General features: G+C 38.8%; 1 protein-coding gene across 9 annotated transcripts; it reads right to left on the reverse strand.

Moving 5' to 3' along the window:
• Window positions 1–12,298: 12,298 nt before the first annotated feature.
• pcbp2 (poly(rC) binding protein 2) lies at window positions 12,299–58,382 on the reverse strand. Of its 9 annotated transcripts, XM_051924353.1 has the most exons (14): window positions 58,166–58,382; window positions 54,574–54,639; window positions 52,151–52,287; window positions 48,790–48,813; window positions 48,301–48,333; window positions 45,673–45,789; window positions 44,089–44,220; window positions 34,243–34,371; window positions 33,928–34,002; window positions 32,854–32,895; window positions 28,914–28,986; window positions 21,059–21,114; window positions 20,790–20,959; window positions 13,987–14,476 (listed from the first exon to the last, which is right to left on the reverse strand). In XM_051924353.1, the coding sequence occupies exons 2-14, from the start codon at window positions 54,584–54,586 to the stop codon at window positions 14,002–14,004; spliced, it is 1,476 nt and encodes a 491-aa protein (XP_051780313.1). In that variant the 5' UTR covers window positions 54,587–54,639; window positions 58,166–58,382; the 3' UTR covers window positions 13,987–14,001. The 9 variants fall into 9 exon arrangements, with proteins under 9 accessions (XP_028654327.1, XP_028654330.1, XP_051780313.1 ...); XM_028798494.2 differs by lacking the exons at window positions 13,987–14,476; window positions 58,166–58,382 and adding an exon at window positions 12,299–12,778 and having other exon boundaries at window positions 21,059–21,111; window positions 54,574–54,624; XM_028798497.2 differs by lacking the exons at window positions 13,987–14,476; window positions 58,166–58,382 and adding an exon at window positions 12,299–12,778 and having other exon boundaries at window positions 54,574–54,624.
• Window positions 58,383–72,089: the final 13,707 nt, after the last annotated feature.

Below are 72,089 nucleotides of genomic sequence, written 5' to 3' on the forward strand. Positions count from 1 at the left end.
TCGAACAATGGAACAAACGGTTAGATAAGTGTATTTCCGACAATGGAGAGTACTTTGAAGGAGACTAATTGTAGTTTGTACAGAAAATTAAATTAAACACGTTTTAAAAATATCTTCGGTTATTTTTTGGTCCCCCCTCGTAAGTCAAGACTATTTTTCCCATAAGAAATAATGGAAATGCCCTTAATGCATTCTGAAACGCCCACAGCAACACTTACTTAACTTTTTTTTATTAAAAAAGGGTTGTATAATATGCATAATTTACCAAAAACACCAATATTTTTTCTAATGTACTAACCAAAAAGTTATAAAAAGTGTGTAGCCTACCAGAAACAACAATTTCATGCTGTACTCACCATTTAAGTTGTCATCTTTGGCGTGCAGGAAGGGAGGAGGAGGAGAATGAAATGGAAGGTGGTTATTGTTTGGAAGGAGCCTCCTTATAGAAATCTTTTCTTTGTAAAATTGTCGAGATGGTGGATTTCGACATGCTGTACATATTAGCGAGATCGGTCACACGAACGCCACTCTTATATTTCCACACAATTTCCTTCTTCGTTTCAATTGTGATCGCTTTCATTAAATTTGTTACCTTCTCTTCTCTTCCTTAGCAATTATCGAAATAAATTATATAAATCACTGCACTGAGCGAAATTACGTCCACAAACACATGTATCTGGGGGGTATTTTTCGTACGTGGATTAGTCGTTTAGCCGGATGTAATTGTTGACGATTTGGCCTGATCCTGGATCTGTCGGTTTTTCGAAACTCTTGCTGGATGTGTTGTCATAGCAACACATCCTAATCCTCAAACCTGCTCGGAGCAGGTTTGTTCTACGTAAACAAAGATTAGTTTACACACGTGATCAGTGACGGTGCGTGGAAGTCATCCAGTCATGGCTTCGCCGTTCATGAATGAGTGACCAATTGATATTGACCAATTGAGGGTTTTGCGCTATCGGCAAGATCCTTTATTGCTCCTGGAGGAAATTCTTTTCGAAAGATACCGCTTTAGCCGAAGGGGAATATTGTACCTCAAAGATTTATTAGCACCTTATATTCGAAGTCAAACTCGGCGAAGTCGGGCTCTCACAACCACACAGACAGTAGGCATTGCTTTGAGGTTTTTTACAAGCGGCACTTCTTTATATACTGTAGGCGATGCGGAAAATCTAACTAAAAGTGCAGTTTGCCAGGCAATTTGTAAAGTCTGTTTGGCTCTGAAATATTTCCTTCGGGTTTTAATTGTGTTTCCTGGACACCTGCGTGTGCAGACAATAAAAGAGGTGTTTCATGCCATTGCAGGTAGGTAATACACAGGCAAAAACACCCACAGTTCTGTGAAGAATCTCACAATCAGCCTAACATTCTCATTACCAGGATTTCCAAATGTGATTGGGGCACATGGGACTGATCAGAGTGGAGTTTGATCAAACATTATTTGGAAAATGTACCTCTCCTCCTGATGAATAATCAGACACAGTGTCTTCATCAAATATTTGACCTGCATCAATATCTCATTGGTCAGACACAGGTTCTAGGGATATGACATTCCCTGCAACTGACCCAACAAAAAAGAGGGCTATATGGAACATACCTATGGCACACATGGAGGACAAATATATGCAATGACCATCCTTTACCTGAAATGAAGTGACCACTGCATCCTGCCACTGGTTCTGAGGAGGAGTTTCCCCCTGGAATGCCCTCACAAACAGGGCGATGGGCATTTTGCTGGAGAGCCAACTCTTCTGCAGGGGTTAGGTCTGGACCGCATGGACCTCCAGCTGTTGTTTGCTTGTCTGCCTTCTTATTAGCTTTAAAAGTAATGTTTTTTTATATTATATATGACTAGGGGCTTCGCCCCCTGCTCGCTTCACTCGCCAACCCCCGTATTTGTTTTTCCGGATACACACTTTTAAGATTGTTTTTTCTTTGAATTGTTACTATTTCATTAGTTTCACTTTTATTTCAGAACTTCTGTAAAAACAATATTTGTAATCTTGCGAATACCAATATACTGAATCTTTTTAATGAGGTCAGGACAGGTTTCTCTGTTTGGAATTTCAGCACAGACAAAACAATCTACATCATCAGCAGTTAATAATTTTTTTTTACAAAGTAACAAAGTAAGTAGAGTTCTGCATTGGACTCCTGTCTGTAAAGTCGTGCTATTTTCCTCTCACAGTTCCAAAAATACATGGGGTTACCAAGGTGATACCCCAAGCTTTTGTCTAGGTTTTTGTACAAGGGCTAGACAGGACGTTTTTGACTCCTGGGGTAAATTTAGGTTTTTAAATAAGAAGACAGATAAATATATATACACTAACAAAGTAACCAATAAATGCATGTGCGGTAAACTCCGTTTTTGAAATTCTTAAGATTCTTTATTTGTCACATGCATAGTTATAAAGGACAACACACAGTGAAATGCATCCTGATCCGCTTATCAAAAACTGTACAAAGTTAGAAGAATGTCAGTTAGATTAACAAAAAGTCATAGATTGAAAGATAACAGTATAGTAGAACATAATAAATAAGTAAAATTATGTGAATAAAGTAGAATTAAGTGTTAAGGTGCAATAGTGTAGTAATTATTGTGCAAAACCAAAACTGGTGCATAGTTAAATGAGGCAGTTTGTTTGTTTGCGCTACTGCGATCTTTACTTTTTTATATTTTCTAATTTTCCTACTTTCATATCCTTTAACTTTCTCCACGTGTATAGCGCCGTTTTTTTTTTTTTTTTGAGCCTTTCTAATTTCCTGGTTTCATAATCTCTAACCTGCTCTGCATGTGTTTAGCGCCAACGTTTGTAAACGTCTTTATGAAGTTCTACTTTGTCTTTTACTCACTGTCATTTAATTAAGAGCCGGATTGGACGTGCTTTTTTTTCAATTCCACTTGTTCCAGGCTGATAATTACTTTCCTTATTTTCTGAATTTGCATCTCGATTATTCTTTTTTGCTCTTTTTTCTGTCCAACGCATTTGAGTCTCTTTTCTCAGCGCTTTTCTTTCTTCTTCATTTAATCGTCGATGTTTCATTTATAACGTACTGTCCTTATATGCTTTATATGCGCTGAGAGCCCTGGATCTGTGTGTGCTGAAATCCTTCACAAGACTGAATGTTTTGCTGCCTATTGTCCTATTTGATAGATTGTAAGTAGGGCGTGTCTTGAAAGAATCTCATGTTCTACGTCGTCGCGAGACGGTCCTGGGTGTCTTTTCCCTGCGCTTTTCTTTCTTCTTCATTTAGTCGTCGACGTTTCATTTCTACCCTATTCATTTCTACCATATTGACCTTATACTCCTTATATGCACTGAGAGCCCTGGAGCTGTGTGTGCTGCATGACTGCCTTTACACTACTGATTTGTTTTTTTTGATATTGCTTGTAAGTAGGGTGTGTCTTGCAAGCCTCTCGTTCTATATTCCCGTGAGACGCACCGTGGTGCGTCTCGCAGGTCTTTAAGTTATCTTCCGAGAAAGATCACGTATCGTAGACTATCAGGACAGGGGACAGGATTTCTTTTTATAATAGATAATTTATGTCAACAATTCTTTAAATAGTTATATACCAATATTTACCAGTTTGAAGTATATTCTTGTACTTCACTTTAACCTGTTCCCATGTTCTCCTTGTGCTCACGTTTGATCTGGAATTATGACATATTAAATAATAATTAATCTGACACATAGGAAATGAAACGCTGCATTCAGTAAGTACAATGCACACTACTTAGCGTTTAATTTGTCGGCCAGTTTTTGCCAGCCTTCTTTTCTGGTCTGGGCTGCTTTTGCAGTGTTACCGCTTGTGCATATTAAATCTTGAAATTCTTCATGTCCTTCGAATAAAAGGTCTTGCGCCACGTGTGTGAAAAAAAAATGCGCCCGTTCTTTTGTCATTTTGTTACAGCCTATCAAAGACTTGCTGAACATGTTTTCTAGACTCAATATATATGGGCTTTTCTCTCAGCGCGGGCGCACGCATTCATCTCGGATGATTAGATCCAGCTAAACTAATCTAATACACGGCTGCGTTTGACAAACCGACCTATCCCGGATGAGTGTCACCGGCATTAACTTATCCAAGATGAGGCACCTGACCTCGGATGATTTAAGCGACGTTCGAAAAATACCCCCCTGGGCTCCGACTGACGCTTACAAATGCTCTCGGCTGTTTGTTTACAATCGCACAAGCGGATACACGTGACCGCATTTGGGTTGTAACACAAGACGTTGGTTATAATTCAAAACAAAAATTTTGGTTGTAAACCAATTTGTTCGCATGTCAGGCTGGTCGTATATCAAGGGTCGACTGTAATCGAATACAACATGAAGCATCGGCATGTCTTCCTCTCCCAAGTTGTAAACCCATTTAGTCCCGGGTGTCCATCTCTTCACAGGTGATAAAATCATCAATAACAGCTTGAGGCGTCTCCTGGATTCCTGGGGGGTATTTTTCGTATGTCGCTTAAATCATCCGAGATCAGGTGCCTCATCTTGGATAAGTTAATGCCGGTGACACTCATCCGGGATAGGTCGCTTTTTCAAACGCAGCCGTGTATTAGATTAGTCGAGCTGGATCTAATCATCCGAGATGAATGTGTGCGCCCGCGCTGAGTGAAAAGCCTATATACAGTATATTGAGTCTAGAAAACATGATCAGCAAGTCTTTGATAGGCTGTAACAAAATGACAAAAGAACGGGTGCATTTTTTTTTTCACACATGCGGCGCAAGACCTTTTATTCGAAGGACATGAAGAATTTCAAGATTTAATATGCACAAGGAGTAACACTGCAAAAGCAGCCCAGACCAGAAAAGACGGCTGTCAAAAAGTGGCCGACAAATTAAACTCTAAGTAGTGTGCATTGTACTTACTGAATGCAGCGTTTCATTTCCTATGTGTCAGATTAATTATTATTTAATATGTCATAATTCCAGATCAAACGTGAGCACAAGGAGAATATGGGAACAGGTTAAAGTGAAGTACAAGAATATACATCAAACTGGTAAATATTGGTATATAACTATTTAAAGAATTGTTGACATAAATAATCATATATAATATAAAAAACATTAATTTTAAAGCTAATAAGAAGGCAGACAAGCAAAAAGCAGGTGGAGGTCCACGCGGTCCAGACCTAACCCCTGCAGAAGAGTTGGCTCTCCAGCAAAATGCCCATCGCCCCGTTTCTGAGGGCGTTCCAGGGGGAAACTCCTCCTCAGAACCAGTGGCAGGATGCAGTGGTCACTTCATTTCAGGTAAAGGATGGTCATTGCATATATTTGTCCTCCATGTGTGCCATAGGTATGTTCCATTTAGCCCTTTTTTTGTTGGGTCAGTTGCAGGGAATGTCATATCCCTTGAACCTGTGTCTGACCAACAAGATATTCACGAAGGTCAAATATTTGATGAAGACACTGTGTCTCATTATTCATCAGCGCTTGTGGTGAATCCTCTAACATTACGCCACGGGGGTTGGTTCACTTATTTGACAGGGTGAAGACTGGAGTATTACATCCACAGGTCTGAGTCGCTATCTGATTATTTAGGTGGTTACCTTACACTTGTGCATATTTACGGCGAAAACCGTGTCGTTTTCTCTTTGTATTATTTGGCAGATACCGTATGACAGATCTATGAGCTGCTCCTTGCAACTGAGAGGATGTGGCGGATGTCTGCTGACAGGCTGACCAAACACAAGCGTTACCTGGTAGATGACCATCCAAATAATCAGACTGCGATTCAGAATTACTAACCAAGTAATACACAAGCTTTTGCATCAAAGTTTTTGTTTTAAAATCCCACCTTTGAGTGGGAATCTGCATACACGCATTTTGGGGCCTTTTTTTTTGAGCCCCTGCTTGCTTTGGGGGCATGTCCCCTTAAGTTTTTGGTTCCGCATATGCTCAGTTGGACTGAAATTAGGTGACTGGCTTGGACATTCAAGAGTTGTCCATTGTTTTAGCTTTTGATAAACTCCTGGGTTGCTTCAGCAGTGTGTTTGGTCTCATTATCTTGTTGGAGGATGAAGTGCCGTCCAGCGAGTTTGGAACCTGAGCAGATCAGATGTTTCTACACACTTCAGAATTCACTGTGCCACTGCCGTCAGCAGTCCCATCATCAATGTGTGCCAGTCTCTGTGGCAGCCATACATGCCCAAGCCGTGACACCCCCACCACCATGTTTAACACATGAGGTGGTCTGCTTTGAATCTTGGGCAGTTCCTTTGGGTCTCCACACTTTGCTCTCGCCATCACTCTGATCAGGTTCATCTTTGTCTCATTTGTCCACAGAACCTTCTTCTAGAAACCTGCGGGCTCTTTGAAGTCCTTTTTGTCACAAACTGTAATCTGGACATATCCTGTTTTTATGCAGTGTGGCCTCTGTGTTTCTGTTCACGAAGACTTCTGCTGATAATCTTCTCTGACACGTCCACGTCGGTCCCCTGAAGACCGTCTCTGATCTGATTTCTTGACCATAGTGTCATCAGCAGGTCATTCCTTGGCCGGGATTCCTGAGCTCATCAGTGTGCTCTTTCTTCTTGTTCATGATATTCCAGACCAGGGGTGGCCAACTCCGATCCTGGAGGGCCCCAATAAATTTAGTTCATTTGCTATTTAAGGCCCTGAGTAACATCAGTCCTGGAGATTTCAGGTTTTTGTTCCAACCCAATTGTTTCATGAGAAATCATTCATTGCTGATGAGGTGCTTATAGCTCAAGTGACATTTTTCTGCTTCATTTTATTGGTCTTGTTTGAACCCTTGTTTATTTTTGTCTTAAACAGCTGTATTCGTTGTTTTAACTGCCCCTTATTAGCACTAAATGACAAAGGAACCAGCAGTTCTCCATCCTGCTTGTCTTCATTTCTACCCGTGTGTATTCATTATGATCTATTTGGTTTAATTAAGTACTCAGAAGGAAACTGAAGAGAAAGTGAAAAACAGAAAACTACTCCTCCGTTTTAGACTTCAAATCATTTGGATGACACATGTATCATTAGAACGGGGAAATCTGTGTTTTAAGAATTCACTGACATTTTAGAGTTAAAACACTAACAAGCCATGAAATTAAATCAGATTTGTTATTGGTGATGATTGACCTTTTAATTAAGCAACTGGGTCAGAACAAAACCAGCAGCGACTGTGGCCCACCAGGATCAGAGTTGGCTACCCCTGTTCCAGTCAGTTGATTTTGGTCATTCTAAGGTTTGGCCGATGCCTCTAATGACTTCTTTGTCTTTCATTGGCACAGCTCTTGTCCTCCTGTTGAACAATGTTGACTACAGACTCTTAAGGTAGACGCAAGCTGAGGTATTTGCTGAAGCCTTGAAATCCACCTGAGGAATCAGACACTTGTGACGGTAATTGTCCCAAACATTATGGTGCCCTGAAATGGTGGGACCGTGTAGAAAAAGTGCTGTCATTTATACATGCTGTAGTCGAAATGTCTGTAAATCCCCTTAAATGAAACTCTGCAATGTGCACCTATATTGTCTGAATTGTTTGATTTGTAAATCAAGAAAAAATGTGTTTGGGGGGCACTGCATTATTTTTCTGATCCCCAACCCCTTTACTCACGCAACAGCTGTTCATAGCGGTAACACACCTGCAGTCATGCGCTCCGACCTCAGTGCAGGACACGGGATGGGGAGGAGGAGTTGGACATCTGAGTATTACCATATATGGAAAGCATGTCATTAGCTGTGTATTTATTTAATTAGCTAATTTTATTTGATTATTCAATATTTTATCTCAGCTACTGTATTTAATTTATTTAAATAAATTAAATCATTACTGCACCAGGCAAGTACCTTCCTTTTTACAAGAATACGATGGTTGCTCTCATATGCCAAAACTGCTGCATAGCATCTTGCTTTCGGACCCTCAGTTACGGCAGCTCACTTTCCTTGCACCTTGAAATATTAAGTTACACAATGTTCAATAAAGTGAAAAAATGAAAAGCAACTTACCTTAGGATAGTAAAGTATGAAAGATGGCTCCATGACACACACAGTATCAGTGGCTGATAGAGTAATGAACTTTAAATCTCTACTGGGTTCTTTGAAGAATGTTGTTTGCTAAATCTGAACTCCAATTAGTCACAAACCTTTCACAGCAATTTCAAGCACAACACTGTAATTATGGAATAAAAAAGGCATTTTAGGTAAACTAGTCATTTATGCAAGTTGTGCTGGTGTGATTAGCTTTGCGTTGAGAATATTGTGTTGTTTAACACCAGAAAAGAGGAAGCTGGAAGAATGGAGATGGGCTTTGGAAAATAGAGTTGAAGATAAATAGGAAGAAGATGACAAAATATGTGATGTATAATGATGATCAGGGTTCAGAGGTGAGCCTGCAAGGAGAACCACTGAAAAGAGTGGATGTTTAAACATTTACAATCAGTGGTAGAATAAGACTGAAAACTAGAAGCAGGGATAACCCAGAGTGCAGTGTGGATGGAGCAATTGGACGAAGGTCTCAGAAGTGTTGTGAGAGCAAAGAATTAAGGCAGAGGTTAAAGGGGAGTTTTTTTAAGACAGTAACAACACCACCAATGAAGCATAGAGCCGAGACATGAGCAGTAAGCAGCAGGAGATGAAGTGAGATGTAGCAGACATAAGAATGATGACACAGATGTGTGGCATTACAAAGAAGGCCAGAATAAGAAATGAGACAATCAGAGGGACAACAAAAAAAGAAGAAATGGACAGGAAATGATGAAGTGGTATGGACATGATGAGGAGAGATGAGAAATATGTGGGCAAAAGAGTGATGGGAATGGAAGTGCTGGGCAGGAGAAAGCGAGGGAGACCAAAACAGAAGTGGATGGATAAAGTTAAGGAAGATCTGAAGGAAAGGGTTGTGATTGGTCAAGAGGTGGAGAACCGAGCTGAATGGACAAAGTCAATTAACCCCACATAATAACAAGGAATGCGGTGGGTTGGCACCCTGCCCAGGATTGGTTCCTGCCTTGTGCCCTGTGTTGGCTGGGATTGGCTCCAGCAGACCCCCGTGACCCTGTGTTCGGATTCAGCGGGTTGGAAAATGGATGGATAGTAAGAAGCAAAAGATGAAAAGGGAGAAAACGACTCCCATTTTCATTTATTTTTGAATACAACTGTTGCATTCAAACAGCTAACCAAGACTCAGAATGCACATATTATGCCAGCCGTACATTTCCTTACTTGTGGTGCTGCCCTGTTAAATGCCCTTTGTGAGTTTTCAGTGCTCTGCTGTTAATGAGCATTCACGTCGCCTAGATGCTAAATCTCCAAGCACCACACGACTAACTACGGACGAAATCAGCTGGGCCTTGGTCTCCTACCAAGGGCCTTCAACTGCTAGGATCAAACCATGTAGTCTGGTATGTATGCGATGCCAATGGTTTTTTGCCCTTGTGTATTTTTTTTTATTTCCATTTAATTGATATTTGTTATGTTCCTTGCCCTCTATTCATTGAGCCTTGGGTAGAGGGCAGACACTGCAGCTGGCAGACCATCCCAGTGTTATTTAATGGTCCAGCAGTCTATTAATTGGCTGCCATACCATTAGTTCCTACTGCTGTTTTCTAGTCCCATTTTGATGTTTATAAAGTATTCTGTTCTGAGCCTTTGGTGTTTGAACTTGTTTAAAGACTAACAACAGGATTACAGATGAGCATTGCTGACTTTGGTTTGCCAGTTTATGGTGTACCTTTCCAAACTTCACTTTCGAACAGTGTTTTTTCTGTACCCCTCCACCGCCCCCCTCAACCAACCACCTACCTACCTTTTTTTGTTGGAGTAAAAAGCTAATTTCTAGGCTTTAGTGTAACTCAAATTATTGGTATGCCTCCCAAGGAATTTTGACATAAGCCACACATTTATGAAAGCCAGCAAATCTCAAACTGCTACCATTTTCCAGTAGCCATTTATTGCATACTGGCTATGTTACCAATCCAAGCTTTTACCCTGCATGGAGCTTCAGCACCTTTCCTTGGTATCTTGGGGTGTCTGAACCTCTCTTGCCTGGCACACCCTCTGTCCAACACATTCCTGTAAAGCCTGCTCCTCAGATTTCTAGGGGCCTTGTTTAATGTCTGCTTTAATGTGAACCATTTCTGAAGGGGATTATTAGTTTGTCTCCCCCCCCTTCCCCCTTTTACTCTTCTGATCATGTCACCAAAACAAATCTGACCAATCAGATTGCTCTGAGGGTGATCACACACACATTTGCATTGTATTACATAATAGTAGATGCTACAGGATCAGAGGAAGATTTCAGCACTCAGCCAACACTGAAACAATAGCGGGACTCCCAATTATGAAAGAGTACTCTCAAAACTCCTAGAATGAGCACGAGTGAGGAAAGGGAGATGAAAGTCTCCATTTACTTCTGCGTTCCACATCAGCCCTGCTTGCAGGGCCCAACTTGATTCTCTGCAGCACAGCACGCAATCTTATTGATGCAAGTGGGCAAGAAGGATGAAGCAATTGAAACGCAAGACTAAAATGATGACTTTTTAAAAAGGATTTATTTCAGCTGTTGCATAACTTAAGAGATCTGAAGTTGAGAGAAATGGTACTAGGATTAAAAGAGCTAAACGCAATAAAAATCAACAGGACCAGAAAACCTTTACTCTTAGGGGAATATATAAAAATTAAGTGAACGTGCGTTTTTCAGAAATCAAAATGGTGGTCATGTTCATCGAGCTAGAGTGTTAAGCTTACCATGTGTCATGAGTAAATTAATGGAAGTATGTGTTAAAGACTGAGCATCACTCCTCAAGCACAGGGAAATTAGTGAAGAATGAGCAGGTGTATAGAAAGAACGATCATTTTTAAGCTTAGAATTCTATAAAGGACACAACAAAACCATTTAAAGACAGTCAGATGAATGTTATTTAACTTGAAAAGTTTTGCTAAAATCACCTTTTCTTTCTTAGGTGGTATCTTAACTACGAGAAGTAAGACTGAAAAGGTATTAGACCAAAAAAAAATGGTCAAGGTACAAGGAAGTTTTCCAAATTAGATGTTGCCTACACATTTAGTGAATGGCTGCTGCTCTCACTTATGTTCTTCATTAAAACAGACTGATAGTTTGAAGTTGTGTGCAAACTTGCTCCTACCCAAGTGAAACCGAAGATGCCATAAAGCAGAATACAGACTGGGGTAAAACACATTTAACGATAATATCAAGTGTTGCAAAGATAGCAAAAACAGGTGGTCTAAAACTTGGCAATACCTTGTGAAGTGTTATACTGGACTCATCGCGGTCCAGATCCATCATCTACAAAGACTTAAAGCTAAGGGATGTTTGACACAGTGTGCTATGTAACCCAACACAAGTCAAGTCAAGGGGGGGTTATTCTTTAAATGTGCACAAGACTAGTGAGACCTCACTTAAAGTAGTATGTGCAGCTATGGTCACCACATTATTAAAAAAGCTATCACAATGCTTCAGAAAGTCCAAAGAAAAAAATCGACCAACTGCATGACTATGGAAAGATAGAAAGTTGAACCTTTTCAGTTGAAGCAAGCACATACAACAAAATATAAGAGTTCAGAACTGTGAAGGGAGTTAGTAGAATGAATTCCAGCTGTAACTTTAAAATGGGTACTTTATCTAGAACAGAGTGCAGGACAGAAGCAAGTTTAAAGGTAAACTTCATACAGAAATACCTTAGGCTTGTTTTTGGTGACAGTAGTGCTTTGGGGACCTTCAAATCCTGACATGATATTTTGTACAAGATGGGTAAACAGGGACTGAAAAATTTTGGGATGAATGATCAGTTCTTGTCAAAACCATTGTTAGGTACTTTTTTGATATAGCATACATATGCATTCAGGAGAGGTCCAATTGATAGAAGTTTTTTTTAAATAAACTCAATTTTACAAACAGACACTTCTAATAGGAACATGAAATAAATTGGAGTGGAACACAAAAAACTTAACAGCTCTGTCAGTGCCAAAAAAGAACTAAGACTTTATATATTATATATATAAAAAAAAAAAAGCTTAAACTACTGAGAAAATATTCTCAACACCCGTAAACAAGCCCCTTCCCAATTAACCAGGCACATGTACATTCTCAATTTAAGCAATTTCCACTCTTGGAATCATTATTAAATCTATATTTTCTACATAAATTTCTACACCTAAAAAAACATTTGAAAGTTATTTTGAGCTCCTAAATGTCTAAGCCACTCTTGTAAACCCAACAGTGGACAACCAAGAGGAACACCCATCAAGGGGCAAACTGTATACATCCAAGCAAAAAGTTATTCTTTGGAAAAATTAAATACACAGCACATGTAAAAAGGCAAATTCAGTTCATCTATTTATTATATTTTTTTTTTTGTTTTTTTTTCTTTTGTTTTTCTTTTTTTTTGTTTTTTTATTTTATAGAAAAATCTGACATAACAAGAGCTAAACTTGACCCTATTCAGATTTTTCACTTCTACACTTCAGGATGGTAGAACAGAAATTCAATGTGAACAAAAGGCAAAAAATAAAATAAGTAGTAAATATAATTTTCCTTTTTCTTCAGCAAAGGTACATTAAAACCACTGAACAGATGCAAGGTAATTAAAAAGTTGAATAATTGAGGGGGAAAAAATAAAAGGCTGATGAACTGATGGGTGGGCATGACAAAAAAAGTTAAAATTGGAATAGCAAAAATTGTTCCGTTGTAACTACATTGGAGAATTATATGGGCATATGGATGCTACTGCTGATGGGTAACTTGAGCTTGCTCATTAGTTGCTTCCCAATCCTGATGCTTCAGACGACAGCCTAAAATAAGAAAAACACACAATGGGAAAGGGAAGAGAGGAAAAAGAAATACAAACTTGTTTCAATGTACTTTACTGTTACAAGTCAAAATTAACTAAAATGTTTACTGTCTATATGAGATGCCATATATCCCTGCTGGGACAACACTACACAAAATATGAAAACAGGAGGTTATCATTCCATTTATATCATGTTGCTAGTTATGTTGCGTAATTTCATACCACCTGACCAAGACAAGACTGAATTTTATTATTATGTACATAGAAATACACTTTTCATTGTTATAAAATAAACAGTTACAAATGTGTGTTACATAAATGGAATATTCTACTTGCAACAGGCAGGAGAACTACAGGAGAAACGTTTGCAAGAGAAGGGGTGCAAAATCAGCAAGAATCAAGCCACAACAAATGTAGAAGTGTAAAGCTACTGCTGAACCCCGAGGATTTGGGGTGTGGGTGAATGGCACAAAAAAAAAAAAAAAAAAAAAAAAAAAAAAAACTGTACACACCCATCTGAGTGTTTAACTGTATAAATTTCTCATAATCTATTATATCCAAGAAATGCATGTCAAACATTTACCTCAATTAGAACCAATCATATTTATAAAAAAAAAACCCAAAAAGGGAAGGGAACAAAACAAGCAGTGTAGTGTGTAATAAACAACTCACTTTGCTTTGTAGCACAAGTCCCAAACAAAGGCATAATTTCAACAATCGTGCAACACTAACACTTGTTTAATATAAAAAGAAGAGTGCAGTTTGGCATTCTGTTCAACAAGAGGGGTTTCTGACTATTGCTACTTGTTTCCCATTTAGGGAAAGCAGACAAACTTTTTGAACACCACAAAAATCATAAGGCGTTTCACAAAAACTAGAAGTTGGATAGATGTTCAAAAGATGTATGAAGTATGGAAAGGAAAAAAAAACAAAACAAAAAAAAAAAAAAACACACCTTGAAGTACAATTTAATCAGAGCTCAGGAAGAATACCCAGTAAATTAGTAACTGTTACTACTAACATAGTTTTTTCCTCTAGTTAGGCCACAAACTGAAAACATGTTTCTATGACATTTTTGTAGTCTGCAGCAACATTAATCATGCACAAGAAAAAGAGCAACAGTCTTCTGCCACCAGATGGTCTTAACTCATTCCTTAAGTTTTCAGCCAAGAGATACCCCATCTCCACCCACACCCTCCCAACCTTAAAAGCAATACCCAGCAATCAGTAAGGAGACAACCTTCTCTTCTTGGATTTGTTTGCCAAGTCCGAGGTGCCCGGCTTGTTAGAAGCACCGGGGGCAGAACCACTGGCAGCAGACACAGCGACAGCCGGGCTCTTAGCATTGACCACACTGAGAGCCATCAAAGGGACGGGGTTCATGCCAAGCAGACTGGAGACACACACAGGGTTGCTGGGGAGCTGGGAATCGGAGGAAGGGCCACCCGACGGCAGCAAGGAGGACAGGGTGATGGCTGCTGCCGAAGTGACGACAGAGGAGGAGGAGGAGGAGGAGGAAGAGGAGGAGATGGAAGAACAAGAGGAGGTACTAGTAGTAGTAGTAGTAGTAGTAGCAGTAGTAGTAGTAGTAGTAGTAGCAGCAGCAGCAGCAGCAGTAGAGGGGGGGCAGGGCTGACAGAGGTTCATGCTGAGGTTGTGGTGCTCAGGGTTCGAGGAAGGCTGTTTAGCAGACTCTACGCTGCAACAGAGAAAGAGAGGGGGAGAAAGAGAGGAACACATGGTAGGGCTGGGTTAGGCGGGTTGGGAAAGGGGTGGCCCTCAATTCATGGAGACAGAAAAAAAAAAAACATACAACACAAGAAAAAAGTTAACCCGCATAAGAGATCCTTCAACCTAACAAGTACTCTGATGAGGCCAAAAAACCCACATTCTAGCACTGACATATTTCTCTTTCATTTGTTATACTCAAACTTAACATACTCATTCATTGCAAAGTGGTGCAAATTTGAAAGCAAGCCTGATGCAAGAAAAATAAATCGGAACTCTTCTACAAATGTATTGTAGAACAATACACTTGTACAACAAAAGATTTAGCAGTTACTGTACTTCACTGTGCAGAGTAAACATTAGTCCCCAGCATTGATTTAAATGTGGAGACCAAGTTCGCCAGAGCATATTTCTTCTGGAACTATGACTAAGGTGAGATCATATTGTTCTTGCACATTATTTTAATTGATTTAAATAATTGCTCATTTGTCATTACCAAGTCATTTCCATTTTCTTTCACGTCTGTGTGTCAGTGGTGGAATTTGGTCCGTCTTGAAACAGAGGCATTATCAGGTACCACAGATCTATTTTTGAACTTTTGTCCCAATAAAACTGTCAGCACTTGATCCCTTTCAGAACATGGATGACCTTGGATATTTTGAATATAAAAACTATGTATAATTTTGGGTATATATTGCAGTGTTTCCAGATCTATGTTTTAACATTGTTCTGTGCTTATATTTTTTTCTCTAAGATATCCTTCATTTTGAGAATTCATAATAAAAATGGTGTTCAAGGTATTACATTGTTTCATGTCACTGATGACGCTCATGCACATCACATGCATGTGTTATTTATTAATGCATATAACCAACTAAGATGGAGAAGATATTTAGATTAAGTGGATCATTAACTTAGCAGAACAAAAAATGCAGGAGCCTGGGTTTGAACACAGGCAGGATTTGCCAGAAAAAGTACAAAATGTAGAGCGGCGCTCATGCACATCACATGCATATGTTATTTATTAATGCATATAACCAACTAAGATGGAGAAGATATTTAGATTAAGTGGATCGTTAACTTAGCAGAACAAAAAATGCAGGCACCTGGGTTTGAACACGGGCAGGATTTGCCACAAAAAGTACAAAATGTAGAGCATGTTATGGGTTATACTATCATACTTCATAAGCACAACTATGAAGAACAAAATGTACTTATATACCAATATGCACTGTTAGAAAGATTTCCCTGCACAAACTATTATATAAACGGCTTCCTACAAAAGTACATAAATACATATTTAAGAACTTGCTAAAAGCAACCTGCCACAAACACACAAATCAAGAATTTACAGACTTGCGCTTCCCTATTTATATAACAGTGTACTGCACTGGCAAGTTAAGAATTTCTGACTCGTCACTGCTGCACTGGTTATTTTGGATTTCCACCATTCTCAAAACTTAAAACCCATTGCATGCCAGTAGACTTTGCCATATAATTGCCTACGTGTTATTCAAATTTATACAAAAAGTATACCTTCTCACTGGCAATAAAAACTCATAATAAACAGAGGGTAAAAGCCATCAGCACCTCATGTTCTGAAAACATCTGGTCTCGAAACCGTATGCAAAATTCTTTCCAGTCCCTAGACTATCACTAATTGCGGCAGAAGACAAAACTTACCAGATTTCCTATCAGATTTGTAATTCTGGTAACACTAAATAAGTCTGATGGGACAAAATATCTGTGGTGAAGACAATGATGCCATAATTTGTATACACATTAAGGATTTCTCCAACAAAAGCACGAAAGACAAAATGTGTACAAATAGGAGTATACTGAACAGAGCCCAAGGCTGGTTGCTTGCTGGTGTAAGAGCACAGACTTGGGTGATCCAGCTCTCCGTTTTAAAATCGGACGGTGTGGCTCTAATTATTTTTTGACAGGTGCTTTCAGCAAAGCTTCTGCTTAAAATTGGAAACATCAACAGATAATGAACTAAGGCAGGCTCTAAAAGCCAGAACTGTGGAAGTGACATTAACCTACATATAGCATCCAGGTAGCTGAATTCCACTCCCACCATTTTCCAGACACAGCAGGGTACATAACTTAATATAAATAAGCAACAATCAGGTTTTTCCACAGTTGCTTCACTTGCTGTATTATTAATATTTACAATATGTTGTAGTAACATTTTGAATACATATCTGAAATTAAATATTTCTAATTCAATACGAAGAGTCGTTAGTTTTCACCTGTCAAAATGTAAATTACCTTTTGACAAGCCAAAATATAAATTCAAGAAATCCAACTGCACAAATCAAATACAGAAATTGGCAAAACAGAAATTGGAGACATTAAATGTCAAAACAGCTTGCCCTAAACATGTCCATGTGGCATCAGATTTAAAGATATTGATCCAATTAAAGAGATGGGTGCAGATTTTTAAGGTTTCCTATCCTAATTAAGCTCAGCAACAATGTTTTTAAGATGCAAAACAAAAAATTTTATTCATTTTGATATTTGCGTTTTACAGAAAGGATTAATACATATTTGGCAGGTCCAATGAACTTTCCATCCTATCTGTCCTTCAGCCTAACAGAAAAAAGCTCCAATAACTTCTAGCTCTGCTGCAGGTTTTACAGACAGGTAGAGTCTCATTTTGTAATGTGCAAATATAGTGTCAAATCACCCAATATTCTGTGGCCATATGGACCGCGCAGCATAAGGGTTAAGCGTGCCACAGAAAAAGGTCTACTTCAGAGTGAACTAGCAGCACTAGAAGACAAAAATCCATTGGTCCAAATGAAAACTGCCATACTTTTTATAACTGATCTCTTTATTTTGGTTCTAATGTCCAAATATAAAATCTTAAAGCTATATTATCTTCTGCAACATAACTTACCAAAAAGACATATAATAAAGTATACAGATGTATGTAGATGGAATTTTTAAAAATTTTATTTCAATGAGGCTTTAAATGTCTGCAAGGTAAACAGTTAATCTAATTGGTCAACCAAGCTTGACCTAGGCCAGTATGGTCATTAACATCTCAGAAAATAACCTTTTCCTGTTGCCAATGGGAGAAAAACAAGTGGAACAAAAATCCAATTGGACCTACTCCCCAAGAGATACAGGTACTCCTAATCATTTTCAACAAAGCCCAAGGATACATACATTGTGACCTTTATTCTCACAACACTAAAAACAAAACGTACCCCAAAATTGAAAGCTCAGATATGCCACGTTTAGAGAATCCTATCTTGAGTACTATATGGGCCTTTGGGAACACCATCCTACACAATCAAGTTAATATTTCAAATTGGTCAATGTTCAATAAACTTTCACAAATGTGTTTTAGGAATTGCTGCACTTTTAAAATAAAAATAAATATTGCTACAGTTTATAGCTCTTAAAGCTAGATTGCCACAGCTGTCGGCTTAGACAGTTTTAAATGACAGCCATTCTCTGCTTTATGTAAAAGAGTAATCACACTCTTCCTCCCGTTAAGTCTAACAAACCCACTCAGTGACCATTTAAACCGCAGTGAGTTGGTAAAATCAAGAGTTACTTCAGGATTAATGATAACATGGAAAAAAAAAATTGTCGTAGTAAGCAGTTTTGCAACATTCTGACACTACTTCAATGTTTTATTGGAGCTCAGCTTGAGTCTCTAAAGCATTGAAGTATAACCTTTACATTTCTGCTTTAGAATTCCCTTTCTGCTTTAGAATTCCCTCTCAGTTTATTAAAAATAGACTTTTAGTGAGCCATCTATTGTAAACTCTTTTCCTTAATTCCACAAAGTCGGCATTTAAAGGTGCTTTTTATAGCACTTTGCATTGCATCTTTTTTAGTGACTTATTTCAAACTAGTGGGCAAGCCTATAAACTACTCTCCACTAAATTTACATTCATAGAGGATCACATTTACAGAAACAGACATTATCAGATTTGTTCACAACTTCACCTTAAGCAACGTCTAGGCAAATGAGATGTCACATCTTGCCACCCCAGAATATCCATATGCAGGACTAGAAATTGCTGGACATGTCAAATTACCCAACTGTGTGACAACTTTCCAACACAGTTTTACATTTCCGAAGTATTACAAGCTCAACCCTATCCAATAGTCAAAACTTGCAGCTTCATGAAGCCACAGCCAAAGCAAACTGTTTAAAAGTACTGCATGTTAAGGCAAAAATAAAACCAGTTTAAATTTTGTCAGAGCAAAACTACACACTAGCTGGACTAGGTTGCTGGGTATTTGAGACTAGACATCTGGCAGTCACAGGAGTGTATTGCAAATGCCTCCACCTTGCTAAGATTATGTATATGAAGTCAGTGAATGGGGGAGGGGGGGGGGGATCAATCCTGTGGGAAAGTACGTAGATTAATGTGACATGGACTTAAACGATTCCCAGCGATAGCTTGTTTATCATGCAAAGGCACTGCTAAATCAAACATGCTATTAGAACAATGTACTCCTAACATCAGAATGATTTACAGAATATCTTGAGAATTTAAAATTGCAAGTTATAAAATATGTGCATTTTTAAATATTTTAAAATTTAAATATTCTGGCAAAAATAAAACAGATTTCAAAGGTTAATCTTTAAAACAAACTTCAATTGACGCACACAAGTTAATCAAATGTTTAAAATGTATCTGAACACCACTCAAAATAATAATAATAATAAAAAAATTCCTAAATACCACCCCACTTGTATATAGCAAATAAAGTTGAACACAAACATTTAATGTAAAGGAAATTTGAAATAAACCTAGGGTAGACACATAATGAAGTCTGGGAAGGATATTTCATGGATCTTGTGAATGGCAAGTAAAAGAAAAAAAAAATGTAGTGCGACTGAGCCTGCTAATATGATAAATTATTAATAAAACCACCTACATAATAAAACCACCTTCATTCTCTCATATGGGCGAAGGCATGTGCACACATGTCCCACTATATTGTGGTTTAGCAAATATTAGTAAGATTTTATAGAATACCTCTAGCATGATTTATTTAATGTTTATCTATACATATTTGGTGGGCATCTCCCCCCTCCACCCCCCAAGGTAATTTACATTTTATCTGGCAGGTTAAAAAATTAGCATTACATTTCATAATATAAATGTATTTAATCTATGTCAAGTAAGCCATGCAGCCACTGACAAGGAACCTACACTGAAACAGTGTTGTGAGCCTGAGCAAGTCTCTTAACCTGCCTATCTTTATGCCCTAACCAAGACAATTTACTTTTTTAGTAAAATTGCTGCAGCTTAAATGGAAGTTTTAGCAGGATGGTTCTTTGTCAAGGTCATAGTGATAAGGACAGACAGAAATTACTTTTACTTGTATCATTTTCTCTATAATGTTTTACTTCGCCCTTAAGTGGTAATGATTAACCCACAAGAAACATGGTGAAAAATCCATGGTAATATTTTGATCATCTATAGCTGCCTTATGGATGGACACAAACAAGCAAGCAGGTTTTAAAACTCATTGAGGTTTTGGGTGTGGGGGTTAGACACTAAAGAAACAAATTCTTCCACCACTTATCCCTGTAAGAGTGTTCTTGATCATGTCCATTTTTCTTGTGAAGTGCAGGCTATTAATTGTAAGGCATTGGGTGCCTGTATGTTAGTGTTGATCACAAAAGATTGAAGCAGCACAGTTAACTATACTAAAAATGGTGGCATGGTCAAACGATATACTGTGTCTGAAAAATCTGTCTGTGTATATCAGTGAAAAATACTGCACGGCATACCCTGTGAGTGGACCACTATAAAACACAGACTGCTGGGTGAAACTGATTTAAAGTTTTGCATAAACTGTATAAAACATTAACAGTGGATTTCTGCTACAGCAAAACAGGAAGATGAGTAGAGCTTAGAATTTTTCACTGAAATGTTTCTTTGTTTCACACAGTGAAACTAATAAAAATGAGAGCAACAAGGAAATAGGTAGACACTTTGTGGAGGTGGACCACTTCAAGAGGGGGATTGGGTGTCCTGTAAAACTTTACTGAAGAGACTGCCTTTGGGAAACAGTATAAAAAAAGAAAAAAAGAAAAAGCAGCATGCAATAGCTCAGTAAATTAATACACCAAGATTAAGTAGAATTCAAAAAAATAGTTTTTATATAATATTTTCTATTTATTTAAACCCGTGTAGTACTATGCAGACCAACTATTTACCATGTAAATATCTCAAACATTCCCTGCTTTAATTAAGAGAAGCCAGAAGACCCATACTCACTGTTTACTTATAGTCCCTTACCTGGCATTAATGAGGTACTCTGCCAAACTGATGCTAGCTGGGGAGCCAGTGATCGTGACCTGCCTGTCAGAAGAGCCCTCTACCGGGTTGGCGATTTTGATCTGTGCACCAGACATCTGGCGAATCTCATTTATTTTGGCGCCTTGTCGACCAATGATGCATCCGATCAGCTATTGCGGGATAGAAATGATAAATATTCCGGTCAAAGAAAAAAAAAAAAAAACACATTTGTACAAAAAAACAAAGAAATGGCTCAGATAGATACTCACATCATTTGGAATGGTGAGTTCGTGAGAACTAGTCTGTGCTGAGGCATCCATTCCTGCTAAATTAAGACACAATATTAGCTTTATCTTGAACAGCATAGGGATCAACCAGCAGATATAAAACACAAATTGCACACAAATAAAAATATGAGATCTATGTAAAATTAATCTTACATAATGATTATTTGTTAACTAACAAAGTGCTTTTATATTAACTTCCTAAAACATCTAATATAGACAAGTCATAATAGCATACAGGACCAGTAAGCATCTATAATGGAATAAAAAAAGCAATATCATCATTCAAGAACATGGGAAACCTGGTTGGGTTACCAGGAGACTACAGAACATCTTGAAACCTATCAATCTAATCACTAATCTAAGAAAGGGGCCTTGACCTTATAAGAGGGAGATAACATATATGAATAAAGTTATATCCTGATAGCTCAACGGCTACCATGGGTTCGAATTACCAAAAAAAATTATACTTTTGTCTGCCATCTTTATCTGGGCAGTATTATTGAATGATAATTTATATACCTAACTGTGCATTAAGCTTAATCTAATGTCGTAAAAATTAAATTATTACCAAATGTGAAAGAAGCTGAACTGTCATCTTGTTCTTGAATCATTGACTTTAGCCATGAGATAAACTTGTCTGCTATCCTTCATACTAAGGCTTATACAGAGAATTTCACCCGTCTTACTGTATAACCTTAAGTGTTCATAGAATTGTATGGTTGAGTACTTTTAAAATATGTCTGAACAATTCTGTGCATAAATTAAAACAACCTGAACACTATCATTAAAGAAACAGATGTCTTTATTCCTATGTCTGCCTCATCAATTTGGGGTTAGAAGTGGGATGCTTTACAAGAACCCCTGGCCCAACTCAGAGGATAAACACAAAGCAGCAGGCTGCATTATTTATTTACTTTAAATGGTGAACAGCATTTCCTGAATTCTCTTGAAATGCTGGGTTTGCTCTGTTGGCTCTCAAGTTTAAAGGTCACTATTGGTGATTCTAATGTTGGTGGCCGGAATGTTCCCCTCAATGTTCAGGATGGTCTGAATTTTATATAAACATGCTGTCAAGCAAGTTAAAAACATGGCATAAAAGTGACACTAAAACAGTGGAAGGAAATGTGCAGGTTCCAAAGAACTTACAATGGCCACTGAACAGCAGTTTTGATATTTACAGATCTAGGTAGGGTCTATAGCTGAGGAAAAGGGACTCAAACACTCCACCTTCAACATGCATTATCTCCACACGAGACCAGAGACTGAAAACCAAACAAGTTGGATCTAAACAACCAACAAGGCAGACAAAGAAAATGTAAAAAGAGTAATATGGATCCAGAAGTATCTTAAAAGTCAATTACAGTTTGAGACCCTAGTTGGAAATGGGGTCACTTGCTCAGCTTTGGGTTTGAGTCCTCAAATATGCACACAGCAACTCCAGAAAACCCTTGCCATCCTTACATATCTGTTGACTGTGTGTATTTAAAGATCATCCAAAGAAAATATTTTGACTCCATACTGGAAGGGCCCATCCTAGCTTCTAGTGACAAGAAGCACCGCCAGGTCCTAGTGAGAAGCAGAACCCCTCTCATACTTGAGGCATCAACCACATTGGCACCCAACTTTTGTCACCAGATTAAAAGTTCCCCATCCTGTTCCTAGCACTGTCCCTCATTATCATGGGAGTTTCTTTCAGCACTCTGCAACCAGTACAGTCAAACAAATCCTACAGGCATCCTTGAGACAGCTTAGTGCACATTCTACATCCGAGGTGCAAGTCTGTCTGTATGGGATTTATTCTAACTTAGACATATACTTTTACTGGGCATCACCACACTTCAAACTCCTCCTGCTGGGTTTGTACAGTTTTTCCTTATTCTCCACCCCACCCCCCCACCCCCCCAATCAGTGGAAACCTTACCCCCTACCAGTATATTTCACCCATGAGGGTTTGGCACTGGCTATTTGGCCCATGTTGAACTTCACGCAACTGTTCAAGACGGTCTTCTATAACCACCTGATTACAGAAGCGAAAGGGTACTCTCAAGTGTCACTTAAGGGTATAATACCAACAACTGACGTCATTCAAAAACGTGGATGTTCCACTACCCTTGCTCAAGCTCTTCATACTACAACTACCCTAACTGCTGATGCTAGAGGCAAGGTATCTGATGAAATGGTGGTCATATGAGTGGTTGCTTTCCAAAAGTTGCACATTCTTGGAAGATGTTCAGCTCTCAAGGGGACACTTGTACCTGGAATGAAACTGCATCACCGTAGAAGCCAAGGACATTAAGGACATTTGTAAGCCCACCTACACTTCTAATAATCATGACTTCTGGCTCATAGGAAACAGCGTAATTTATTCTCCACAGTGTCTAATCTATTCATATTTGTCTACATTTTCCATGAATGCAACTTCAATGAATGTACCTTCACCTTCCATTCCACCACCTTACTTCCTCTTACAAGTATCACATTCTCTTTTCTGACGGATTATCTCCTATTAGTCACAATGTGCACATTTTAGATAAAACATTACTGTGAACTATATAGAAGGAAAAGTACTGGATCGGGGGTCTATTGCAAAATGTGACAACAAATAGCTTTCCATTTCAAGTAGCAAGACCACAGAAGTGAGTGAAGAAATATACAACAAAATTACATACTTAGGGACACATATGCATGGATGTCATTTGGCACACCAATATATTTTGTCAGAAACATTCCTTCATACAAACTAATTCACATAATTAAAAAAAATTGTTTGCTTTGTCTTGCTTAGCCAAAATGATATGCCACACTACACATTCAGATGTTCTCTGAATAAATGGTCCCAATACTTGAAAACTGTGCCAAAAACTCAGACATACTAGACTACTAGAATACTGAATACTACACATATATAAAACAGCTTCCTCTCCATACTCAACTTATTTAATTCTAGTATTCTAATTGAACAAATCTGTTTGTTCCAATGCTTTTAGTTCCTAAAACCTGGTGATACATGTTCCAAAAATCATTAACAAAAAATTAGGTATTTGAAGTTAATATAAAAGCATTTTGTTAGTTAACAAATAATCATTATGTAAGATTAATTTTACATAGATCTCATATTTTTTTTTGTGTGCAATAAATTTTGAAATTTATTTATTTATTTTAAATAAAGATAACCCTTAGTTATCCTTTTCCACAAAGTAGGCATGCACACTTCAGAAACCAGATGAAAAACATACAAATGGAATTATGTTTCGTTACATAATATAAAGACTGCCTGAAAAAAATAAGCTTATATTATCTAAACAATGTATACATTACATAAAGACATGTAGAACAGGACTGTCAAAGGCAAAACCTCTTTTCTTAAAAAAAAAAGTCCAGTCACTACACATTTCCAAAATGTGTAAAATTCTTCAAGATGTTAAGGCAGTAGACCAGGACAACACAAAAATGACTTCACGGAAGACATTCAGACGGCATGTGCATGTCTTATATATGAACTTGTGACATTTCATAAATATTGTTAGTCATTTCTTTTTAAGCAGACCTAGTACCAATCACAATTCTTAGATACTTCTGGATTAGTTGTTGAAAGTATGCTTGGGGGTTACAAAGGCTGCATTGATGAGGAAAAGGGCTAAAGCCGATTTTGTATCTCCAACATCATGGATTTAACTATGATCTGGGTGGATAATCCTTCCTCTGTAGATGAGGCTTTACCATGGCATGGCCTAGAAGTGCTAAAATGCAGAGACCATGGGTCAACATGCATTCTTGCAGCTACTCATAACTGTTTTATCTGCATTGTCTAGCTCACCTTAGTTTTAGAATACAATAAAATCAAATTCAGGTTTTTAGTTCTCTCTGTAGCTGAAAACTGCATCCTTATGTAGATGTGCTCATTATGATGACATTCATAAGTCACATTATCACCACATTGTCAAAATCATATGCAAGACAACCTTTATATTTGGCATCAAAGGAGAAGTACCTGAACAATTTCCCTGTAAAGATCTGCTGCCCATATTTTTATTCAATATTTTGCTGCTTTTATGTGGGCAAAAAGAGCAATGGACATGGATGGGTGCATTGGGATAAGAAAGCAAGGTAGGACAAAATGGAGGAGGATGGATAAAGCAAAAGATCTTAAAGGAAAGGGGTTTAACTGGCAAGGAAGTATAAGACCAATCCCACAAAGATGGAGAATTTTGCTGCTTTTCTGAGCATTTTAAAAAAGTGGCACTTTATTTGGGAGAGTTGCATATTAGCATTGGTTAAGGAACACAAATGCTGAATTCATACACCTGAAATATCCTGTATGAATGCCAGGTGGTCATGTCATGGAATTCACCTTTTAACTGCAAAGTATTTTAAATAATCAGATACATTTGAGAGCTAGAACACTTTAAGCAAAGTCCTTTCAACTCATAGCTGGAACATACTTGGTGCAATTAAGATTTTGTTCCATATTGTAAAGCAGAGAGATGTAAGAAAAGAGCATTGTGTTTAACAATTAAGTCAAAATGATTACATGAGCTTCAGTAATACACCTGTTCAATGATAAACAACAAGACCTGATGGGATTATAGCAGTATTCTTAGAGAAATGTGTAAATCTTTAATAAGCATATTCCATTAATCAGTTCAGATGACACATAACGACAATGACTGGAACATAAAAAAATGTAATTCCAACCCACAAAGCCTTACTTTTATTCTACTTAAGACTAAGGAAATTCTAACTGGAAAAAATTTGAAGACAACTTGCTTTGCAAGTATTACATACACATACACACTGTAGCTGGTGACAGAATACCAAGAAAAGTGGCAGCAATACTCCATATGTGTTGATGCGATAACCTGGGTTCCATGATCTGTGTTTAGATCATTAGTCTTTCAGTCTTTTTGATTATTTTAAAAATGACATTGATTTGCAGAGGACATTAAAAAATGAGAAACAGCCAATTGTAACGTGGCAGCAATTTGGAAGGCCTGGATAACCTTGTGTTTATTTAATGATCCCATATGCGCTACATGAACAGAGATTATATATATTATTTATTATACCCTTTACAAATGCTGGATAAAAAGTTGATGCCGCAAAATTAATTGATTTGAGAATCATGTATTTGGGCAGTTGCCTAAATTAAAGAGAAATGCAAGATAAATTCAGTTTTAAAACAAGGAAACACTTTTCTTAGTTGAAGGAATATGAACAACAGGGATGTTGAATAAGCAGAAACATTGTTCTTACTAACTATCACGATGAAATAATAGGACACACTTGTTATTAGCTAACAATCTAGGTGGATGGAATGGTGGAAGCAAGGAGTCCAACAGCCTTGCCACTGCCGACCTTACAGGTTGCTGCACACCAATATTTGGGCTAACCATGCAGGTTTGATTGTTTTTCCATTGCTAAAGGAAGCTGAACAAATAACTTAAACTACTCAGACCCTATAAACTTCACTAGAATTCCAGCAGGGCTAAGCAGGTCCTATTATGAAGGCAGCCAAGTCTCAACTGCTGATAACTGGCACTTTCTACCTACACTTAATTGTATCTAAACCTTTTGTCAGCAAATATTCATGGCTGTTGCTCATAGTAAACTGCTACACACAGTGGAGGCCTTTGAGTGTGAAGTTCCCCAATTTTTCACCTTTAACCCACTATGGCAGGAGTTAAATTCCCAATAAGGCAAGATGGCAGTTTTAATCCACCATGAACTCTTGCGGCAATAGCTCACCTTAAGAAGAAATGAATGACTGCAACGTTTTAAGAAATACATACTGATCTCCTGACAATGATTAATCTATCCTCATGGAGTTTGAGCAAAACTACAATTGCGCTGAGCCTCATACTACCTGTTCCCCCTCCTCATATGGTGAATTTCCCATTGGGATTAATAAAGTATATCTCTCTCTCTCTCTCTCTCCCTCTCTCTCTGCTCTCTCTCTCTCTGCTCTCTCTCTCTCTCTCTCTCTTCCCTCTCTCTCTCTCTCTCTCTCTCTCTCTCTCTCTCTCTCTCTCTCCTCTCTCTCTCTCTCTCTCTCTCTCTCTCTCTCTCTCTCTCTCTCTCTCTCTCTCTCTCTCTCTCTCTCTCTCCAATGAGAAGTGGGGCAACTGTAACTGGTCAAGCTGAACCTGGGTGTGCTGCTACACTTAATTTATGAAGTCCTTAGTTTGATAGATGATTCATCACTGACTGTAGTACAAGGTCAGATGATGCTGAATCGGCCAAATCGAGTGACTTGGATAGCACACAGGCTTGGGCACATTTGCATTTGTGGCACAATGAAATTTAACTAAATTAATGTATGTAGCAAATAAAAATATTAAGATATGAATACCCAGTGGGAGGTCTGAAAAATGGAAAGTACCCCATAGTGGACCCATCATTAACTACAGCGCATTTGCACTGAGCCACCAGGTGACACTGTCCTTTAAACTCACTGTTATAAAAAGGGGGGGTAGAGAGAGAGAGAAGAGAGAAAAAAAAAAAAGTGTGGGGTAGGGAGAAGGACTTAAGGAACCTTCAAACCTACACTTGCTGTTATTTATGGACAGTCTTGGTTATTAGGGTGGATGAGCGGAAAGGTACATTCTCAACATAATTTTTGTAATGTTCTACAAAATACTGAGATCGACGTGAATACCATACCAAGTGTTGAAAATTTAAACCACTTGATATAAGAAAGGCAATCTTTACTTTTGATTATATAATACAGCAGGGCACACTTTGGCCATACTCAAAAGATGTCTGGGACTAAATATGCAGTCACTTTGCATTCAATAACTAGAATCAAGTGTTTAAAAGATTGTCAGCTAGTGAAGTCTGGCCATGAAGGTCATGACTGGTGCACAATTCATTCTAAGGCATGGTGGGTGCTAGTTTTAAAGTTAGTTTTTAAATTTAGAAAATGGGGGCGCAGATAAATGCAGATATGATGGAAACATCACTGTATCAATAAAGCTTTTCTTCACAGAGAATCAGACATGCTGAGAAAAGATTCCTTTTTTGGTAGATAGCAGCCTCAGATGCACCTTCAAATCTAGACTTCAGGATATTTTAGAAAAAAGTGTGGGTTAGTAGTCTCAACAAGCTATGCTAACCCAAATGGTATGCAATCATTATGCAGTTAAGGATGCATTATAAAAATTTCAGTTGGAATGATCTTCATAATGGTTCTGTGGATAGCCCTGCAAATACACATTTTACTACCAGCATCACCCTACATTGCCCATGTAAGTGATTTGCCACCAGGGGATCGATTTGTCCCTTAAACTCATTCTGGTATAAAGGGGTGGGGGAATTGCCCCCAGGGTGAAATCCTTGAGTTCCAAAATAGTGTATGGTCTCACACTGATAAAGGGAGCCATATGCACAAAACTGTTGACACTGGACCAGGGGGTGAGGAGTTGTAAAGGAGAAACACACACATTGAGCTTTAGATAGTTAGGAAACTGATCCAGTCAACTCAAAATTACCCTTTCCAATGCACTTTTGACCCTGATGAATCCTCTGAAAATCGGTTTACGAACATACAATTACAAAGAACCTCATTCATGGTATTGAATTTAAATACCTGTTTGGGGGCCTTAACACCCAAACAATCTAAACAGAAAAGACATTTACATGAATGTTTGAACATTTTTCAATATCAATAGTCTAAAGTTTATCCATAATCACATCCACAAAAAAGGACAAAAATATATTTAAATATTGCTTTCTCATGGGAAAATTACCTCATTTCAAAAATGAGAAAAACAACCAAAAAGGGATCAAGTACAGTGTAAATCATTGCCACTTTAACTGCAAAGTAATTATTTCTACCTACCAGTGAATCCAGTGCTTCCAGGAGTCAGTGGGAATGGATTCTGCTGCATGGCCAACTGGTGCAGTTTTGTAAGCTACAAAAGGAAATTGTTTCTGATTACTGGTCAAATTTTAAAGACTATTCAAAAGCAAAAACAATGCAGTCAAGAAGTTTCCAGGCCAATCCCAACCTTACAATATACCCAGCAATTTAAAAAGTAATTTGGTGAAGAAAATAAGCACACCCCACACACAAACACAGCGATTCAGAGTATTAAGTATGCACTTTCTTATTTATATACTGGTGTTATTGGCATAAATATTTAATACTGAACATAAAAAACAAAAACAAAATCCATAATCATTAATTTACAATTAATAGGTAGGCAGACAGGCAAAACCTAGTTCAAGTGCACCCCTCTTAATTCCTTTCACACTATCACTTCAATATGGATTAGAACATACTTCCCATTAATCAAACAGATACCACAAATTCAGGTTTAGAATTTAAAAAAAAACTAGAATGGCACTAGTTCATATCTAGGGTGCAGATAATGCAAAGCTGATAGCAGGGTTTGGGGGTTTATGCTGCAATACAGAAACACTACCTAATTTGTTTAAACTACTCTGAGCTTGGGTCAATAATAGCGTGCATTGGGAAAGATTTAAATGATTTTTTAAAAATGCTCAGTTTTATAGCAATAAACTCAACTGCATCTTAAAAAAAAATTAGCATCCTATTATAAAAGACAAGTCTGTAAATAACCATCACAAAAATCCAGATTTCAATTTTAAAACTACCCACAAAATGGTCTTTTAAAGAGGATTTACTTTAAAGACTAAACAGTTATCTTACAATACTGTGGCAAACGGACTACTCTATATCCCTAAATTACTGCTAATAAAAAGTAGGAGGTAGACTGGAGTGCTAATGAAGTGAAATTGTATTTAAATGTGTTAAATATTTTAGAAACACACACACTAAAATAAAAAGCTGCTGAATATACAAACAAATTAAAACAACTTGCATATTTAAAAACTCACTTTATAAAGGATTACAATAAAACAAAAATACACACACACAAAAATGACTGGATGGGACAGTGTCAGTAACAGAGCCACAGACCACTAAAATTATGATGGGTCAAAAAAATTGAGAAAACAACATAATTAGAATGTGGGTGAAGATATTGGGCAAATAACATTCGACAAAGTAATACACAGAAAGAACCATACAAGTAAATCTGTACAGCACAATATATTGCAAATGTAACACCCTTTTATAGCACAGAGAGTCAAGACAAGTTTGCACAACTGTTACAAGGGGAAAAAATGTTACATCTTAAAATGTAGTGCTTTTTTTTTCTCCCCGATTTTTTAAATACTTTGCTTTGGTTTATATCTTTTTGACATGCAAGTATGGCTACTAACCTGGATTAAGGAAAAGAATGGCTGAAAAGATGTGATAAGCAGACAGCCATATTTCTATCATTTGCTTCAACTTGGCACAACAAATTTACTAAGTAAATTTATTTAAATATATACTCAAAACACAGTTACCCTTCAAGAAAAGCATTCCCAAATAGCACACAACCAATCTAATACAAAAACACCTTAACATTCAAAGTAGAACAGACGACTCTTTAGGTTTAACATGTTACGTTGGTGCATCTCATAACTTGTGTGTGGGAGAGGATGGAAGGGAAAGACTGAAAAATAAAAGGAACTTCAAGCAAAATTAAGACCCTTCCAGTCTAACTTCAACCCACATGAGGGCTAAACTGTTTCGGGAAAATACCTGAGATTTTTCTGACAGATATTGCAACTTGCAATATAATTTTTACGTTAGGCTTCAATATTATATTCACTGTACAATAGATTTAAACCATGATGGAGAATTACCATATGCGGTATCATCAAAATATTAACTTTTATATTCTAATGCAAGAATGACATTTTCATACATTTTAATTGGCATAGAACAATCAAACAAATAATAAAATCACCAAAGCTGTGACTTGTGGCTCAGGAGCAGCATCTAAACATTACACAGACTGATATCCAGCATTTAGCTTTTAGCTTCTTTTAGCTTAAAAGAATACTTTTCCAAAAAATTAACACTAAGTAAAATAGAGAATCTAAATGTTACACAATATATTTAAATATTGCATATTCAAAACACATTTATAGATAACCAACATTTACCTTTAAAAGTATCTTTGCCACCAGCATTGGCTACCACTGTAGCAGTACATAGTGCAGAACAACTAAAATCTTAAAATTAATCCAAACAGAAGTCTTACATAGTATTTGCTTCCCTGAAATCTCTACTTCTTAGCACTCCGTGATCTATTGAGATTTTTTGCGAAGAACTCAGGCATGCACGCCGACATGTGACATTTCCCCTAGCACAGGAATTTGCAAGCCAGTTTGCTCAACATCAGAAAGTTAACATTGGTTACTTGGGCTGTCTAATTAGCCAAAAAAATGAAGGCTTGAACATTCAAACTGAAAAATGGGTAAATATTCGAACTTTGAAAAGATGCCCAGCATTATTAACCTAAGGAGCAGATACTGTTTGTGCTGCTGGGATGATGCCCTTCTAAAGCCCTGTCCAACTCTTAGTCTCCTGGTATCTCCTCCATGCTCGAGACTGTGCTGGTAGGCACAGCAAACCTGCTTGTGATGGCAAATATAAATATGCCATCTTGGAGGAGTTGGACTACCTGTGCAACCTGAATCAGCAACAGGCATTGCCTCATGCTAGCAGTAGCGACAAGGACACTAACAAAAATGCACAACTAGAGAAGAATCAGTGAGGAAGGATAACGAGACGACAATTGTCTGTGGCCACTACCTACAAAACCATTCCCTTTTTGGGGTCTTGCAGTTGCCCCTCCAGTGGACCTGTGGTCATTTTCATTTGTACCAAAGCAGATGAAGTTGATGCACAATCACTTATGCTTCCTAACTGGACAGATTGATATCACTAAAGCTAAACTGACTTGGTGTTAAGACTGATTATTAAGTGTTCCCTTAATTTTAAAAAGAAACAAGCCCTTTTACTTGTGACACTGAAAAAAAAAAAAAAATGCAGCAACGGTATCAACACCACAACTATGTGCTTCACATCTACTAAAATGTCATTACTTCTTTGCAAGTAACTGCAGAAGACTTTCTACTAATTATACCATATAATCGAAATAAAACAGATTGATATACAATGTGGAATTGTCAAGATTCCGTAATGCCACCTCTAGCCAGACAGTAGAACGGGTTTTCAAGTTCTGTCAAGAGACTGCTTTGAATTATCTAAGCCCAGGAAAACCAAATGGAGGGAACTGAATGTGAATATGCTAGTGTTGCTGGAATTAAAAAGTATTACACTTTGAGAGTGCATCACATGATGGTATTTTGAAATCTGCAAAACACTGCCATTCATGTCACATTTTCAAACAAATTCACCAATGAGATCCCAGTTTAGTAAGCACCCACCCATCCTCGATTAATGGAATAAAGAAAAATACCACATCAATAAACCAAAATAACAGAACATGTAAGGAGTATGCAAAAATTATACACATACACCAAAAACACAAAAATCAGTAATAAACATCACGCATTAAAAGCAGACCAGAACAGTGAGCACATTGAAGAGAGAAAGGAAGGTGAAAGATAGAAAACAGAAAGGAGGCGGCACAGACTCAAGCAGGGTCAAATCAAGATGAGGGAATTTACATGGGGGAGGGAAAAAAAGGGATCGTTTTGGGATTGTAAAGATAACAGTTAACGGTGGCCTGATCACTGATTGGACTAATAAAAAAAAAGGGGAATAAAAAGAGTAAAAATCTGTTAAAGCCCTTCTACTACTACTTCTCTTTGCTAAACATTAAAATTAAATAAATAAAAATAAAAACAACCACCCAAGTCCTTCAGCAAAGGTAAAGGAGTCCAGCACTTACATCTGGATGTGGAATGGCGTACTGTCCTTGAATCGTATAGGCCTGCAAAGAAAACAAAACGTTCAGGAGGGTGGCTTGACGCGCTTCTGCGCCGTCACCATTTATTTGACACGGGGAGGCTGCAGCAGGTTCAATTATTACCTCTACCTCCCCCATCCCACCACTACTTTTCCACAAAGTACCCAGTTGAGGGCATGGAAAGGAGTAGCTTCCAACCCCCACAACCCACTATTACTACCCCAAAATTAAAGCGTTGCAGCCAAAAAAAAAAAAAAATGCACTGGAGGAAAGCCTGGACGAAAAAGGTGCTCCCAAAAGAAAACAGCCCCACCCCTTGACATACTTTCTAGCAGCTAACGTTCATCATGCAAACAGGATTGCTATAAGAATTTGTTTCATAGTCATCTCGGGGATTGGAGGGGGTATACTGGCTTTGACAAAGGAAGCCCTAGCCATCACACAGCAACCAAGATTTGTACAAGTTCTCCCTAGTAAGTCTGCTTCTCCCATCGGGACTATCAGTACACGAAGGGCTTATTAAAGACAAGAACAATAAACTCACAGGGTGCCATTTAAAATAATGTGGCAAACAGGGGCATTATTTCTTTTAAAGCCTAATTAAAAATTTAGAGGTTGAGCGCATAGAGACAGAAAGAAAGAGAGTGAAAAAAAAGTGTGTGACAGAAGAGTGCAACATCAGGAGTGCATGACTCCCATCTAACTCGTTCCTCTTCTACAATTGCATCTACTTCAGCAAAAGAAACACTGAAGTAAAGCACAGTTATAAAATAACCACCCTTTTTAAGAAGGCTGGGAAAGGAGAAAAAATATAAATAAAATGATGAGAAAAGTGGTAGGTGGAGGAGGGTGGGGATGGAGGGGGTGGGGTGGGGAGGGGCACCCAAATGTAAAATTTTGGGAAGGTTGGCTATCAGGCTATTAAAATGCATTAAACTTAAGAATTTTTCCCTCCATTTCCTATTAACAGGAACCCATGCAAGAACAACAATTACTTTGCCTTAAGCAAGACTTGAATTCTAAAGCCCACGTACACAAAACACAAAAACCACATACCTGTCCGCCAGCAAAGATGACGGGAGAGCCAGAAGGCTTAGGCCTGTAAGGGATAGTGACACCCTTCGGTGGGGACTGCAACATAAAAACTAAGAGTCAGCAGGGAAAGCAGAAAACACACGTGCCAAAGTTGCCTTGTTATGCCTTAATGTATAATTTACTTAACTAGAACACAGGGTTATAAAGCAAAAGTGGATTTAATAATTTTTAAATGCCAATATACCTTTAATTAAGTGCAACTAATTTTAAAGGACTAATGTTACAGAAGTTTCCATAACAAAGAACACAACATACACCTCTGTATACCAAACTCACCTCCAGCATGACAACGCAAATTTGTTTCACACATTCAATGATTGACTGTGGTGTCCCTGCAATTGTAATGGCGCGCTCAGTGGAGTTTGGCAGCATGTCTCCAGCCACTTGCACTTGGGCACCAGTAGACTACAAAGCAAGAATAAAGAAAATCTCTTTCATAAAATGCTTAAGACAGGCACTTTTTCCACACTTGATAAATGCTCAACACAAAATTCAGAAACTAAAATGACACAGAATTCACTTTCACCTTAAATTTTGCAGAAATATGCTAACACAGTCCAACCCCTGCTCAGGTGCAATAAACCAAGGATACAAGTACTTGGAAGTTTTACAAGAAATATTAAAAGCAGAAATGCTAGTTCAGTTTAATTAGATAAAAGGTTAAACTGTATTTTACTTTACAATCACAAAAGTCAGTATGACCATCACTTATGCTAAACTACTGTACATTTGTCAAGTTTACAACACTGCTTATAAACAACCCAAACATACTGAATACTGTTCAGTCCCTAAAAGTTGTGCTAAGTGACTATTGGGGATTTCATCATCCTTTGATGCTCCATATCCTCTAGTTGAATGACTAGCTGTGCCACTTGCCTAAGACAGGCTGAAATCCAAGTAATCAACATAGACCTTAGGTTTTCACTTGATATATGCGATATAACATGCATCCAAATACCCATTCTTACAGTTTCTTCTCGGCATTGCTTGTCGAACTGACAAATGAGTTGGCCCAGCTTAGAGACTTCAGCCTGAGTTTTGGTTATCCAACATGCAGATTTACCATGATTTTTTACTAATCCATTGCTATAACCTTGTGTGGTGGGCAGCCATTAGCATTACAACTATAAAACCTTGATCAAGCGGCTCGTGGGTATAAGAAAATTGCTACCAGACTGTGGTTGCTGGCATATACAGTTGGACAACAGAACAGACAGATAAAACCAAGTAAGAAAATTGGCCTTACCATTTTTATTTAATTAATTATTATTATTTTTTTTTTTTTTACACTTCCACATGTTTTGCCTAATTTTTTAATAATTAGGCCAAACATGTGGAAGGGTTACCCTAGCAACAGGATAGGAGCACAGACACAGACATTCGTCCTTTAAATGAGGTGGATTTGTTTGCCCCCCTCAGAGAAAAAAAGATTTATACTTCACATGGAAGAAAACTTGGACTAACAAGAACAAAGCCAAACAAAATTTCTATTCCTGTGATAGTGCAAAGGACTTCTTCTGCAGGAGAGTGGAGTAGGAAATATTCCAGAAGTGAGTAGGGCTCCCCACCCCACTTAAAAATCAAAGGAAAAGCACAACTCACTCTCTCTCTCTCTCTGGAAAGAATGCTATGTAATGACGACAACTGAAGCAGCACCACAACAGTGACGCCATCATATTAAAGCATGTACGCTTGATGAAACAATCCATACCCATTCTTTTTGTTCTTTTAATTATAGAAATAATGAACCTTTATAGAAGGGTGCATGATAGTACACAGTAAATCTCAACATTGGTAATTAATTTCTCATCTTTAAACTTGGACCACAAGCAAGTTAGCCTGCCTGTAAAACAGAAGCTAAAGAAAAACCATACCCTGTCAAGATCATTACCTTCTGTGACATTAAACCCTAGAAATAAAATATTTCTGCTTTCAGGTGCATTTAGACAACCCTTAACATCAAAATGAAATGTTTAAAAAGAAATCCTGAACAATTAAAATTTAATTAGTAAAACAACTTACTTGGATAAATGATCAGCCCCTTAGAGTTACTATTATAAACTTGCTCAAGTACAACTAATCACCTTTTTGATAACACACCAGGCTAATTGGCCCAACCTGACATCAAATGTAGCAGTTTACAATTACTTCAGAATAAATCTGGCTGTTCCTTGAGGATTCTACTGCTAGTAGTGCAAGGCAACAAAGTATTCACCAAGGTAGAAAAGGTTCTTTCAAAAGAGGCTATCAATCAGGGAAGCTGTCAAGAAGCCCATGACAACTTTAAAGAACTTGCAAGTGTTCATGGCTAAGACTAGTCATTCTGTGCATGTGACAATTTCACAAGCTTTACACAAAGTTGTCCACTGTGGCAATACAGAAAGTAGCCTATTGTGAAAAAAGTACCAGAGTCTAATTTTCACTTTGGGGAAACAAAACACTGAAGATTTTAACGTCACGTGTCAAAAGGTTTTTTTTTTTATCCCCCAGATAAGACCAAGACTGAACTTTTTGGAATGAACTCGAAGAGATAGGTTTAACAAAAACCAAGCACAGCACAACACACCACCCAAATTACACCAGATCTTTTGTGAAGAATGGTGGTGTTAGCATTTTAGTGGGAGTGCTTTTCTTTAGCAGGGACTGGGCTATTGGTCAGAACTGATGGGAAACTGAAGCCCTCTATCAGAGGGCTGAAGATGTTCAGGTGGTTCACCTCTGTGTATGACAAGGACTCTAAACATCATGTATAACAATGCAATGGCTTAAGGTTAAGAGTCCCGACTTAAACCTGATAATATATAAAAATTTGGGTAATGGATTTGAACAGCTCTCCATCGCCATTCATCATAAAATGTAACTGAACTACCAGGAATAATGATATTTATAAAACACCTTTCCAATGCTTATTGTTCTTATTTAAATAGCAGAGTATATGTAACATTGATTGCAAATATTTTCTGCACAGAACATTAAAACAGACAAGTACAGAATGTACAGGATATACAAACATTAAAACCGAAGACAAAAAAAAAGTAAAATACCAAGTTCAATACTAAAAGAAATGCCTGACAATTTGTGATGTGACACACACAAATTATGCCCAGTATCCGGGCAGAGGTGTAAACTTAAAGGGACAGAATGTTAAGTTAAATCCTCCCGAAAGAAGGAATGAATGAAGTCAGCAGATCTAAATTTAAGGAGGTCATTCCAAAGTCTGGGAACTACAAAGCTGAAGGTCCTGTCACCAATAGAGTGCAGGGGAGTGTGGGGCACAACAAGATTACCAGAATCAGAGGACTTTAGTGGGCAAACAGGAGCATAGCAATGGGGGTGGTCACTGATGTAGTTCACTGCAAGGCCATTTAAAATCTTTAAGTTAATAACAGAATTTTAAATTCAATCCTGTAAGATAAAGGAAACCAGTGAAGGTGAAGCAGGATGGGTGTGATGTGCTTGCTATTGCTGGTTTATGTTAGGACTCTTACAGCAGAGTTTTGTATCAGCTGTGATATAAGATTAGAAGCAGCCTCTGCCAGTAGGGAATTACTATAATTGATGCAGGATGTAAAAAAAGCATGGACAAATTTCACAGCATTACAGAAGGAGAGGAATGAACAAACATGGGATATGTTATGAAGGTGGAAGTAAGACAGTTTCTTAATGTGGTTTATGTGAGCAGAATAAGAAAGGGAGGAATCAAAAACATGACACCAAGATTAGAGAAAAGTAACGAGATCACCATAAAGAGTGACTGAGAAGGATCTCATTTCCTTCAAGTTGTGCTTTAGTGCCAATTTGCAGGATTTCAGCTTTGTTTAAATTTAATTTAAAGATTTCTGCTACATTCAAGTTTTTAATTTCACCAAGGCAAGCTGTGAGCTGCGAAAGCTCTGATGAAGTTTCGTTTTTAAATCTGAAATAGGAGTTGAGTATCATCTGCATAAAATGATAACCCAGACCACAGCTACAAATATGGCCAAGGCAAAGCAGGTAGAGAAGTGGGCCAAGGACAGAGCTCGGAGGACATCCTTGTGTGACTGGCGCGGAACTGGATCTGCTTTTGCCAAGTCTAAACTTCTTGTCTATCAGTCAGATAGGACTTAAACCACTAAAGGGCAGTGCCAGACATACCATGTTCTCCATTCTGGACAGTAAAAGGTCATGTCTGACAGTGTCAAATGGTGCACTAAGTTCTAACAGAATATGCTAGTTTGCCTAGTGTCTACTGCAATAAGCAAATCAATAGTTGCCCAAAGCAGAGCAGTTTCCCAGTTGTGCAATGTTCTAAAACCAGACTGAAAAGGTTTCATCAAATTACAAGCAATTAGTGAGTTGGGAAGCTACAACAGGCTGAAGAACTTTTGACAGGATCCAATCTAGGTGCGCAAAGCTGGTAGAGTTTATCCAATACAAAAAGACTTATTTAAAAAAAAAAAAAAAAAAAAAGAAAAGAAAAAGAAATTGGTGGACTGACCACCTCTGCCAATCCTGTTATTCTAGCTCTTCCTTTTTGTATTGCTTTTCACAACTGCTGCCTTTTCTATCCATTAACTGAATGTTATAAGGAAAAATATGTAAATAAAGCTGGAAGAGGATTAACTCTTTTAGGGCTAATTTTTTTTTTGTTTCTTTTCTCCCAGGGCTGAATATTTTTCCAAAAACTAACATTTTTTAAAAAAAGAACACAAAGCAATTGTTTAACATATCAAATCAACAAAAAATATTTCCTTTTGACAAATGTTACTGTCTTGCATGTTGCATGAGCCTGCATACTCTATGATTTCACATACATATCACATACATTTTACCACAGCAAAGTCTGATCTCGCTCAAAGCAGCCAATTTCAGTCATTGCCACATTGCACTCCTTACAATACGTGTTGCTTTGGTGCCTATTTTTCAATTGTCTGTTGCTGCACTTTCTCACATATATTGTTAGTGTGTACTGTAGAGAGACAAGTCACCCATTTGCCATCATGCCATGCCACTGCCACCAAGTTTTCTGCCAGCATGAAAACCGTATTGTCACCTCTTTTCATCTTCTGAAACTTTATGAACTTTATGTATGGCATTATAGCCTGGCTCACCCCATGGGATTTGCTTCTGTTTATTACAGAAGTGAATAAAACTTTGCAGCAGCACGTACCTAAGCCACCAGGGGACAAAACACGTTTGGACCAATGCTCCCTGAAGTTATATCACCAATTCTGTCTCATCTCTATTTGTAATGCCACAGCGCGCTTCATCTCGTCTTTCGTTGTGGGTTTCCACTTTGAAAAACGAGAATGCGATGCAAACGCAGCCCACGATTCAAAAAAAATCTCTGCCTACCTGTTTGTCTCGTCTGACAGTAGCTGAAAAGCAGCATCAGGAGACAGCAGCCTGAAGTACAGCAGCTGGTGATCTGTCGTGTCCAACAGCAAGCCATGCCGTCTTGTAAACTCCGGTAGCCAGATCAGCTCTCAACGGATCAATGTCTGTGTATTTATCCCATGCGAACCTTGCCGTAGATGCATCGGCTGCGCGAAGGCACGCAACTGGCAGCAGATCCGCTGGCGCCGGCATCGGCTGGTGTCTGATCAGCTGATGCCTGCTTCTAACTCTCTTGCTCGATCTCCTGATCACTGCCAATAAAGTCCGATTCTGAAAAATCAAGAGTCCGACTCCGCGATAATGCGCAAATGCGCATAATGCGAGTGTTTTCTTTTCTGCACTTGTTTCGCTGCCTTTTCACATGTCGGTGCCATCTTGCCTGTTTACATTTCGCAACTCACGCACACGCAAGGTTTATTTGCCGAGTCAACGAGTCTAGCATTCCTCCAAGCACAGAGGGAATGCCTGTGACGTGACAGTGAGATTTGTCGCCATTAACAGCTGATTGTCGCCCTCTATCCCTGGATGTCGACTTTTGTCGACATGCGCCCTCAACCCCTCCTGTCGACAAAAGTCGACATCCGCCCTAAAAGAGTTAAACAGATTTTTATATGAGACTAAGACAAAAAGGTGACTATTTCAAAAGAGTAATGTCATTTTCTATAGCTTCTGTATATAAAAACACTAGTATATCTTGACCATGCAAACCGCACCGGTTAAAGGTGTGAGACAAAGGAGTTAAAAATTAATGTACATTTTTATGCATAACAGAAATTAGCATTTATTTCATCATTTAATGCACGAATTCAAAAAGATTTGTGACCACAGTAACCAAAAGTGGGAAATTTCAGTATTTTAGCAGGTTTAGAGACTACGGTCTACTCTTCTTAAAGTAATCAGATTCCAGAACGCCATTGTACAACAGGTTATTAATACACTCAAAGAATGTGGTGGTAAAACAAAAACATATGTACCACTCCCAATACCTACATGCAATAGTGTTCAGACATTTTTGTTTAAACCCTCAAGACAGACACTCCTTGACTGAATTATTATTAAGAGAGCTTTCGTTAGGTACAGCATCTCACATTTGCAATTAGAAAAAGAATAAAGAATTGCCCTCGCTGCTTAGTAAACAATTGGATTGATGGAATAAAAGCTAAATTTGTGCATTTACTTGTAAACTTGTTAAGCATGTTAGTCCTGTTTCCCCATGATAAACGCCTTATGAAGATTATCAGGACTGTGGCTTGTAATTTTGACAGGCCTTTTCTTTTATGACACTAGGGGGTTTTGCCCCCTGCTTGCTTCCCTGGCCAACTCCCGTGTTTGTTTTCCAGATACACACTTTTAAGAATTTTTTCTTTGAATTGTTGCTATTTCAGAAATTCTGTAAAAATAATATTTAGAATATTTCAAGTCCCAATATGCTGAATCTTTAAAATGAGATCAGTGAGACATGTGTTTAATGACTTTGTACTATAATTCAGGATAGGTTTCTATGTTTGGAATTTTAGCACAGACAGTACGATCTACATCATCTGCAGTTAATTTTTTTTGCAAAGTAACCAATAAATGCATGTGAGATAAACCCCGTTTTTGAAATTCTCTGACTTAAACTTCAAAGCCTTACAATATTTACATACTTCTGACATAATACCTATGTCCATATATTCGATCTCTATTCGCCTTTTCGTTATTTCTCTGAGTAATAATCTTTTTTGCACTAATGTGATGTTTACTGTCTTTGTTTTGACACTGTCATTTTTTTTCTGCTTTCATATTCTGTATCTTGCTCAGCATGTGCATTGTGCCTACGTTTTTTTGAGTGTTTTGAATTACAGTTTTCATTATCTCTAACCTGCTCTGCATGCGTTTGCCCCCCTTGTTTTTTTAACCTCTTTATGACATTTTACTTTGTTTTCTACGGTCTTATTTCTGACCTCACTTTGCCCTGCTTTTTTTTCCCCCCTAATGACACCTGGTCTGTAATTTTCCCTTTTTCGAATAATAATTTCCGTTTGTGTTGCTGCGATCTTTACTTTTTTAAAATATTTTCTAATTTTCATACTTTCATATTCAACTGTCTCCATGTGTATCGCGTCAATTTTTTTTCTTTTGAGCCTTTCAAATTACACTGCTTTAATAATCTCTAACCTGCTCTGCATGTGTATAGCACCAACGTTTGTGAATGTCTTTATGAAGTTCTACTTTGTCTTTTACTCTGTCTTTTAATTCTGAGCCCGATTGGACATGCTCTGCCCCCACCCCAATTCCACTTGTTCCAGGCTGATAAGTACTTTCCTTATTTTCTGAATTTGCACCTAGATTAGTCTCTCTCATTTCTCTCCAACGCTTTCGAGTCTCTTCTCCACACTGCTTTCTTCTTTGCTTAGTCAACGTTTCATTTAGAATGTATTGTCCTTATACGCATTATATATGCTGATACCCTAGATCTGTGTGTGCTCAAATCTTGTAGACAACTGAATGTTTGGCTGCCCATTGTCTTATTTGATATTGGTTGCAAGTAGGGCATGTCTTGCAAGAATCTCATGTTCTGCGTCTTCGCAAGAGGGTCCTGGGTCAATCTCTTAGCACAAAGTCTCATGTTTAAGGCCTCCGCGAGACACTCTGTAGCTATTCTCTTTCGTCTCACGGGTCTTTTAAGTCTCTTCCATGATCTTTAACATAAAAATCCTGGGAGATGAGACATGATTTTCTTTTTTTTTTTTTTTTTTAATAATAGATATGCATAATGGATAATAGTTTGTATATACATCTATTAGTTAATGTTTGTATTTTAAGGGGAATTTATACAAGTAATCTTAATTGTTCAGTGTACAGAATTTTGCTTAGTTAAAAGTGAATAGGTTATACCTATGGTCTACAGTTCAATGATAAAAATACCAACAAAAAACATAAGGCTTCTACACAGCTACTTAAGCACAGAATGAGTTTCTGAATTTGTCAATTCTGGCATTATGAAAACAGGTATTATCAGCCCGTAACCCTTTAATCAGGCAGATCAGTTTTCGAGCCATCCATACAGCAGTATATACATGAAATGCCAGTATAATGGCTCACCTATCTACCATCATAATCCTGTTAGCCTGAATAGCAGCCTACCCATCTGTTTGTAATCAGAATAATAAGTTTAATGTCACTGTGCTCTGTGCAGACATTTTAAATCTTTTTACATGAACAGCTGAGCCAGATTTAGAACAAAGAAGGTTCAGCACTTAGAACTACTAGGCCAAGCATAGGACATGACAGACCGAGACAAATGGGCAAAATGCACTATTTCTGTGTGTTAAGAGTCAGCATGCCTCTCTTTGCCTTGTTTGGATGGCATGATTTACCTAAGTAAGGGCCTGGACGTGAAGAAAACAGTATAAAAAGACTTGGACTGCAGCCAAACACCTGGAAGCCGACGGACGGATGGGGGATAACGTCATCTGTCCTGAAAACCCTTCCAGCGCAGTGATGAAAAATGGCACAATGTATACATCAAGATCCCACCTTGGTAATTGTCATGTCATTTGGCTTCCTTCGTCTGTAATGAAGTGTAGTCATTAAAGAAAGCCAAGTTATTTTCTCTTATGTGATTTCTTACCGCCGTATCAGTATGGGAGAGGTAACACCTTTTAATAGTATATCTATATAGTTTCAGGTTACTGAAGACGCTGCAATTGCAAAAACTTATTCCAACCAGGGAGCTATCGTCGCCTAGAGGAAAAAGAATGTTAGGATATGCTACTCTCTAAATCTTGCAGCTCAAAAGGCTGTTACACATCTGTGCTGACATAAGCCAGCTGGCCGGAAGATTGCCCTTCACTATATTAGACTATGCACATAATATACTGCTGTCTAGTTACAAAACTTGTAAAAGTTATGCCGTTTTCTTTAGTTGCACGTCAGCTTTGTTTCTTTATCGTACGTTTCAAGAAGATGGAAAGGATTTCAGTTGTATTTTAGCATGGAAGCAACTCAAAATAGATGCTTAGTGTGCCCATAGAAGTACAAGCAAACAAAGAGCTTTTGCCCTTCTGCTCCATGGAAGGTTTCTTTCCTCCCCAAGCTCGCCTTGGGACATCTGTAACAGGTGTACCCTCCATTTAAACTCCCCACCTACAACTATCCCCAGGGCAGGTTGCACCACATCAGAAGGAATTCTGATACAGGAAGGCAGAAGTGAGAGCCCTGTGAGGAAGGGAAGACATGACATGGGGCAGATGATCAGAAGATGGAGAAAATCATGTGAACTGTTCTTGTGAGTTTCTCTTGTACTAAAAACTGCTTAAAAGCAGGTTACTCAAAAAGTACTGTGTTGGCATCAGGTCCTTATAATGGATGGTAAAAAAAGATGAATTATGCAAATATTAAAGTGGTACACTTTGTTCTATAGTATCAAATCTGTTATTACATCGTGTCATATAGTTATTGAATAATAGAATTTCACTTTTATAAATCAAAATTAGTTTTTCCCCTAGTTTGTGTCGTACATAAAGCCAGCCAACACACTAGAATAATTTTACCTATTCTAGACTTCTCGTGTGGTACACCTATGTATTTATTTAGAAACCCCTGAACTGCATGTTATTTAAAATAAAACCAACAATATTAACAACAAAACCAACTACCACTGCACCATACTCAAATGAATATATAATATGCATTTATGAAGAGGATTTCGACCAAGAAAAGCATGCTAAAATTAAGCAACACCTCAAAGACACCGGTGCTCACCTCTCGGATCTCCTTAATCTTGCAACCTCCTTTCCCAATTAGAGAGCCACACTGGCTGGCTGGAACCACAATGCGTAGAGTAACAGGAGGCTTGCTAGTGGCTGTGCTGTTAGTCATTGAGCTACTAATATCCTGTGGAAGATTACAAAAAAAAAAAACAATTCAGTATGATCAGAACACTGCAACGTATAATATTTCACATACAATAAGAAAAATAAACACCTTCTCTATGGATCAAAGGCCAGTACTTTTTCTTCCAAATTAGGTTAACATATAAATCAATATTTACAAGATCTCTGCAACCAAGATTTGTGCTCCATTTTCCTTAATTACACAGACTAGTCTCAATACTTTGTCTTGTGCACATTTCTACCCAGTGCTTAACCTTTGATTTAATAACGCTGAAAAAGTATAACTGACCCGTTTGTTGAAACAAATACCACAAAATTACTTATGTACCTTTTTATTTTGTGACCATTTGAAACGCTTCATTTTATGGAATTTCACTTATTAATTGTATATTTAATATCAACAAATGCATGGGGTCTTTGTGTATCATTTTCCTTAGGCAATGTAAATGCAAGAAGCAGCACTTTCTAAAAAGTTGGCTAATGTAATGAAATGGGGATTATCGTTTGAACCTCCCACTTTAAATTTTTAGTTGAAGAGTATATGGAATACTTCCCCTGGACAATAATAGACTCAATTTAAGTGACAAAATTGAGGTGGATAAAACTTTGGAAAAACCAGCAATAACTCTTCTTTCTCCACCACAATCCAACAGTTCAGGCCAGAATACTCAAACACACACACACACACACACAAAAGTCTATTTTACACAGAAAATGAAAATCCATTTCATATACTTACTGTTACTCTCCCTTTTCAGTGTGTTAAACAGTCTATTTTATTAGCTACAGAGATTAGCAGGTAACTGCTGAACAATTTAGCACACAGGAGCAAAAAGCTGCTGATACAGGGGAAAACTGGTTGACTTTGGCTGAAATGACTCGTGACAAATTAACACTGGTACATAAATCCTCACCCAGACTAAAACCGCTAGTTAAATAGTAAAATAGGTTCTTTCAGTCACCCTTTGAAGTGATAGAGATTGGCAATGTTTTACATTTCCCTCTAATACCAGGAGTTTCAAGGTGGTGTAGTTATGCTATTCCTTATATGAAAAATATCAGAAGACTATTTAAAGCACTACCTACCATTAGGAGGCATGAACTTAGAAGATACCAGAAAATGTGAACATGAGAATTGGCTGTAAAATGGGTTATGAAAAGCAGGACCAAACAGAAAAAAATAATCACTGGTAAATGCTTAATGACATTCATAATATTGAGCTTTTATCTTTGGGTGTCCTATTACAATAATGAATTAAATGAACTATCCAGGTTATTTGAGGCCAATTAAGTTGAACTGCATTTATAGGCAAAACCCAAAAAGTGGAACCTTTAAATGACCAAAAAATTATTATACGGGATCAATTCTAAACCATTTTTCAGTTAACATCTTGACTGGTGCCCACCCTGAAACAATATTACAAGTATAAAGGTCTCAGTTTTGCTCACTCACCTCTTCAAGCTTCTCGATGATCATGGAGAAAGCTTTAAAAATGGCCGTAGTGGGCCCAGCCAAAGTTATGATCCTTTCAGGGCAGTTTCCTTCAGAGATGTTAATGCGAGCACCACTCTGTAAAGAAAGGGGAAAGGGAAATAAAATGAAAAAGATAAGTGTTTTTTTTTCTGCCAAAATGTTGACCCCAAAAAAAAAATGAATATGTTGGCAAGGAGTGTTTTTATACACATTTTCCCTATAAAGCATTACACCTTCTTCCTTGGAAGGTACCTAAAACTATACATCATTCTGAGCCATAGACGGACTAAAATGAGTTTCAAAATGGAGAAATTCTGCACACACAAAAAAAAAAAAAAAAAAAGAAAAAAAAAAAAAAAAGGTAGGACATCAGCCAAAAACAGGATCAAAAAAAAAAAAAAAAACACCCTCAAGACGTAAGGTTCCTACAGAAATCACCCCTTGTCAGTGTTTATTTTATTGATAATGAATAATAAACTACAGTGGACCCTTGACTTACGAACTCAATTCGTTCACGAGGGATGGTTGTAACTCAAGTTGGTTGTAAGTCAAGACTATTTTTCCCATAAGAAATAATGGAAATACCCATAACGCATTCCGAACCTCCCACTGCAACACTTACTTAACCTTTTCATAATAAAAAAGGGTTGTATAATGTGCATAATTTACCAAAACACCAATAATATTTCTAATGTACTAACCAAAAAGTTATAAAAAGTGTGTAGCCTACCAGAAACAACAATTTCATACTGTACTCACCATTTAATTTGACATCTTTGGGCTACAGGAAGGGAGGGGGAGGAGAATGAAATGGAAGGTTTTTTTTTTTAAAGGCTTTATTTAACTTTGCTCAGGCGTTTGCAATCATTTCAATAGCTTCTTTTGCGTTAATTTTAATCTCCTCCTGCCTACAAGTTATTCTGACAAGAATTTTTCTCAGCATTTCCTTGCGATAATACACTTTCAAGGTCCGAATGATGCCCAAATCCAATGGCTGAAGCGCTGCCGTGCACTTGGGTGGGAGGAATTCAACGAACTTTATTTAAATGTGGAAGTATGTTGTGGGCAGCACAGTTATCAATCAGAAGCTGTATCATCCTTTTTTTCCTTCATATTGTGAGGTTTCTGAACTATTTTGAGACCCCCCCCCACCCACTCCCAACTCAATGGGAACGACACGCTGAATTGCGTCTTGAAGCGCGATTGCCACGTCTGTGGAAGCTTGTTTGTCCGTTGCCGGGCAGGGTAACAACAGACTCATAGCGCTGCAGTGAAGCGACACAGAAGCAAATCATAAAGATCGGGGTCGCACTATAAGTCCCTGTCTTGATCCCCAAAACACGAGGTTGAGTCTCAGTACTTTAGCAAAACCAGCTTTATTCAGCTTGAAACAGAAACGGCACACTTATTTATTGCAGCGTGATCTGCCACTCTGCTATATACAGACACAGCAGATCAGTGATCAAGTTACCTGTTACCTGCATTTACAATGTTCCTTGCATATCACCCATCGATATCTTTTCTGTTTGCTTTGGCTGAGAGACTCAACACAGCTTTGAGCCATGCCCCAGCAACAGATAAACAGTCTTCCATAGACGCGGAGTTTGGACTTCAGGACGCTCTTCGGCGTGTCGTCTAGTTGGGGGAGGTCCCAAGAGAGTTTACAAACCTCACATTTACCTTGAATGAGTGCCGCATTAATAGGAATGTTTCTTGAACGCGCATCACTGAACCACATAAAAACTGCTTTTTCGACGTGTTCAAATGCAGCAGTTCACATACGTTTTGCAAGCCAAGATTTTTCTTCTTTTTTTGCTCGGTCTTTCAAGAAAGTTGACAGCGTCGAGCGAAATTCCGAATTCACTGGCAACGTCTTTTTTTCTTTTTGCTGCAAAAAATGTAAAGTTTTTTTTTTTAAATATGAACTGTTATCGTTTTATTCGTGTCTGCCGTATCTATAGGAGGGCGACAATGAGTTAAATTCCAATGGATGTTTTTCAAATGTTGACGTGCAATAAGTAAAAAGTATGACTGAAATACGAGGAAAGTCAGAAGAAAGAAAAAAAAAGTTAGTGTTTCTGTTTGGGGGGTTGTTGTGCACAACTGAGCTGTGGTACAGAATTAACTGCTCTGTGAATGATTCATTCAAGCATTTCAATGTCTTTAGGGCACTTCGTTGTAATGAAAGTATCTGCTGAATGTACTTTGTAGTAACGAGATTTCTATAGACTCGCATCATATGGGGAAGCCGTCGGGACCATAAAAACACTTCGCTGTAATTAAAATTTTGTTGTAAAGATATTCGTTGTAACGGAATTTTACCTGTATATAGATAAATAACTGCACTGACCGAAATTACGTCCACAAACACATGTATCTGGGCTCTGACTGACACTAACGCTCTCGGCTGTTTGTTTACAATCGCACAAGAGGATACACGTGACTGCATTTAGGTCGTAACACAAGATGTTGGTCGTAAATCAAAATAAAAATTTTGGTCGTAAATCAAGTTGTTCGCATGTCAGACCGGTCGTATATCAAGGGTCGACTGTACTAACAAAATCAAACTTTACTAGCATATTATAGAATTTTGTCAAAGGGCCTTACCTCTTCTCGCATCTTTTTCACAGATTCCCCTTTCTGTACACAGAAAAAAAAAATAAATGGCCTTATCTTCTGCTAATAACACTGACCTCATACAAACAGTATAAACAGTTTTATAAACAGTACAGTCTAATACTCAAGAACTTGATTTCTACTGCTTAAAAGCAATCTAATTTGTTTAGGAGTTACTAAAAATAAATGGTGAGGGGTGCACAATTGTTCCCAGGTTGTTGTGCAGTTTTTTTAAATTATTTTTAAGTAATAATGTAGACTACTGCTCCCTCACCACTCAAGTAATACACATTTATCTTTTAGATACATAAAGTCCTTGAAATGAGAACAGCTGAAAACCATTCTTTACAAAGAATACACACTTATGAAAACCAGTATATACAGCAAATTAAACTTACAAAAAAACAGGTATAGCAAAGCTGCTTCTCAACAATTAAGAATGGGATATACATCATGGAATTACGGAAAAAAGTAACTTACCTTGCCGATGATACTCCCAACTTCCTATAAAGAAAACCAAGACCGCCTCATTAATTCACTAGATCTACAGATAACATATACATCAGAAGACTTTGCTCAAGAGTCATCACCAATGACAATGCTACTTAGATTTCACCAAAATCATTACTACTTTACACCATATTCTCTTGTGTGTTGCCAGAGTGGCTTGCAGAGAGGAATCTATAGTCTGGAATTTACAATAACAGATTTAAATGAGTTACTTATTAATATTTAGTAGTAATCAGAATTAAATATTACCAGATACAATAGAAATATGTTAATTTCAATAGCATGGTGTTCAAGTTATTTTTTGCATTACTGACCATATACTGTAAACTTGTACAAACAAATTTTTATGTGAATGCAAAATTACATGAACTGGCAGCAGAACATAAAAAGAAAAAGGCAAAACTGGCGAGACATGAATGCCCGGCTAGGCTTTTGTTGTCTCAAAATGACCATGGCACACTGGGGTGAATGGCAAGATAAACAACTCACATACATTTGTTCAATCTCAAAAGAGACACAGACACACACTACTAAATCATAATTACATCACTATGTTCTTTTATATAGATCCTGCATGGCTTAGGTCTCTCTCTCTCTTATAATACATACATATATACACATATACACACACACAGGTCTGTCTGTCTGCTTTTCATGAGAGAACTACTTAATGGATTTGGAATGTTTTTTTTTTTTTTTCTATAATTTGCTTGAACATTCTGGTTGATTTTGTGACTACTCATCACGCTAAGTATCATTTCTCACTTGCAGGAGCGATATATTCGCGTTAATCAGAGACAGAGGGCCGGGGGTAAGGGGGAAGCACGACATCAGGAGTGGAGACCCAGGCAGGGCCCTCCTCACTCACGCACCAGCCTCTGTTCAAATCGGTCTACCTCTGGCCATGTTTTAAAGTGTACCTTGCCTCTGCTTAGCTAAATACCTGTTTATTGATTTCTAAAGTTTGTCCTGTTTCACTACTATGCAGGTGGAGCCGCGGGGGACAGCTACTTGGATATAAAGTGATTATTAGGTCTGCCTATTTGTAGTCTGGTTAGAAAGTCAGTTGTCACTACTGTACAAGACTACTTTGTATGTAAAGCTACTGCTGCATATTTGAATCTGAAGTTACTATATACGATGTACATTATAATGACAGGGACAATGAAGGAGGCCATAATTTTATATTACAGCAAATGCAATGTTCTACTACCCATGGTGCCTTGGCACACATTACTTATATGAGGCATTTTAATTCATGAAGGAGGGCAGTGTCATGCAGCAAAGGCAATGTGGCAGTCACAACGTTCCATGGTCTAGGATGAATTAGGCAGAGGCACACCAAACCAACAAACTTAAACCAGTCCCAATATATGAATGTGGGTGGGACAACAGGGGACTAGGACCCAATACACCCACACACAGCCTTTTTATTTGAAAATTGTATGGGAAGCATAAGGAGTTTGAAAATATAGGGTTTGATTTCTGCTTAGCACCCAAGGCTGACTGGTTACTGTATAGTGCAGGGGTAGGCAACGTCGGTCCTGGTGAGCCGCAGTGGCTACAGGTTTTCATTCCAACCCAATTGCTTAATTAGAAACCAATCATTGCCAATCTCAGACCTTATTTAATTTTATGGCTTGTTAGTCTGTGCAATGTAAGGCTCTTATATCGTAGATTTTTTTCCTTTCCAAGGATATCATCCAAATGATATGAAGTCTAAAACAGATCATTTTTAGTCTGTCACATTTTTCTATTAAGTGTTTTATTAAATCAAACAGTGCATGATGAACACACACAGATGTAATTGGAAAAAAGCTAGCTGGAGAACTGCTGGCTGCTTTGTCTTTTACATCTTATTGCTAATAAGGAGCAATTAAAACACTGAATGCAGCAGTTTAAGATTGAAATAAGCAATTAAGGTTGGAGAACCTTAACAAGCGAGACCACTAAAATGAAACATCAAAATTTCACTTAAGCAATATGTGCTTCATCAGCAATAATTGAGTTCTCGTTAAGGAACTGGGTTGGAACAAAAACCTGCACATACTGCGGCTCACCAGGACCGACGTTGCCTACCCCTGGTATAGTGGATTAGGTGAATTCAACCATGAACAAACTTAACTACATTACCTCTTAAAAAAGGACACTGTTTTCTCTCTGGTAGTCTTTTTCTGCAAGTCCAGAATGTGATGAGATGGGCAACTTATTATAGATTCTGACACCAGTGCACAGTTGTGATTGTACCAAATTTAATTCAATTAATATTTTTAATAACCATGTTTTTTTTTTGTTTTTTCTTTAATTGCAGGTCTACAAATTTCAAACCTCTAGCCGTTAGTAACATGCTGCATATCTGTTCAACATTATGAATGCATGAATGAATTGTGTCCCAATACTTTAAACAAACATGCCAATTTAACATATTTTCAAGTGTATTCTATAATGTGTAAACTAATGACATATGAACAGATTTTACTGCATAATTGCAAGCAGTGTTCACAGGGTAATGTAACAAAATTATTTTTCTTATCAACCCATACCTTACAGGAGAAAGAATAAGAAGGAAAGGGGATTAAAAAAAACACTTCTCATAACACTAACCATCCAAAATTCAAGCATGGGATCCTTGTTTATTTACCCCACTTTCCAGTGATGTTTGCAGAGCAGTGGCAAAATTTTTTAAACAAAAAAACCTAGTAGTTAGAACCCTTAATCAGAAATTCATGTGTTGATCGTTTCAATCTTTCTCTTGCCTGCAATGTTAATCACTCAGTTTGGCCTTGCACAAACAATGTCAATGCCTTTTGTTTATAATTTAAAAAGCCTACCAGTCATGTCTTCAGGAATGAAACATGGTTTAGAAATAGGGCATTGGGGAAAACAAAATATTATATATACACATACACACATTGAATAGTCTTTATTTTACTTAGATCTTCCTGACCACAAACATTAGCTTTCATTAACTTTACTTTTTAATGGAAGCTTTAATGGCTCATTATTAAAATCAGAAATTACAAACAATGCAAAGATTTCAATGCCAAGACTAATGTAATAAACTAGAAGCTGCCAGAAAGAATCCAGAATATATAAGGTAAGAAATAAATGGATACACTGTAGAAATAGAGTGCAGACAGCTAGAAAGAGAGAAGGATAAAGAAGCACACAGTTTTGCTACAGAGGATGAGAAATTAGAAGGAATAGGGTGTGGGAACAATTAGGAAATTAAGAGGGAACAAAGATTTATTAAAAATCAAGTGCAAATCAAACATTTGCCAAAAAGGCTGCTAAAATCTAAAAATGCTGTCTAGGCAAATAGTTTGCTTACCTTGCCGTGCATCAGAAGTCTGATAGTCAGTGTGACGTTCAGTCCACCTTCAATTACACCGGAGTCCATGGTGAAGCAGGTTCTGAGTGCTTCAGGCTGGTCAAGGTCACTGGTATCTTTGGTCACAAGAATGGAATCTTATTTTTTGAGGGGGGAGGGGGAAAAAAGGGAGAAAACATTAGGAATACAAAGATGACCTGCCAAAAGGAAATCAACGATAACTTAGTGACTGTTGCACTGGAAATTTTGGCAAATCAAAATGCCAACTAAAAGCCATTATGGGTGGAGTTTTATGAGGGGAGAGGAGAAGAAAAAGGGGGGGGGGGAGAAGGGGACAAAACAAGATTTCCCCCTGCATTACTTTTGTAAAATGAAGATACTTTGGAACAACTGCTTCTTTAGCGAGAGGAGAAATTTAACTTCCCCTCAGCCAAATTCTTTGCTATTGTAGACTTAGAAAAGTAAACAATTTCTAAGTGGTAAAGTTGGTGGGGAAGATAAATGCGGGAAAGGAGCAACTGTTTATTTTATGCTACGAATGAATAACAATTAAGAAAACCACATTGATTAATATAGCAAAATGGAAGGAAAATTATGGTGCATCTTCTTACTCAATTATAATTATTTAAGAAAGTGAAATGCGTTACATTTATTTTTATATAAACAGTCAAATGCACTAGCACCCCGCAAACCCATGCCAATGCATTTAGTATTTTAACTATTGTGTATAGCTGCAGATGCTACCGTGTGTTTTATTGCCCAATTTGGTACTTTTGCAAATTGTCAGACATTGCTTGTTATTTTTATCAAAAGAAGCAGAGATTAAAATCCTAATCACGCTATGGCAATGCATTTAAAAATGTGTAAAACTCATTTAGGTATACAAAGATCTTAGGGTTCTAAGTATTCCAGGGGCTGAGCTCTTCATTATGCAAGGAGGAGAAGGAGGGTACTAGGGAATATGAAAATGAACTGTACGGAGGGTATGGGGGGGCTAAAAAAATAAATAAAAATAAATTTAAAAAAAAAACACACAAAAATAAGTCCCCATGACACTAAATAAAAGGGTGAGAGTGAAAATAAATGATATGCAAAATATTATGAATTCTGAAATTTTCAAAAGTGTGAATGTCAAAGCACCAGCATTAATGACAAAGTATCCTATAAATATTCTTGAAAGTAAAGAGCCACAAAAATATATACACAATAGAAAATACTCACGAAAAAGCTTTCACATACTTGTTTGTGTTCAGTCACTGTTTTTTCTAACATCTAATTTGTTGCAAGGTATTTTAGAGAAATATACTATAATTATATTGCCCTGAAAAAGACCAGATGAAAGTACAGTCCTTTCTTATCAGTTGAGTGTGGTGTTAAAAGAATATGAATTTTATTGCTTAAGGGACATTGGGCAGCTGAAACTAATTTTACAGCAGTATCTGCAAGTGCCTTCTTCATATAGTTTATATTATACCTTTTTCCTTTAGTTACCATGTTTTCAGGAGACAGACCTTCAAAAGTTTGCCATTTTAACATGTTGCAAATTCTAGTTTTTATGTACTGTATATTAACTATACTGAAAAACTGAACTAAAATAGTATCCAACAGAACCCAGCAGCATAGTTATGGAATGATCCTGGAAACAAACCTAGTGAGCATAGTGCTTAATGTGCACCACAGGCACATTATATTACATTTCAGTAGGTCATTGGACTTTTAGAAATCAATTGACAGAAGTAACACGTCAGATATTTTATAAAGTGATCTTCCAAAAAAGTTTCTGCAGTACCGCCTTGAGAGGCTCGTACTCAAAGTGCAAAAGACTGGGATTTTGGGAATTTACCTAAAACACCTTCCATTAAACCTTCAACCATTATGATCAATCCAGAATTGCCAGAACAACATGTACTATAAAAATGTTCACAAACAAATGCAGAGCTCCATTAAGAGGTCTGTGGGTACATGGGACACTTCTTTTTAAATGATTCAGGCAATTATTTCTCTTCTGAAACATCCACTCACAAAACTTACAAAGCTGCACAAATTTAGAAACAAAGATGGAATTGAAGATGCAAAGGGTATTAACTAAGACAGTCAGCCTCTGTTAAGAAAAACTGGCATTCACCAGTAAAAGATGGGAATCAGCATAGTCTAACTCAAGAAATGTTTTTTTTAGCTTATAAAAAAAATTAGTTAAACACAACCTTACACACACAAAGCCTGTTCAGTTAAATTTGTAAAATTGGAAAAGATTTTTCAAAATAATTTGTACTTAGATTTACATTAAAATCTGGTCTTTAAAAGTGTGTGTTTTTCTCTATACAAAGGTAAATCGTAACTACAAAGGACACCTGCTTTAAGAGGAAAATGAAACTTGTTAAAAACAAAAAAGTTTGTGTTCAATATTAAGAGAAATAACTTACTCCAGCAATTCATTTGTCTTTTCAGCAAATGCTTGTGTGTACCCAAAGCAGACTGATTGTAAAAATCTGTGAAAAAGAGTTGCAGAGACACAGATGTGTTTCCAGCAAACACCAGTACTCCCACCCCAAAAAACAGATCCACCAAACAAAAATCTTATGCAAAGCAAACTGTTAAAGGACCAAGATCGATAAAGCATAAAAGCATAGATTTAAACAAGCATTCCGATTTAACATCTCTATTTTAGTACTGAATGTGATGCTCAATTAGTAAGGACAAAAATACTTTGAACTTAAACAAAGGAAGATAATGGGATTAATCAGTAAACTCTCATGGGATGCAAGTGAAATTTTTCTGTTTACTCGAATCAGCCAACACTGATCAAAAGCCTGTATCAATTCAGAAAAATAAGTTTGTCACATGTGCCAAGGTCTTCTTAATCATCATATAGTCTTATTTCACAATCAATGCAGGAGGCTTCGACAACATGGCAATTTCATACCATGTTTTGTGAATATTATTTTACTTTATTTTGAAGTATATGATTTAATAATTATTGCATAAATTAACTACTCAAATCTACCTTTGTTAAAAAGCATCCCTAAAAAACACATTCATTGTTCAATCTGAAAAAAGAAGCACAGATAAGATGTCTAATGTAGCCGTTAGAAATGGTAGTAAAAATATAATGGTTAATTTTTGTATGGCAGTGCAACAGTGCTCTCTTAAAAGGTACTAACCTCTAACCCTGCTGAAATAAAAATTGATCACAAAAAAAAAAAAAAAAAAGGACAATCAGCAAGGTGAGCCAATGGATCACATGTTGCTTTCTGAAGCCAATTTAGCCATGTAACAAATCTGGGATAGGATAGAATTCTTTATGTAAGCAGCATGGCCCAACAACAATGGCATTGGATTATAAAGCAGAAGACTAGTGGCTGTTTTCCTGCCTTCAGGTTTTCCCTTAGAAAATCACAAGGATGGAGACGGGAGTGGGTTGAGATTGGGGCATTCATCAACAGACACAGACAGTATAAATAAAATTTATGCATTGAAAAGTTTGAAGTACTATACTTACTAATCACATGGAGTCAGACAGCAGTGATGTGATGCATGTCAAATAGACAAATGCAAATCAGTCCCACCTTGTACATGCGACAAAAATGATCCTATAAACAGCACATACAATATGTAATACATGATATGCGCAGCATACGTTTGTGCACAAGCTTTGCAAAAGGATTTAACCTCTGCGTTATGAAAGCCAAAGTGACTGCAGGTCCTCTTTTGCCAGTTAAATTCTGTGATACTCCATTTCTAACACACATACATGAAAAAGAAAATAAATATTAGAATCACCTGTGGTCTGAGGCCATAAGCCCTAATTCAGGGATCTCAAGCTTGTTTTCTGGAAGCCCACAATTGCTTCTGGTTTTTGTTTTAAACTATATTATTATTATAAATAACAGGCAATTCTTGCTGTTAATAATACAGGCTTATATTAAATTGCTTGGCGGTGCATATTATATTCCAGTAGCTACAGAAATTTATCATTAAAAGACAGCGGCTAAGATGAACAGCTGCCACTACTGCAGCCCCTCACAAACAAAGTCTGACACTGCTAGAATGTGTATTCTATCTATAAAGCAACTTCAGATGGGGTTCAAAATACAAAGGCACTGCAACAGTGATAGAGTTTAAGACTTTGAATTTTACAGTTTAAATCCTAAAGATGTCAGATCAAACCCCACTATTAAGACTGCGAGACCATGAGCAAGTCACTTTACCTGCCTGTAACTGGAAAAAGCAATGCAAATGTAAATAATAGTATTCAAAAAAGGTGTCGGCCAAATTACAATAGAAAGGCAATTTGTTGGTATGAGATGTCACAAATGTTTCCATGAGTTCATCTTCAACAGTTATTCACATAACTAATTTGACCCGGGCTCAAATGTACCACATGAGGCAGAGGAACAAATAGAGGCAGACTCTTAATTGCAGGGAGAGACCACCCTTTGTGTCCTAAGATAGGATCCAAGTCCCTAGCGACCTCATGTGCAAACAGTCAGCATGAAGCATGCAAACAAGCAAATTCACATAACGGGAGAATTTCCAATGACAAGCGGGATCATTAGCACAGTAAGAAGAAAAGGGTTTGAACATATAATGTGACTTTAAAGTCAAACCAGTAAGCCACAAGGCCATGCTGCCTGCAATATATAATTCATTACATTAGGGTAAAGAATAATGGCATAACCTCTTACAGTATACATACTATTGGGATTAATAAAGTATCTATCTATCTATCTACTAATACAATAAGGGAGAAATTCGTTAAAATTCAAAGTGATACAATAGCTAGTTAGACAAAAATATTCTCAACTAAATTGTTTTATTCAAAGAGAAAATGTCGTTGTTTGACAAACTTTTTTTGTGATCAATTTTATTGATATGTTTAAATATGGAACTTCTTAAATCAATCTTGCATCTTTAGCAGAAAATTTAAAAAAAAATCATTCGGCTGACAGCTAAACTGACACATTTGATTGCCATATTCAGATTTATTAGAAAATTAAGATTACCGGATTACACATTTCCATTTTTAAATCTTTAGTAATCGCCTTTTGTTTCGATTATTTTGCCTAGAAAAATCTATTTGGGAAAAATGCAAAAGAACAAAGATGCCAAAGGGATATAAGCCAGAGCTTGTGATCCCTTTATTCACTGACGTTTCGGAATCGGGTCGAGTGATAAAATCGTAAGACAATCGTCGAATGTTACATTTTTTCCACCTAAGTTTTAAAAAACACCAATACGAAACTTTAATCTTGAACCGGACTTTTATTCAGATGCAGCGTACTGAACACAAAATAAAGGCGACGGATTTCTGATCGATACTTTTCACGGCCTTCTGTAGCCAGTCCCGTTATTGTAAACGCAACACTTTTCTGTTCGATCAAAAGCTTAAGAATGTATTTGAAAGAAAAAAAAGAAAAGAAAAAAAAAAAAGAAAAGAAAAAAGATGATGAGATCTAATCGTGTTTTATTTCTTGCCATTCAGTAAATCAGTCTTTGAATTTCTCGCTAGTTTTATCAAGGCCCTACATTCAAATAAGTTACTGCGTTATACATAATAAGATGGAAACCACACATTAAGTACAACGTAAAGGGAAAAGCTGGACCCTACCGTTTTCAAACTCATTTTAAATACATTTCAACAATTAATTTTCAGGTGCACATCGCCGGCGACACTCCGAGATCAAACAACGCGCGAGTTGTGGCGTCGCTCATCTCTCTGCGTACATAAGCTTGTAGGGATTATTTAGCGTCCGTTTCCCATGCAAACTAGCGAAGTCGGTAAAAAATAAACTAAAGTTAAACGAGTCGTATAAGAACATGAATAAAACGTTTACCAAAGACTTTCGTTACAACAACACTTCGACTGAAAAGTGCAGAACCCCCTCCCCCCCGACTAGTTCGCCCGCCCGGTCGGCCAAATCATGTTGGGCCTGCATCGTGCTGCTGGCCGCGAGGCCTGCGGTTCTCTCCTAAGCCTACCGCGCCAATGACACATCTCTAGCATCGGCTGCTTACCTTTTCGGAACCGCGCTCGGTTTCCAGGAGGAGGGGAGGGTCGGGTCGGGTCTGTGGGGTAAAAGGGGGAAGAGGTTCGGGCGGGTTAAAAACAACCCAGGGGGAAGAGTTCAGAAAGGATCCGGGGAGAAGGGGAGGCGAGACCGTATGAGATGGAGCTCCTCTCCAACACAAAGACAACAAAACGCGCACCTCTCAACTCCCACCTTTAACCCAAGCGGCCCGCCCCTTCTGCCATCTTAAGCTTCATACGTAGTCACCGCCTAAAAGAGGCTGTCACCTACAATACGCATGCGCGCGCAAATCGGGTAGGAAACGACGACGGCAGTGCAGATCGGGTAGTGATAGAAACGGAGGACATGCACGCGGTCGTCGCTCTCACTCATGTAGACAGGCTGGTATAGAAAATGAGCTCGGCGTTCTTTTAATAGAATTGTAGCTGCATACATATACGGATGAAAAAAAAGAAACCTTTTTTTTGTTATACAAGTAGGTTAAACCATTTTGATCTTAATTATTGACAGCATACTCTAGATTAATAATAATATTTTTTTGCATTTATATAGCGCTTTTCTCACTACTCAAAGCGCTCAGCAATTGCAGGTTAAGGGCCTTGCTCAATTAAAATCACTTATGTATGACATGATAGATATACCTTAAAATTGTTTTATTTAATGTGATTTTTATATGTTTTTGGGCTGTAAACTGAAAAAAAAATGAAAACTATTTTTCCCCACCACTTACCATTGTTTTTCACAAAACACATTTTTTATCTGTCAATTACGTTTTTTAATTGTTTTTGTGCTTTAATTAATTACATATTCATATTTTATTTCAATTATAATTTGCTAGCATTTTATATTAGAAAATATGAAATGCAATGTTTAACTCAAAACAGTTATTTCATTCAAGATTTGGGTTCACATGTGGGGTTAGGGTTAGGGTTAGAAAGTTCTAAAAGTTCTGTGTATCTTTCTGGGTCAGCAAAATTCCCAGATTTTTGTTGGTGAGTGGGACAGTAGAGCTAAGAAGTGACATTGGGTTAAGAAGGAATGGCCTGCTTAAAAAAAAAAAAAAGCTGCACCTTGGTGCCATAGACATCATCAGATCAAACTTGTGGATCCAGATTAACTGCTGCTGCCACCACATCATATAGCCCTGTTTTCAAAAAAGATGGCACACAATGTCAAATGTACATTAAAACAATGTGACAGTTTTCAATTTATTTTAACCTAAATTTAATTTTAAAAAGAACAAAGACAACATATCAAATGACAAAACCAAAAAATTTGATTATCTATTATAATAAAAAAACTTGGGAAGAGAGACAAGATGTGACTTTCTCAGTGAAACACGAGACAAGACTTTGTGCCAAGAGATTTAACCATGCCCATGGCTGCAAATAAAAGACAAAGAGTAGATGACAAAGCAGAACATTGTTGGCGCAATACACATGCAGAGCAGGTTAGAGATAATGGAAGTATGAAAATTCGAAAGTCTCAAAAAAATGATAGTAAAGATCGCATTAGCACAAACAAACAGAAATGATTACTCAGTGAAATAAAGGAACAGCGTAAAGAGATTGAATATATTGTTTGGATTTAAACTTTAAGTTGGAGACTTGTAGATCATCTAATTCATCACAGGAAAGTAGTGTTTCTTCCCAATGAAGAAGCGCATCCACGAGAATTGAAAGATTTGTTATTTGGTGAAAGAGAAGAAAGAGAGAGAAAAGAGAAAATTTCAAGCCCAGCAAGACAAGACTTTATGCAAAGAGATTTGGAAAAGTCCTGCCCATATCTAAAACATTTACAACCACACACCCAGTTCAATCATTTCTCATTTGTGTGAATGCTATTGTCAGACACAGTTAGTGTAGAGAGAAAGAAACGATATTCACTCATGGGCAGTTATGCGTTGTGTTGTCATGATGTAATTCCAAACATGGAATCAAAATTCAATGCGATATTGATGAAAAGGTAAAAGCGAAAAGAGATTGAATATATGGACACAGGTGATATGATAGAAGTATGTAGATATTGTTTAGCTTTGAACTTTAAGTCGGACTTGTAGATTGTGTAATACAATATGCAAGCTTTCGAGGGGCCTGAGTTGCCTCAAAAGCTTGCTTATTGTAATCTTTCTAGTTAGCCAATAAAAGGTGTCATTTTGCTTAACTTCTCACGACATCTCATTTAACTTATGTAACATGACCTTAACAAAAACTTCCTTTGGTGCTAATGACACTGACAAAGCATGAGTAAAGTGGCTATTCACCTGTGCAATGTGACCTACAAAATTACTTCACTTTGGAATGGTCAGAGATAGCTTATATGAAACATTTGTCTCTTGATATCATATACTTAAGTATATGACCTGTGAATCCTTCATATTCACAAGTACTTTTACCATACATCCATCCATCCATCCTCTTCCGCTTATCCAAGGTCGGGTCGCGGGGGCAGTAGCTTGAGCAGAGATACCCAGACTTCCATCTCCCCGGCCACTTCTTCTAGCTCTTCCGGGAGAATCCCGAGGCGTTCCCAGCCCAGCCAAGAGACATAGTCTCTCCAGCATGTCCTGGGTCTTCCCCGGGGCCTCCTCCCGTTTGGACGTGCCCAGAACACCTCACCAGGGAGGCGTCCAGGAGGCATCCTGATCAGATGCCCGAGCCACCTAATCTGACTCCTCTCGATGCGGAGGAGCAGCGGCTCTACTCTGAGCCCCTCCCGGATGACTGAGCTTCTCACCCTATCTTTAAGGGAGAGCCCAGACACCCTGTGGAGGAAACTCATTTCAGCCACTTGTATTCGCGATCTCGTTCTTTCAGTCACTACCCATAGCTCATGACCATAGGTGAGGGTAGGAACATAGATCGACTGGTAAATTGAGAGCTTTGCCTTATGACTCAGCTCCTTTTTCACCACAACAGACCGATTCAGAGCCCGCATCACTGCGGACACTGCACCAATCCGCCTGTCGATCTCCCGCTCCATTCTTCCCTCACTCCTGAACAAGACCCCGAGATACTTGAACTCCTCCACTTGGGGCAGGATCTCCCTCCCAACCCTGAGAGGGCACTCCACCCTTTTCCGGCTGAGGACCATGGTCTCGGATTTGGAGGTGCTGATTCCCATCCCAGCCGCTTCACACTCAGCTGCAAACCGATCCAGAGAGAGCTGAAGATCACGGCCTGATGAAGCAAACAGGACAACATCATCTGCAAAAAGCAGTGACCCAATCCTGAGTCCACCAAACCGGACCCCCTTAACACCCTGGCTGCACCTAGAAATTCTGTCCATAAAAGTTATGAACAGAATCGGTGTCAAAAGGCAGCCCTGGCGGAGTCCAACTCTCACTGGAAACGGGTTCAACTTACTGCCGGCAATGCGGACCAAGCTCTGACACCGGTTGTACAGGGACCGAACAGCCCTTATCAGGGGGTCCTTTACTCCATACTCCCGGAGCACCCCCCACAGGATTCCCCGAGGTACACGGTCGAACGCCTTTTCCAAGTCCACAAAACACATGTAGACTGGTTGGGCGAACTCCCATGCACCCTCCAGGACTCTGCTAAGGGTGTAGAGCTGGTCCACTGTTCCGCGACCAGGACGAAAACCACACTGTTCCTCCTGAATCCGAGGTTCGAGTATCCGACGGACCCTCCTCTCCAGAACCCCCGAATAGATTTTTCCAGGGAGGCTGAGGAGTGTGATCCCTCTGTAGTTGGAACACACCCTCCGGTCCCCCTTCTTAAAGAGGGGGACCACAACCCCAGTCTGCCAATCCAGAGGCACTGTCCCTGATGTCCATGCGATGTTGTAGAGACGTGTCAACCAAGACAGCCCTACAACATCCAGAGCCTTGAGGAACTCCGGGCATATCTCATCCACCCCCGGGGCCCTGCCACCAAGGAGTTTTTTGACCACCTCGGTTACCTCAGTCCCAGAGATGGGGGAGCGCACCTCCGAGTCCCCATGCTCTGCTTCCTCATTGGCAGGCATGTTATTGGGATTGAGGAGGTCTTCGAAGTACTCCCCCCACCGACCCACAACGTCCCGAGTCGAGGTCAGCAGTGCACCATCCCCACCATATACAGTGTTGACACTGCACTGCTTCCCCCTCCTGAGACGCCGGATGGTGGACCAGAATCTCTTCGAAGTCGTCCGAAAGTCGTTCTCCATGGCCTCCCCAAACTCCTCCCACGCCCGAGTTTTTGCCTCAGCAACCACCAAAGCCGCATTCCGCTTGGCCTGCCGGTACCTATTAGCTGCCTCCAGAGTCCCACAGGACAAAAGGGACCGGTAGGACTCCTTCTTCAGCTTGACAGCATCCCTCACCGCCGGTGTCCACCAACGGTTTCGGGAATTGCCGCCACGGCAGGCACCGACCACCTTACGGCCACATTGCCGCCACGGCAGGCACCGACCACCTTACGGCCACCAGCTCCGGTCAGCCACCATCGAAGCCAACTCAACAATAGAGGCACGGAACATGGGCCCATTCGGACTCATTGTCCCCCACCTATGCTTGAACATGGTGTTTGTTATGGACAATCCGCGACGAGCACAGAAGTCCAATAACAAAACACCACTCGGGTTCAGATCGGGGGGGGCCATTCTTCCCAATCACGCCTTTCCAGGTCTCACTGTCATTGCCCACGTGAGCATTGAAGTCTCCCAGCAGTACGAGGGAGTCCCCAGAAGGTATGCCCTCTAGCACCCCCTCCAGGGAATCCAAAAAGGGTGGGTACTCCGAACTGCTGTTTGGTGCATACGCACAAACAACAGTTAGGACCCATCCCCCCCACCCGAAGGCGGAGGGAGGCTACCCTCTCGTCCACCGGGGTAAACCCCAATGAACAGGTTCCAAGTCGGGGGGCAATAAGTATACCCACACCCGCTCGGCACCTCTCACCGGGGGCAACTCCAGAGTGGTACAGAGTCAAGGAGATTGGTTCCAGAGTCCAATCTGTGCGTCGAGGTGAGCCCGACTATATCTAGCCGGAACCTCTCAACCTCACGCACAAGCTCAGGCTCCTTCCCCTTCAGAGAGGTGACATTCCACGTCCCAAGAGCCAGCTTCTGTAGCCGAGGATCGGACCACCAAGGTCCCCGCCTTCGGCCACCACCCAACTCACACTGCACCCGACCTCCCTTGGCCCCTCCCATAGGTGGTGAGCCCATGGGAAGGGGGGACCCATGTTGCCTCTTCGGGCTGTGCCCAGCCGAGCCCCATGGGTGCAAGCCCGGCCACCAGGTGCTCGCCATCGAGCCCCACCTCCAGGCCTGGCTCCAGAGGGGGGCCCCGGTGACCCGCGTCCGGGCGAGGGAAAACGCTGTTCAAATTTTTTATTCATCATAGGAGGTCTGTTGAACCGCACTTTGTCTCATCCCTCACCTAGGACCAGTTTGCCTTGGGTGGCCCTACCAGGGACATAAAGCCCCGGACAACAGAGCTCCTACGATCATTGGGACACGCAAACCCCTCCACCACGGTAAGGTGGCAGTTCGCGGAGGGGAGTACTTTTACCATCATATCAAATGTCATGTTGCACAGAGATGAACAACCACTTTACTGATGCTTTGTAGATGGCATTAACTCAAAATAGGCCAGCCCATAGATGAATAACCTATCTACTGATGTTTTGTAGGTGTTATGAAGACCAATGGAAGCCTTTGTAAAGGTCTTGTGACATAAGAATAAATGAGTAATAAATGCATTTTTGCAGTACCTAAAGTGTTACTGTTTAAAAATATTAGCTTGACTAAATATTTTCTGTCAGTCATTTTCTAACCCACTTAGTCCAGGCAGTAACAAACACTAGACAAGGTGCCAGTGACTAAACATTTTCATGTTAAATTTTCTATGCTATACAAAGAAAGACCCACTGGTTAAGTGCCCCCCCCCCCCCCCCCCCCCCCAAGCCAATAAGCAGAATGAGTGGCTACAGTTTGTCAAGGATGTAGCAGAAACCATCACAGCTATAGTAAAAGGAGGGGCTGATAGTTGGCTCCAGGCAATGTCAGCTATTACTGTCAGCTACGCTCTTGAGAGGTTTGGACCAGAGGAGTAAAACACCCCAGTTCACTACACTATGAATCGCAGAGAAGTGCCTGGTAAGAGAGGAGGAGCTTGGAGAGTACAGGACTCTCATAGATTTACCAGCTCCCGAGTTGGAGTTTGATATGAGGGAACCCAATTGGAAGGAAATGAAGGAGGTGGTTAGAGCTGCCAGAACAAACTGTGCTCCAGGACTTAGCAGAGTACCTTATAAAGTGTACAAGAGCTGCCCAGAGTTACTCAGACTTTTGTGAGAAATTCTGAGGATCGTCTGGCACAGGGGGAGCATCACAGAGCAGTGGAGATATGCAGAGGGAGTATGGATTCCAAAAGAGGAAGACTCAAAACAGATTGAGCAATTTAGATCCAGCTCACTCCTTAGTGTCGAAGGAAAAAATACTCTTCAGTATCCTCTGCTGTTGCTTGACAGACTTCTTCCTCAGAAACGACTATATTGATACATCGGTTCAGAAAGGTGCCATGCTGCCTAGAATGGGGGTCCCCAACTCTTGTCCTGTAGGACCACAGTCGCTGTAGGTTTTCATTCTAACCCTTTAGAACACCTAACCTGTTAAAGTTTGGGTTTAAAGGGTGTAGCAATGTTGTTGTAATGTACAAACACTGAACAACATCAAACACAAGACTAAACTTACAAAATGTAAAAAAGAAACTATAGTTTAATCAAAAATCCAGACGAAAAAAGTGTTTAATCGAATCAGTATATTGGAAAATTGGAAATTTTAACACATTATACAAGCGTATTACAATTTACATTTAGCTGGAGTGGGAAGGACTCCAGTAACCCAATAACTTCTTCCGAATCCACAGCCCTGGTTGTCGGATCCAGAGTGTATACTACTCCAGATAGGCTCCTGGATTGGCTGCTGGGAGCGTAAAACACAAATATTGTTATACAGTAATCCCTCCTCCATCGCGGGGGTTGCGTTCCAGAGCCACCCGCGAAATAAGAAAATCCGCGAAGTAGAAACCATATGTTTATATGGTTATTTTTATATTGTCATGCTTGGGTCACAGATTTGCGCAGAAACACAGGAGGTTGTAGAGAGACAGGAACGTTATTCAAACACTGCAGACAAACATTTGTCTCTTTTTCAAAAGTTTAAACTGTGCTCCATGACAAGACAGAGATGACAGTTCTGTCTCACAATTAAAAGAATGCAAACATATCTTCCTCTTCAAAGGAGTGCGTGTCAGGAGCACAGGCTTTCAGAAACAGAGAGCAAAGCAAACAAATCAATAGGGCTGTTTGGCTTTTAAGTATGCGAAGCACCACCGGTACAAAGCTGTTGAAGGCGGCAGCTCACACCCCCTCCGTCAGGAGCAGATAGAGAGAGAGAGAGAGAGAGAGAGCCAGAGAAAAACAAAACAGGGAAAAATCAATACGTGCCCTTTGAGCTTTTAAGTATGTGAAGCACTGTGCAGCATGTCGCTTCACGAAGCAGCTGCACACAGAAGGTAGCAACGTGAAGATAATCTTTCAGCATTTTTAGACGAGCGTCCGTATCGTCTAGGTGTGTGAACAGCCCCCCTGCTCACACCCCCTACGTCAGGATCAGAGAAAGTCAGCACAAGAGACACAGAGAAAAGTAAGTTGGGTTTCTTCTCAGCCATCTGCCAATAGCGTCCCTTGTATGAAATCAACTGGGCAAACCAACTGAGGAAGCATGTACCAGAAATTAAAAGACCCATTGTCCGCAGACATCCGCGAACCAGCAAAAAATCCGCGATATATATTTAAATATGCTTACATATAAAATCCGCGATAGAGTGAAGCCGCGAAAGGCGAAGCACGATAAAGCGAGGGATCACTGTATACAGAAATACACTACCAGTCAAAAGTCTGGAAACAGCCAGAAGTTTTCACATTTTTAAGAGAAATTGACATTGATTTAAAAATATAGACAAGACTTTACTAGTGTTGCTGAATGTGATTACTGCTTGAAATTACTACTTTTTCATTATTTATTCACATATGACTACAAAGCATCATTTTCAGCATCCATTCTTTCAATATATTAATGGTCAACTCCATTAGCTTATCCTTAATTAGTCATGTATAAATGATAATTTGTAAATACAGTAGAGCAACCTTTGTATTTACATTAATGCTGCTGAAACCTGTTGTTCTGTTCACTTGTGTTGTAATCACTCCTAAAGTTCAGTTCAGGGTTCAAAAATGGCTAAAGCTTTCATAAGAAATATTTCGGTGTATTGTTTTGTTTTTTTTTTTCAGAATGAAGGTTATTCCATGTAACAGACTGCCAAGAAACTGAAGATTTCATACAAAGGTGTCTGTTACTACCTTGAGAGAAAAGGGTAAACTGGATCTGACCAGGAAAGAAAAAGAAGGGGAACTGCAAAAGATGATAAGGACAACAGAGTTTATAGTTTGAAAAACAGACACCTTACAGGTCCTCAGTTAGCTTCTTTCTTAAATGTATACCAAATACCAGTGTCGAGAGCAAAAGAGAAATGACGACTCCATGATCCTGACCTTAGAGGTGGACTTTCAAAGACTGGCAAAAGAACACAGACATCAGACGGAAGATAACCAGAAAAGCATATTATGGTATTTATAAACACTAGTGTTTTATCTTGGTAGAGTAATATATGGCTCTACTTTCCCCTTTGTATTATTAAGATGTAGCCTCTGTCAGAATGCCTCAAATCCCACAGACTTACCACTGTTTATAAGGTATTATAGTATATAACTTCTCCCCACCTTCCCTTCTATATCTATAACCTCAGGCAATTAGGTGTAGTAAAAAGACAAGCAAGAGTTAAGTTACACATAAAATAATGTATTATTGATAATATTAATAAATAATAACAATATGCAAAGTACATTTGAATATTGGCAACCGTACAACCTGATTAAATGGTGATGTGTAGTTTCAGGCGGCACACAGACTGGTAGTTATTTAAAATGTCTCTAATTAAGGCATCATTGGTGCTCAGCTTTCTTGAGAACGGGCCGCATGCCTGTTCAATATGGCTGCCGAGCTGTGGTCTCCATTGTGTTGTCCTTTCAGTTCATCAGTTTGGTCATCATCAGAGGTTAGTAAGAGAAATATACTTCTTCATCATCAGAGGTTAGTAAGAGAGATGCTTCTTCATCATATGTTGGTTAGTAAGAGAGAGATATGCTTCTTCATCATCAGAGGTTAGTAAGAGAGATAGAGTGTGGTTGAGCAAGCAGATTTATAGATTGTCTGTCCAACCCCTAGAGCCAATAGCACATCATGGTACTTAAAAGCTTCTGATCCAAGCCAATTCCAAACAGCCATACTTCAGACCAAGGGGGGAATAGAACATCTTAACACCTGCCACCCCCCAAGACCATATGTTACGTAGACTGACTTCCGTGCGGGGGTTGAAAGACTTTAGCAGAGAAATACTCGCCAAACTGGTTTAAGGCCCCCCCCCCCCCGCCAACTCCGTTGTAAAATTCAAAGAGACCCATTCTTAAAGAGGGGGGGTTAACATGAATGTTTCTCACTAATGTAACACTAAATTACATTTCTTTGCCTAAATTACAAATAAAGACATACAAAATATTTATCCAGTTATATGCAAAATCTTACACAACAACAACTAGTAATGTCTTGGCTATACTTTTAAATCAATGTAAATGTATTCCGATAAAAAGAGTTATCAATTTATATCAAAAACATGAACATTTCTGGGTGCATCCAGTACTGGTAGTGTTCTATGCATACTGTATATATGATCAAAAAATGAAAGGAGCACTTTGAAAACACATCACATCTCAATGGGGAAAAAAAATCCCTGCTGGATATCTCTACTGCTATGGACTGATATGGTAATGTGTTAGGAACGAAAGGATGGCAGCCACATCGTTTGATGGAAATGAAAATGATCAACTTACAGAGGGCTGAATTCAAAGACACCCCGAAAATCAAAGTGAAAAATGATGCAGCAGGCTAGTCCATTTTGCTAAAATTTCATTGCAACAATTTCAAAGTAGTTTGTATGGCCCCTAGGTGATCTCCTCCCAGATCTAGACCAGGGTATCACTGAGCTCCTGGACAGGCTGAGGTGCAACCTGGCGCCGTCGGATGGACCAAAACATAAAATCCCAGAGGTGTTCTCTTGGATTTAGGTCAGACAGGCAGAGTGTGGGGGGCATTCAATGGTATCAATTCCTTCATCCTCCAGGAACTTCCTGCATACTCTCGCCACATGAGGGCCAGGCATTGTCGTGCACCCGGAGAAACTCAGGAGCAACTGCACCAGCACAGGGTCTGACAATGAGTCCAAGGATTTCATCCCGATACCTAATGGCAGTCAGGATGCTGTTGCCTAGCCTGTAGAGGTCTGTGTGTCCCTCCATGGATATGCCTCCCCAGATATACCATCACTGACCCACCACCAAACCTGTCATGCTGAACGATGTTACAGGCAGCATAATGTTCTACACGGCTTCTCCAGACCCTTTCATGTCTGTCACAGGTGCTCAGGGTGAACCTGCTCTCATCTGTGAAAAGCACAGGGCGGCAGTGGTGGACCTGACAATTCTGGTATTCTATGGCAAATGCCAATCGAGCTCCACAGTGCCGGGCAGTGAGCACAGGGCCCACTAGAGGACGTCGGGCCCTCAGGCCACCCTCATAAGTCTGTTTCTGATTGTTTGGTCAGAGACATTCACACCAGTGGCCTGCCTGCCTGCCTGCTGTAGGTCATTTTGTAGGCTCTGGCAGTGCTCATCCTGTTGCTCCTTGCCCTAAGGAACAGATAACGGCCTGTCCTGCTGATGGGTTAAGGACCTTCTATGGCCCTGTCCAGCTCTCCTAGAGTAACTGCCTGTCTCCTGGAATCTCCTCCTTGCCCTTGAGACTGTGCTGTGAGACACAGCAAACCTTCTTGCAATGGCATGTATTGATGTGCCATCCTGGACTAGTTGGACTCCCTGTGCAAGCTCAGTAGGGTCCAGGTATCGCCTAATGCTACCAGTAGTGACACTGACCGTAACAAAACAGTCAGAAAAGATGAGGAGGGAAAAATGTCAGTGGGGGTCATCTCATTGTTGCCCCTCTAGTGTACCTGTTGTTAATTTCATTAATACCAAAGCAGCTGAAACTGATTAATAACCCCCTCTGCTACTGAACTGACCAGATCAATAGCCCAGACGTTTCATTGAATTGATGCTATACTCTGATTCAAAAGAGTTCTTTTAATATTTTTGAGTAGTATATATATATATATATATACATATATACTGTGCAAAAGTTTTAGGCAGGTGTGAAAAAAATGCTGTAAACAAAGAATGCTTTCAGAAATATAAATAATGATTGTTTATTGTTATCAATTTATAAAATGCAAAGTGAGCAAACAAAAGAAAAATCTAAATCAAATCAATATTTGGTGTTCCTACCTTTTACCTTCAAACCAGCATCAATTCTTCTAGGTACAGTTGCACAAAGTCAGGGATTTTGTAGGATTCTAGTCAGGTGTCTGATCAACCAATTCTACCAGACAGGTGCTAATGATCATCAATGTCACACGTAGGTTGAAACACAGTCATTAACTGAAACAGAAACAGCTGTGTAGGAGGCTTCAAACTGGGTGAGGAACAGCCAAACTCTACTACCAAGGTGAGGTTGTGGAAGACAGTTTCATGTCATGGCAAGATTGAGCACAGCAACAAGACACAAGGTAGTTCTACTGCATCAGCAAGGTCTCTCTCAGACAAAGATTTCAAAGCAGACTGGGGTTTCAAGATGTGCTGTTCAAGCTCTTTTGAAGAAGCACAAAGAAACGGGCAACGTTGAGGATCGTAGATGCAGTGGTCGGCCAAGGAAACTTAGTGCAGCAGATGAAAGACACATCTAGCTTATTACCCTTCGAAACTGAAAGATGTCCAGCAGTGCCATCAGCTCAGAACTGGCAGAAACCAGAGGGACCCAGGTACACCCATCTACTGTCTGGAGAAGTCTGGCCAGAAGTGGTCTTCATGGAAGAGTTGCAGCCAAAAAGCCATACCTCCGACGTGGAAACTAGACCAAGCGACTCAAGTATGCACGGAAACATAGGAACTGGGGTGCAGAAAAATGGCAGCAGGTGCTCTGGACTGATGAGTCAAAATTTGAAATATTTGGCTGTAGCAGAAGGCAGTTTGTTCGTCGAAGGGCTGGAGAGCGGTACAATAATGAGTGTCTGCAGGCAACAGTGAAGCATGGTGGAGGTTCCTTGAACGTTTGGGGCTGCATTTCTGCAAATGGAGTTGGAGATTTGGTCAGGATTAATGGTGTTCTCAATGCTGAGAAATACAGGCAGATACTTATCCATCATGTAATACCATCAGGGAGGCGTATGATTGGCCCCAAATTTATTATGCAGCAGGACTACGACCCCAAACATACAGCCAAAGTCATTAAGAACTATCTTCAGCGTAAAGAAGAACAAGAAGTCCTGGAAGTAATGGTATGGCCCCCACAGAGCCCTGATCTCAACATCATCGAGTGTGTCTGGGATTACATGAAGAGACAGAAGGATGTGAGGAAGCCTACATCCACAGAAGATCTGTGGTTAGTTCTCCAAGATGTTTGGAACAACCTACCAGCCGAGTTCCTTCAAAAACTGTGTGCAAGTGTACCTAGAAGAATTGATTCTGTTTTGAAGGCAAAGGGGGTGGTCACACCAAATATTGATTTGATTTAGATTTCTCTTTTGTTCATTCACTGCATTTTGTTGATGGATGAAAATAAACGATTAACACTTCCATTTTTGAAAGCATTCTTTGTTTACAACATTTTTTCACACCTGCCTAAAACATTTGCACAGTACTGTGTGTATATATATATATATATATATATATATATATATATATATATATATATATATATATATATATATATATCAGGTCCAAAAATAGAGGGTAACCCCAAAAAGCTCAACATCTAGCATAACAGTGTTAAAGATGAGTTGAACTGTATAGCATAAGTGGGAGTTTTCTTATACCAGTGAGTCAGGGGGCATTGGACAAAAACAACCAAAGTGATTTCAAAGCGTTCAGAAGAAATACTTATGAACACAATATTGAAAAAGTTATTCTGTATTTATTTTAGATTCCTTAAAAATTATTTTTTCAAGTTCAAATTCCAATTTTATCATGCATCCACAGTTGTCATAAATCGACGGGTTTTTCCCCTGGCTGGAGTTCACTTTCATGTTTTATGTCTGTTTTCGATTCTTTTGTTTATGTTAATGTTACCTTCTTTGATTTTGTGCATTCCTCTTTATTTTTTTACTTTTGTTTAAGTATGATAGCTGCCTGTGTTATGCTCCATGTGTTTTGTGGGTGGTCCATCAAGAGTTGGGGCCACCTGCCAATTACTGCCCTCCACCCTATTAATACTGAGGATCTCCCACAGTTCCTGGTGGTTCATTTTGAATGTGGTAAGGTGTTGTTGAATTATTGTGCTTTTTGCTGTGCTTATGTGTTTACTGGATTTTTGAACCTGTGATCTGCTGTTTGACTTTGTTTTGGGACTTTGTTTGCTTTGAATTGCCTTAACTGGCAACTCCTTTTTGCCTTGTGGCTTCATAGAGCTTCATGTATTTACAGAGCTTTTTGTGAAATAAAATGTTTTATTTTATACAGATTCAATGCTTGCCCTTATCACTAGCTGGGGTTTGATGGTGATATCCCCCTCTAGTGGGTATCACTGGAAATGCTTTTGGAACACGACTCCCAGTATCACGACACATGGCTTTGATCAGTTAGGAATAATTTCTGTTGATTATTGAAGCCCTTTTTTATATTGTTATTTCTTGTTCTCTCTGTTTCTTTGGTGACATAATTCCTGCAGCATTTTGG

The sequence above is a fragment of the Erpetoichthys calabaricus genome, chromosome 3 (genome assembly GCF_900747795.2).
Source record: "Erpetoichthys calabaricus chromosome 3, fErpCal1.3, whole genome shotgun sequence".
In the NCBI taxonomy this organism is placed as follows: domain Eukaryota; kingdom Metazoa; phylum Chordata; class Cladistia; order Polypteriformes; family Polypteridae; genus Erpetoichthys; species Erpetoichthys calabaricus.

Coding starts and splice junctions, on each gene's coding strand:
- pcbp2 (XM_051924353.1), bottom strand. Junction 45,790..48,300: donor TGAAAAAGATGCGAGAAGAG/GTAAGGCCCTTT, acceptor CTTTCTTTACAG/AGTGGTGCTCGCATTAACAT. Junction 32,896..33,927: donor TCATCTTTGCTGGCGGACAG/GTATGTGGTTTT, acceptor TTTTCTTTGCAG/GCCTATACGATTCAAGGACA.